Source organism: Dromaius novaehollandiae, chromosome 1, assembly GCF_036370855.1.
Source record: "Dromaius novaehollandiae isolate bDroNov1 chromosome 1, bDroNov1.hap1, whole genome shotgun sequence".
NCBI classification, from domain to species: Eukaryota; Metazoa; Chordata; class Aves; order Casuariiformes; family Dromaiidae; genus Dromaius; species Dromaius novaehollandiae.
Window position 1 is genome coordinate 11,961,434 of NC_088098.1, and position 71,456 is coordinate 12,032,889.

At 40.7% G+C, this 71,456-nt stretch overlaps 1 protein-coding gene across 3 annotated transcripts; it reads left to right on the plus strand.

Moving 5' to 3' along the window:
- The first annotated feature begins 17,215 nt into the window (after positions 1-17,215).
- PIK3CG (phosphatidylinositol-4,5-bisphosphate 3-kinase catalytic subunit gamma) lies at positions 17,216-51,929 on the plus strand. 3 transcript variants are annotated; one of them, XM_064505643.1, is made up of 11 exons: positions 17,222-17,808; positions 24,201-26,216; positions 30,545-30,610; positions 30,721-30,946; positions 34,304-34,407; positions 36,062-36,208; positions 36,926-37,016; positions 41,911-42,041; positions 42,665-42,776; positions 44,730-44,887; positions 50,076-51,929. In XM_064505643.1, the coding sequence occupies exons 2-11, from the start codon at positions 24,213-24,215 to the stop codon at positions 50,355-50,357; spliced, it is 3,321 nt and encodes a 1,106-aa protein (XP_064361713.1). In that variant the 5' UTR covers positions 17,222-17,808; positions 24,201-24,212; the 3' UTR covers positions 50,358-51,929. The 3 variants fall into 3 exon arrangements, 2 of the variants coding, with proteins under 2 accessions (XP_064361713.1, XP_025953424.1); XM_026097639.2 differs by lacking the exon at positions 17,222-17,808 and adding an exon at positions 18,250-22,912; XR_010387521.1 differs by lacking the exons at positions 42,665-42,776; positions 44,730-44,887; positions 50,076-51,929 and adding an exon at positions 38,143-38,339 and having other exon boundaries at positions 17,216-17,808.
- Positions 51,930-71,456: the final 19,527 nt, after the last annotated feature.

Sequence of the window (71,456 nt, forward strand, 5' to 3'; positions counted from 1 at the left end):
TCCCACTCTCTCTCACTTACCACTCTTCAACTTAGCCCTCTCCAACTGTGTATGATATAGTGTAGGATTCTTTTAATATAGCTTGTTGGAGTTACTGCATTTAGTAATTATGAGCTAGTTATGCACTGGTACAAAGATATGAGCCTTGGTCTCTGAAGGAAGTGTTGCAAGCCCTGAACTGTTGACTGCTTTAGATTTATCACCAAAATATGAACTTTGAAAGTTCTGGGGTGTGTGGCAAGAAAAACTGTTTTTGCAATTTTGAAAAAACCTCTTTCCTGCCCAAGCTTAGTTGACATCAAAAAATACTTCACCATGTCTAACAGTTTCTGAATTTGAAATACAGAACTTCATAAGAACACAAGAGCATAAGAACAAGAACATCAGGGAGCAGCAAGGGCAGGCTTCTTCGCGAGGGCAGGTGCACCAGGAGCTGCGGGTGACAGCAAGGCAGCCGGGACAGTTCCTCACTGACAAAGAGTCAGGAAGTCGAGTCAGCAGGTCTGGGTGGTGAGCAGGTCCAGCCACAGAGATCAGAGTCATCTTCAGTTCCGTGAATACCCAGGAAGTCTGTCGTGATGAAGCAGGTCTGAGACCAAGCCAGAAAGGCAAGTCAGTGGGTCTGGATCGGAACTGAGGAGGCAGGAGACCCAGGCCAGCTGTAGCTGCTGCACACTTGTGATGTGGCACAGGCAGGGCCAGGCGAAAGAGCCTCGACGTCAAAGCAGCTCCCAAGAAAAGGAGGGGCAGGCTCGCTCTTCTAATTTTCTTTACAACAGCTCTTATCAGCGCAGGAACTGACCTTGGACTCAGCCAACTAAACTCCTAGGAGGGGGGGATGCACTCAGGGCTCTGACAAATGGCCATACCGGGACAGACCAAAGGTCCAGCTGTGATAGTGGCCACCAGTAGACGAGAACTGGCTTTACCTTTTCCTTGTTGCTCTGTGGCCCACGCAGACTCATGGACGAAGGAACTCTGCTCCTAGCTGTCTTTCTCTGTATTTGCCTATCCCCATCACACCAGCATAAAGAGAGGCAGAAATGAGGAGAAGAATCAGCACCCATATGACAGCTATGTCACCCCTATGACCCCTAGGATGCTGCCACCACCACCAGTGTCAACAGTGTGAGAACTGCCACCACCACCAGCATCCAATGTCTCATCTTCCATTATGTTTGGCAAGAGCCAACGATTCTGGGGCCACTGCTGCACCCAGCACCTTAATGCAGCATATCCCACAGATCATCCTCTGAAGAAATAGCTCCCACCATTCCCAAATTTTCCTCTACACTCCCAAGGGCTTTCAGGGGCAGTCTTATGTTGTCATGCGTATCACTGGTCTTCTCATCTACTGTTTCTCCATTCCCTCCTTCTGTAGCCTCCTTTTTTTATCAAAAACCAAAACCCATTCTGCTGTCACTTCCTCTATCTGTAATGTTGCTTATTTTGCATGCAATTCGTCCTTCTCTCAACCTGTTTGCAATTTCTTCTCTGTCCCTTTTTTTCTTTCAGCTGTTACTAATCCCTGTCACTCCTTTCCACCCATTTACAGGCAGAGGGTGAGTTGTATTGCACCAAAGTGACTCTGGATGAAGCTGTGCCCCTCAGGGCTCTTGGCTCCTGCCACTTCACATGGTAAAAGATCATAGTCCTGCTGTTCTGAGTGCTAAGGTGGTGGTACTAGCGGAGGTTCAGTAGTGGTAGCAGAAGTGGTGCAAAATCAGCTGCAGGGTGGAGATTGTGTAGGGCTATGGTGCTGCTCCTCTTTTTCATTCTTCTCTTTGTGCAAGGATTGCAATGGTGCAAGGAAAAAACTCCAGTCTAGCTCTCAGGTGCCCCCATTTCCTTCTGTTTGTTTGCCTGGGATGCTGAAGGAGAGAAGATCTCTAATTCCTGGAGCTGGCAAGTGGGGGCCAGCAGCTGGGCTAGCATCCCCATTAGTTGGAGTGCTGCTGCTCTGGAGCAACTGAGAGGCCACAGAGGAACAAAAGCAAAAACTGCCAGTTTCAAGACCACAGACGTTAGGATCACTCCAGCAGCCTGCCTCCAGCCCAGGGCTCCCCCATCTCTGTTCTTACTCCTGATTTCCGAAATCCTGTGCCTGTAGTGCAGGTGCCTTGCTGCCAAAGCCCCCACCCACTGCGTTCTCTCAGCACCCCAACATCATCATCTCACCCTTCTCACAGGCAACCTTCAAGATGTGGTGCTCACATTTCCCCTCCCTGGTCCTCAGAAAGGGGCTTCACTGCTCCATGTATCACTCACCCAAGCCTTAACAGACAAGGCAGAGTGTGGGTCCACACTGGGGACTTCTCAGCCCCATGATGCCAAGAGATGAGGTGTACAGCTGCCTGGAAAAGACTCATCCCTATACGCTCTAACAGCCACCTATTTGCAGTTCAGGGAATTCCCAAAACCTTCAGTAGTGTTCTCTTCCATTAATATGCTCAGACTTGGCCTAACCCATATAAATTTTTAGCATCCACAGCATCATTTGGCCAGGAAATCTGTGGGTCTGCTATGCAAAGAACAGATACTGGAAACTAGCAGCTGGGGTTTAGACCGCTCTGGAAAGAATTGCAAGAAGGAGAATATTAAGAGTGTTAAGGAGACCTACAGAAAGGCTTAGAACAATGATCCAGAAGGGGCTAATTTTATGAAGTAGACTGGATTAGTAACACAACAAACTCAAGGCCTAAATGTATCCAGTGCACAGCACGGGGCCAAAGGCATTATAAAAAATAGCAGGAGATCAAGAGTGAAACTGGATACCTTGCAGTGAGTTAACCAGAAACCTGTGGTTCAAGCCTTCCTTCTTGAAAGGAACATTTGTAGTTGCTCTGGGCAAAAACATTCTCCCTAGCTTCAAAAACATTGTGCAAAAGATAAGACGCCTCTAAAAGGCTGTGGCCTTCCTGATACCGCAACAGCAACAGCTTGGAAAGCACCATGGTAGCGATTTCAGCTAGCCAGCAGTACATGCTGTTATCATTCCTTTGCTAAGTTGGTATTTGCATAACATGCTGGCAAAGTTCCCGCAATGAGGTCAGGCTTAGTCAGCCAGTGAGGAGCAAATCCTCTCAGTGCTCGTGTTTGAATTCTTTGGCTTTGGCGTAGCGCTGGACTGTGTGCTGAGAATGCCCTTTTCTAGCATCTTTGTGACAACTTTTCCTAAAGCCTTATGTAACGTGAGACTTAGCAAACTCTGGGACAAACATTCTCCTCTCTCCAAGGAGCAAGTGAGTCCAGGTACCTGCAGGTGATACAGAATTTAGGAAAAGAGAACAAAATAGAAAATACCAGTAGGCTACTGTAAATTCATGGTGCACCCCTCTGAATGATGTGCAGTTCTTATCTACCCACCTCCAGACCTTGGGTAGAGAAGAACTAGAGAACATACAAAGAAATGTGGCAAGGGGGGAGCAGCAATGGGGTGGTTTCTGCACAAGGAGTAACTGCTTGGAGTTTTAGCCTATGAAAAATGGGGTATATGGCAGAAGTATATGAAATAATGAGTGCATGGGAAAGACAAATAGGGAATGGTTATGCACTGGCTCTCATAATACAAAACCTAGAAGGCATAAAATCAAATCTCGGGTGACAAACAAAAGAGACACTTTTCTATAGACTGCTATAATTAAGCTGTGGAACTAATTGCAAGATGTTATGCATTTAAAAAGCTTACATGTTTCAAAGAACCATTAGACAAATTCACGGCAGAAGGAATTCCACAAAGTGGAGGTAGCACAGGATCAGGCCTTGCCTGGATGTGCTAGTGAGAAGCCTCTTTCCCCCCGCAGGATTCAGCCCAGAGGATAGCCTGGAGATGCTGATCCTCCTCCTGGTGCGTAAATGGCAGTTACTGTACTGACGATGATGAAAATAATAACAGGCCTAAGGCCTAAAGGCCTAAATAAAATTATAGTTCTGAAGGATACTGTGATGGGGTAGATCTAATGTGAGGGTGGGAAGCATGACACAGAGGGGCCCAGGGCTCCCTTTCACAATGTGAAAACTATGCCAGGAAAACCCTATAGTGAAACTTGTGATTTTTCTTTACAACCTTTGCACTTATTAATTTAAAAAAGAAAAAATATCGGTAAGAGGCATCTGTCATGATTGCTATACCTGATAAGCAGACCTCAAAGACTGTATTTAGAAGGAAAAAAAAAGAGTAAAAGGAAATTCTTCCTGTAACCAGTTTTAACTGGGAATAGGTTAATACAAGGAGGTACCTTCCAAACAAGGTAGTTTAACAAGATGAAATAGAAACATAGAAGGCTGACAAAAATATCCAGCTCTGTCCTTGTCCTAATATAGAAATTGAAGGGAAGTATTCACATATTTAGTTTAGGCATCTAATTTAGATGCTGAGATGCCCATGGAAAATGCCTAACTTTTTAATTAAAGAAAAAAATGTGACCTTCTAATTTTAGATTGTCCGAACATATGTGTCTAAAATAGGCTAAAATAGATGGTGTGCATGCCCCAGGATGGCATTCATCTTTTTCCAGGCACCAATGTCAATGTACTCTTCTCACATTAGCGCTACTGAGGTGACACAAGAATTCTTCTGGATCCACTGCAAGCACAAAAAAAATGTAAAGGCCAGGAATGATACAGTTCACCCAAGATAAATGGACATCAGGATCACCACAAATCAAAGGGAGAAGAAGATAGATACCACCCAGAAAGGATGTCTGTCTCTTCCCTAAAGTTTCTTCAGAACAATGAGAGCCAACCAGGTGCAAGTGCAGGTAAATCTTCACCCTGGCTCCTGCAGGAAACACTGCCTCTCACTCCAGTTGTACCAGCCACCTCAGGTCTTTCTCTGCGCTGTCCCTTGCCCTGGTCCATGTGGCCACAGGGGGACCCTGGAGTCAGACATCCTATGAGCCAGGGTGGGCAGATGTGTCCTGTGCCAGCCCCCGTCTGCACCATAAACCAACCTGCAGGGAATGTCACTCTGAAACTAAGGCCACTCTTGGGAGACCGGGCTTCAGTTAGTGCCAAATGATTCCCCTCCAATTCTGAGTTCTCTTTTTTTGTCTCTGTTTACATATTGGTAGCTAGTTACTTGCAGTTGGCTGTCTGTCTGCCTGAAAAGATTCCAATAATATCACAGGTTATTTTATTATCACTAAATTTGTTAATGAATTGATTTGGCTGTGTGATGCATGAGCACTTGTGAAAGTTGCAAGACATTGCATCCAAAGCATAAATAGCAAATTATCTTAAAATTATTTAAAACAAATATCAGACACACAATAACAACCCAGCTGACTGAAAATAAATGGACATATGTGCTGTTTCATTGCACAGTACTACATTCCTCCACTGCAGCCTAGAATGTCCTTATTTGAATTCTTACCACTTGTCACCACAAGTGAGCACATGAGACATTCCCTGTTTCTGTTATCCATCTGTGCCCAGCCCATGAGTCATTTACCTTCTAGCTGCCTGTTGCAAAGCATTAATGCTTTAACCTCACCCCATGCATAAATTTCTTCCTTCTGATAGGTACTTTGGAGGTCACTGCATGCAGCAGCAATACAGATGACACTGACTTCACTAGTTCTGTAGGCAGAGCCACCCTGCCTTTGGCCAACCTCATGTACGCTCTACCACTGGCCAAGTGCAGTAAGACCTTTCCCTACGCGCTTGGTACAGCTCACCCCTGTGCTGACTCCATGCACGGCAGGAACAGCAGAGGCAGGAGTATGCCCTTTTGGAAGGTGCTTGGCTGTCCATGTCAGCAAGCGACACCCACTCTGACCAAACCAAGTCAGATGGCAGATACTTCCTCCTTCTAGAGAGAGGCTACTGGCTTCTCTGCTTTCCTCTCTCTTCCTTTTCTCTGGGAGAAGACAAACTTTATAGCAGGCTTTCTTTTCATCTTAAGACTACAAAGTAAGTGCCCAAGAGTAACATCTCCTAGCGGTCCCTTGCACTGAGGCTCTCAGTGAGTTCCAGCTCTCCCCATTCAGAGTAAGTTGTTTTCCCTCACTAGAGTTGGCAACTGGGGTTTCTTCCTAACCACTGATGGGCTGAGACCACCTGCCACTTAGAAAATATGGTCCCTGTCCCATGACAGTGACTCAGGACAGCAAGGCCAGGGAGGGGAGGGCTGCCACCAGCTCTAACGGGCCAGTTCATACTTCTATCCATCCGTATGGATTTTCTGAAAAACTGTTTAATCCAAGGTGCCTTTTTTGAGTTACATTCTAAATGTATTTAAAACTTACTAATGGAAGCCTAACTGTTTAATTTACAATGTTTCACTTTAAAGCTAGAGGTTTCTTCAGACATTTAATTTACTCCAGAAGAGCTGTGTTTTGAAACTAATAATACCGAAAACTGCACACAGTTCAACTTTATATTGTTCTCCAGGAACTATGACTTCTCCTTTTAAAAATATCATTGCTCACAAGATAGCATGCAGTTCTTTTACTATGCTTTTTTTTCTTTTTCTTTTTCTTTTTGAATCAAGTATATTATTTCTGATCCCTGTCTCACATTACTGGAGAAGTATTTATATTTTGTAACTATTTGGCTTCTGTTACTAAACTTCATAATACTTGCTTTATCCAGTTTGCTAATACCTTGACTAGGATCTTTACATCTGAATTTAATAACAACCTTGTCTCACATTCTGCTTTCCTGCTTTTGGGATAGCTATTAGATTATGAGCTTGAATAGTAGCTGGCATTTCTTCCCCATTGGTCCCACTGGTGCCATGAGGATGCAGAGTTTTACCATTCTTCATGGTGATATTCTGATAGGTGATATTCTCCCATCAGCGTCCAGTTGTATCTAATAACTGGAGTGTCAGTAGCTTTAATTTACAGAGTTTTCAAAGGTTTGTACCTGAGAAGCTGTGGAGAGAAGGTAGATGCACAAACGCAGAGGGATTCATCTTTGAGTTGATGTACTGCATCCTCTATAGCCTCCTCAACATTTCTAGTATCACTCAAGCAGACCTTCACGTCTGGGTTGCTTATCTGATTTAGACAGAGGGGGATATATACATAAATTCCTATATCTAGGAATATAATCTATCTAATCTATATAATAATATGCAGCTGAGATAAAGGACTGCACAGTGCTGATGGAAAGGTGCAACAAAAGCACAGGCAACATTTATTCTCATGGGTATATCTATAAGGTAAGGAAGCATTTGCAGAAAATAGTTAGATGGATTCATGTCACTGAGAGATTAGGCTAGAAGGGCTGAACTGACTCCAGCATCATCAGCCACTATATCAAGCAATTCATGTTCCTCAGTGCTGTTTTTAGACGTACCTCGTATGTGACAGAGAACCGTAAGATAGTGGCTTTAACATGTCAGCAGTCTGGCTAGTCTGTGTGGAGCCCCCGGATGAGTGCGTTTTGCCTGTCATCCTCTGCTGTAACCCCTGGAGGATGCAGATCATGAGAGATCACAGGTTGATGTCTGACCCCTTCAGCACAAGCCACCTGCTCATCTCTGGTGGTGCCTTGGCTCAAAATGTGGCGTGGGAGCTGATGGGCAGCTCTCGCACACACATCTCTGACACATCCAGCACTCCCATTAGCAAGACAAGTCACTCATTTTCTTGTTCTGACCCTCTCTGCCAAGTCAAGTCCATAACTGTTTCTAGGTGCTCCTGTGAGATACATGGTGACTTGGTGTGATGGGGAAGTTCTGCCAACACTCCTTTTGGATGACACATGTAATTGTAGCATGGATATGCTCAAATCATGTTGCCAACTCTTTTGCATAAATATGCAAATACTTTGCATTTCCATATCCTAAGGATCTTAGATTAACTCAGACATTAATGAATGAAAACATACAACAGCCCCCTGGGTAACACTGGTAAACAACATTATTCTCCATGTCCAGTGGATGAGATACACACAGAGATAGAAAGGCAAAGACCTTCCTCACAATAGCACAGGAAGTTTGTGGTAGAGCTTTGAAGAAACTCCAGGTGCCTTGACTCCAGTGTGTCTTCATTAGAAATTTTTTCCTCCTCTTTTATTTCTAAGGAAAATGAAAAATAAGAAGGAAAAGGACCAACTCTTTAAAACTTCTGGACAGAAGGTAAAGCTTTCTACTGAGCGTATTTTCCTTACTCCCATCACCACAGCATCTCAGGAGCTCCAGCTTGTCATGACAGGGATGCCACCTTGTGACATAAAGAAACGCTGTTTTCCCTGTCCTCTGTGGTACCCAAGGAGTGAGACACTCACTAACCAAGGTGCCCCCGATGGCAGAGGTGATTTGTAGCGGAGCAAGGCTTCACCCCGGGCTCCCCCCGTCCCGGACCGGGCCCTGCATCAGCACCCGAGCCCTCCACCCCGGTGCCCCCGGGCAGCACACCGCCGTGGGGAGCACTTATTCAGGGAGCCCCGGGAAACCCGGGTTCCCCCTTCCCTTGGGAAAACCGGCCGTGACATTGTCCTGCCTGCCCAGCAGGTGTCACCAGAGGACAACGGTCGCCTCTGGCCCGGCGGCATGACGCAATTCTGATTACATCACACCCGCGGGAGGTGACACGGGCAGGCCGCACTCTTTGCCAGGGAAAGCGGGGGGCTTGCCAAGCAAGGGAGCGAATGGAAAGGGCACCTCTGGAGGGCGAAGCTTTATAGGGGCCGCTTAATTTTGCACCCAAAAAGGGAACGGATCCAAAACAAAATGTGTTTGGCCAGGCCACTGTGACTGCCTTTTACTGGCACTTCAGCAGGGCACTGAGGCCTGGGGAAGGATCCGGGCCCCCGTGCGCTGGGTGAACACAAGGTGGTTGCCCTGGGAAGTTTACCATCTAAATCGCCTAGGCAGAAAGTATGTCTTTCTGCAGGACTGCAACTCGGAGAGATTAGCTATCAAATCCCAAGCCCATGAAAGTGAGCTAATTTATCTTCATGGCCAACAGCACAGCTGTGAGGCCTGGATTCATGCCGGTTCACGTTAGGCATTCAACTGAAGCTACTGGCCTAGTCACCCTGTAGGCTCCCTCTGTAGCCTGTACAGATAGGCAGACACCTCCAAAGGCAGATTTAAATCCTCCCAAGTTGGGTGAATCCAGACTCATGTTCCAATTTCCTGGCACGTTACAGTGCCAGAAATTGCACACGTATCTCCTCAAGCATATCAAACACAAGACCTTCCCTTCTCTCAAACTGTGTGTCTGCAGGACCTGTGATAGATTTGCTTATCTCAGAAATCCAGTCTTTCAACACACACGATTTGTTTAAATGGGATTATCAGACTTCCTCGGATTCAAACAGCTGTTTTTTCCCCAGTCACTAGCATAGAGAATTTATGCTTTTTGTATTCCTTCTTTCATGGAATTAAGGATGGATATCAGGATAATGCCAAGTCCCTTTGGAATGACTGTCAATGCAAATTGTACTGCAGTTGCACGTGCACCCTGTGTGCACAGAATCAGATCTTTTCTAGTGGCAGTGCAGCTGGACCTCCAGTGGCCTTGTGTCTGCACTCTTCATCCTGCAGTTAGATGGAACCCTAAAATACTTGACTTTTTTCTGTGCATTGACCATGCATTACTTAAATAATGTTATTGTTAAGGATAGTTTGCTTAGTCCATTGGCCTATTTACATTTTTACCTTCAGTAAGTTTCAGGTTAGCTCTTAGTACCGGCACTCACCTCACTCCACCTGAAGTGGTACTAAAAACTTGCAAGTGAAATCTGGGGGATTTAAGATCAATCAGCTTTTGCATGCCTCCACTCCTAGCAGATGGACACAGCCCTGAGTATCTTGCTCTTTATCTAAGCGACAGTCAGAGAGTTTGACAAGCCCAGGTGACGTTGTTCTTTCTTGAGATATTAACACAGACATCTCACATACTGAGGAGTGTGTCAGAGCCAGGCCATGGTCATCTGGTCTGTTTCAGAATCACAGAAGGGTTGAGGTTGGAAGGGACCAACCTACTCCAACTTCCCTGCTCAAGCAGGGTCGCCTAGAGCAGGTTGCCCAGGACTGTGTCCATATGGCTTTTGAATATTTCCAAGGATGGAGACTTTGCAACCTCTCTGGGCAATCTGTTTCGGAGCTCAGTCACCCTCACAGTAAAAAAATTTTTTCCTTATGTCGACAGAACTTCCTGTGTTTCAGTTTGTGCCCATTGCCTTTCGTCCTCATGAGAAGGAGAAACAGACCCTTCTGGGTCTACACCCTCAACTCCTAAACCCCTAGCAACACCTTCATCTACAATTATTCTGATGTCAATTACTTCAAATAGAGACAAAAGAGGAAAAGTGAAGTGTGATTGCCATTTTCAGTGCTCAGCAAGAGCACTGCCAAGATCTAAGAGTCATTAGACTCTTACGGGGTTCAGCTTCTGAAGGGCTGGAAGTTTGGGAAGCCCCATCCTCTGTGCAGGTGCTGACGCCTGGAGGATCACAAGCAGCACCACATCAGCACCGCACCAGCAGACTGCCATGCCCTCAGGCCCAGCTCTGTGGCACTGATCCCAGTACTCACTGTCCTTCTACCTAAGGACTTGCTTCCTATCACATCTGTGCCCACTTCTTCAGGCAGGTCCTTCAGCAGCTGCTCTCAGTACCAGCAACTTCTGTGCCTAAACATAAACTCTGCTAAGTGGTCTTCTGTGGCCATTCTGGAGAATCACCTCTTCCGAAGAGATTTTTGAAACACTTGAAAGTCACTCATACTTTTGTATTAGTTATGCATTGCTAGTATCAACCATTCTTCCATGAAGGGAGGGCATTCCTGATGAAATAGCTTCCCTGGAAGGAAGTGTCCTCCTCATCCTTCTCCTCTGGGCATAACGAGGAGTCACCTTCCACTCATGTAGTTTCTTCATTTTAATGGAAACCATGAAGGGATTGTCTGAAGCACCTAGAGTATTTTAGGTCATCCGAGATTAGAGAGGGAATAGCCTCCTAGTATGTCCCCATGTGTTCTCATGTCCATGTCCTTATTCTTGTCAACCTAACAGGTGTTTTGGGGATACTGTTGTACTTTGGAAAGACTGCAGCATCTGCTCTGTCCAGTACTAGGTCACCCTCTTCAAGGAGGAATATTAGACCATCGCAGCCAAAGCATTTTGTTATTGGAGGCACACAGGAAAAATTTGGGGAGAGAGCATCAGCTTCATGGGGAAGAACAACTGCTGCCTGCTGGGATGAAACACAAGGCAAGGAATTCCTGTATGTCTGCCTCATTATGTGAATTTAGAAGGACTTCTTGTAGCTTTTGAAATGCGTCAGAGTCTGGATATTCAGAACATGAATATTGTGTGCTATGTTTCTTCAATAATTGATAGACAACCAGACAAACAACCATAAATGAATCCAACTTCATGCCTTGCCTGTTTGTCAGCCACATAACTGCATTGCAGGCAAGCTGACCTAGCAATGCCTAGCGGTATATTAGTCCAAACAGTGCAGTTGGGATCACTGTGCCCTACATGCTCTGGAAGACATGCTCTGGCCATCTGCTGTATTTAAACTGCAAACCTACAAGACATTAAAAATTCCTGTCACCCCTGCCTAATACATGAGCCAGTGTCCACACTGGCCAAGTCATGGAGCAGAGACAGATATTGCTACAGGCCCTTCTTGCTCCAGTAAAAGGGTAGAACAGAATAGCACTTCAGGGGGAATAGGGCACAGTTTACCTTCCTGTGCAGCTGGGGCACAGGGAGCGTGTGATGTGCAGAGCGACTGGCCAGCACTGTGCAGCAGATACTGCCTTCCGAGACAGACCAGGATAGAACAAGCAGCCCCATCCAAACTAGGCTCAGGTACCATGTCCCCTCTGCTGAACAGCTCAGGCTTCATGCTGCAGAAAGGAAAAGACTAAAAGGGTTTACAGAAGTTTGCTGAAGAACCCTGACTTTCAGCTGCAGGCAGGAAAATATAGGGACATGCATTTAATAGGTGATGTAATATTTGTGATGGTAATTCAAGGAATCCCAAAATACATGGGATGTCTGACAATCTAGTTTATTTGAGCCATGCTCCCATGTTAGTTTGTCTAACCAGCCCTAGCAGACATATTCAATAGAAGATCATCCATAGGGAAAGACAGCCATGTGATGAAGTGCTAATATTCACAGCATAATGCTGTCCTCATTTTGCATATAAGAACTGAAACTTCCCATTGTACTCATTCTCAGATGACATATATTTTTCTTAGCTTTTCATTTCTATGAGACAGGTATACCAAGTTGCAAGTGTGAATCTGGCTCTTTATTCATTTTAGTTGTGCTGGCTGGCTGTCAAGACTTTTATTTGTGTATAAAGAAAGAAGATCTATTTTCCAATGTGAGGACAGATAATTTATTTAGCAAAGCTACCACTGTGGTGAGGTACTGTCTCTTTCATACGAAAGGCTGCCACAGAGGCAACCCCAGCACCCAAACGGGATTCCCAGCCTCCTCAGGAAAGAACAGATCTGCCCGCAGACTGTCTGTACAAGGGATGCAGCCCTTGGGAACCAGCTCCTGTTCATTGGTCCAGAATAACCCAAATGTGGTGATCTTCTGGGCGCTCTGCAAAAGCCATCCGTTAAACTTTTTAGAGAAGGTTAAGGGTATGTTTCCAGAGAAGATGAGGCTGGGAAAGAGCTTTCTTTGTAGCTGATTTTGTATCCCAATAAGCTGTGTGGAGCAAACATATTCCTACTTGAATGTCTTTTTAGTACTCCTGAGTATTGTGACAGCAGATCAGTTAGCCAGCAGGATGCCTAAAACTCTTCTAAGAAACATTTTTGTGTGTAAAGGACATGTTAGTTAAATATACAGAAAAAGATAATGAAAGTTTTAAATGAAAGGATTGTATGTTACTCATTTACAACAACAAAAATACATAAATCCTATGAAAAAAATCTACCCTTACATAACTATACTTTACCTCTTAATACACGATACCTATATATAATCTACCTGCTAATATATATACCTCCTCACAGACAGGAGAATGCACCAATAAATAAATACACATAGAACAGAGCACTTTTCACAGATTACGAGTAATAAATACCTAGACAGCAGGATAGAGAGTAGCAAATGAGAACAGCAAAACAGTCACGAGAGCCTGCCTAGGGAAGCCTCGCACTGTACTCAATATGCAGCCAACTAGACTCACACAGTTTCAGGGACTGAGACATTACTGTCTGTAGCTTATATTTATATATACGTTCTTCATTAGACAAGAGGCCAGGTTAGAAGTGTGAACTCCTTCTCTCTCCATTTCTCTTTATGTCCTCTTTCATTTCCTGTGTCAAGTCCCACCACCACAAGATGATGCAATATTGCATCACCACCTAATACTGAGACCTCTGATGGCAGCCACAAAAACTCGTGCATTTCCCCACTCCTTATGAATAAACAGTGATCTAAAAGATCTGTGTACACACACTGTGGTACCACGAGGAATAATCTCTCTCTAACAAACACATACATATATAAACAGATAAACTATGTATTAAAGTCAGTAAGAGGCATTCCACTTCTCACGAGTCTTATGTTTCAGCTGATGTGTGTATGTGACTTTCAGAGGTGTGTGGAGGAATCTATGCTTTAAATACCTATTTTGAAGTATAAGAGACTAGAACAGTAAAATGGGAGACAAAGTCTTCAGAAGACATACCCTCAGGGTGCTTTTAAACACCTGCTGTTTCCTGTTTTGAAAGCTACTGACATTTGAAATGAGGGGTTTTATGCAGAGTCTAGATCAGCAGGAGCACAAACCCAGCAGGAGAAAAGGAAAGAGCAGGAAGAAAAGGGACTAGAGAGAGACAAGATTCTTCCTTTGTTGAGCTGTGCTGCTGCTGCTGCTCTGCCTACAGCGGAGCAGGTTCACAGCGGTCATTCTGGACCAGGCCACAGGGCCGCTTCCATGCCCAAGAGATCTTCAGAGACTCCCTGGGACGCCTCCCCCCAGGAACCCAACCCAGTCACTCACATAGAAGACGTCTTAGAGAGGATCAAACTGGCCACAGCCGTCCCTTCAAGGAGCACTTCTGCAGCAGGAGCGCAGCCTTAATGTGTCTTCTTCTGGATCCACCCCCTCCGCAAAGGCCATCTACTGCTTCCCCAAGCAACGACCCAGAACTGGCATAAGAAGAGATGAAGTATTTGGGCTGCCTCTCACTAAATAAACCTGTGAATGAAGGACAGCTCTGCAGGCAACATTTACCTGTCAGGTATATCCATTACACAAGCAGCCCTTATAACTTGAACGTGATGCACAAGCCAAACTAAAATCCAGCTCACTCTTCCTCTGCTTGTTGCAAAGTTATAGCAAGAACAAAAATCTACTTTTGACACCAAAGTTACCAGATGATCTTGAATATGCACAAAACGACTATGATAAAGTCAACATGACATACTTACGTGATCAGTTTTCAGAGCAGAGCTGTAAAATACAGGGATAGTGTCAATTTATTTTAAGTCCTGAACTGAATGCACCATAAAGTGGTTATAACCTAATTAGAAACTACCAACTTAGAAATTCCACAAGGAAGCAGAATGCTACCTACCATTCCATCAGAAAGCACAATTTATCCCACAGTGATTTTTTCAATTCTCTTTACATAACTAAGTAATTACAAAACTGAACGTACCTATTGCTGGGATGAGGCAGGCAGGCTCTGGCTTGGTATAAGACTTACAAAGTTCTACATTTAATTTTTTTCTCTGCTGGTAACAGAAAAAAACAAAGCCCCCAAAACCTGTTAGATACTACTTCCTAAACTGCAATGAACCCAGTCTGTCAATGACAATAGGACATTTGCATCAAGTTCTGACATATGTTGGTATATAAAGCTACTGCTGAATGTTTTATGTGGTTGTTATTCTTTATCTCAGTTCGCTATAAAACAACATAAAAACTAATGTTTGACTGTGCAGAGGACACAAAAGATACAATCTTACATTTTTCCAACCTCCAAAACTCCCATTTAAGATCATGACAGCAATTTCTTGTAATATTTTTATCACAGCTGAAAGATAAAGCAAATAACTGCATTTTGACTGCACCCCACAAGATTCTATTAGCAAAATGATTGCTCCTTTGCATGATTAATTTTGATTAAATCAGCTTCATTTAAATACCAAATTGTGTTGTTCATCTTCCTTCATTAAGCTATGGTATTCCTGAATGTTTAGAGTTCCTGTATTCATATGGTAAAATGTACATCTCAATTTATCGTACAGATTGTTCTTGCCTGAAAAAGACTGATAGACAATTTGTGGGAAGGGTTAAAGTTACTTTTGGAAATCAACAGTCATAAAAAAATGTTAGAAATATATATTTCCAAAGAATATACAACCTATAAAGAGAGTATCCTTGTCAATAGGAAAGTTTGTATTACTTCATGTGCCACAAGAGGGAATAAATAAATGTGCTGTATATATAGGAGCTGAAAATTAACTGCAAAATTTAGTATTTTTTTAACTTTCTAAATCCCGAAAAGACAAGTATTTTCAGTTTTCCTGTAAGACCTAACAAACCTCCTTTTCTCAAATACAATATATGAAGTAATTTTTCATTGTGAATTATATTATGCTGATTTATAGCTATTTTAAAAAATGTATTTTACACAATTCTGGCTGAAGTCAACAGGAAATGTGTCATTTGCTAGGGCTGTAAATTATTCCCTCTGTATTTGTCTATTTTTGACAAAAGAAAGTCCTTTTCACTCAGTTGCTCGAATCTCCGTATTTGTGCATCCCCAAATAAAGTCTATGGATTTTAATAGGATTTGTATCCAAACTGGCTACAGTTGTGTTCCTGGAGAGATCCATTTGTGGATCCAGACAGCAAAAAATAAAAACGCTTCCTATTTTGATAATGTTTTTTAATCTCTTTTTAAAGCATTCAGTAATACATGTGCTGTGCAAAGCTGAACTTGGACAGATACTACCAGTTATATCAGGCAAAACCAGGCTCAAACTTAGTGAATCTTCGCTGTGTTTCCATTCTGCTGCAAACACATCACGTGAAGGTTTTTACTCTGCTTTCATCTTTGTAAAAAGGGGAACTTGAGGCCGGTAAGGAGTTATGCTTTCATTTAGCCACAGTTCAGTGTAACGTACACTAATTTTGAAACCCAATGTTTGTACAACAGTTACTCAATTACTGTCTGCTTCAGACTGGTTTTATGCTTCTTAATGTTGTCACGTGAAAGATTTTTAAGTCAAAAGAATCCATTGATACAATGACAATTATCCAACCTTTTAGTTGGTTAGAGCATCTATATGAGTAACACACTAGCTATTCCCTTTGATATTTTTCTCTATATGGAAGTTAATAAAATGCATCTAGAAAAATCAAATTCATGTTTATATTTATTGAGGCAAATTATGATCTCGTAATCTGCTCCCTGAAGATGTAACCTTATACCTGCACGTCTTTGAGGGCAAGTGTGTGGGCTCCATGCTGTACAGGGTTCACCTGTGAATGTTATTGCATGATCAGGGTCAAAAAGGTCTTGGTAAAGTCACTGAAAGAGTTTTGCTATTCATTTCAAAAAAGAGCCAGTAGGAGATACAAATAGTCAGCTCCTTTCAGAGCCGCATATAGAGCAGCCGGGGTAGGGAAAGAGTTGTGAGGGTTGGTTTGTTTGTTTAAAATGGAAATGAATGATTATGCCCAAGCAGTATTTTGAGTCCTGGCACTGCACAATTCATGAATTAATCCTCCTGCTGTGGGCAGCCTTGGCAAGGCCTTAGCCGGAGTACTACTATGTCCAGTTTTGCCTTCCAAAAACAACGTGGCCCATTTGGCAAGAGTCCAGAGGCAAGCAGCAGGAACGAGAGAAGGTCTAAAAAACATGACCTAAGAGTCAGGGCTGCCTCGTCTAGAGAAGAGAATATAGTAGAAAAACAATAATACAGCATCTTCAAAGAAAAGGTAGCTGTAAAAGGAAAAAAAAAAGGAAGTAAGACAAATAAGAGGCTAAATCTTAAATCTGTAGAAGTGGACATATAAACAGACAGCATGGAAATCTTTCCAAAGGAGAAGGCAACCGAACACGAGAAACAATCGCTTCGAGAGGGGGAGTTGCTGTGTCTCCATCGCCGGGGTTTGAGGCCAGGGTCGAGGAGGACTGCGGTGGGCAGAGCTGGCCTCGCCGGAGCGTGGGCCGGGCGGGCAATCGGCAGCTCCCGGCACGGGTCCGGCCTGGCAGCCCTGTGGCTCTGGACGTGCCACCACTGGGGGCCGCGGGGCTACACGACGCCTCGGGGTGTTTCCAGAGCGGTTCTGCTGCCTGCACAGAGCCCCGGGGCGGCCCTGCGTGCCCCGCGCTGGCTTTCCTGCCTCACCGACCAGCCCAGAGGGGCGTTTTACGGGAAACGCCACAGCTCCTGGCACCGCGTGCAGTGCTTGGCAGTTCCCCTTGCCCGAGGGGAACCGGCACCGCCTCACGCTGGCGTAGCCCTGCGGGGAGGAGGGCGGCAGGCTGGGCTGCTTCATCCGTGCCCGCTGGGGCAGACGCAGCTGCGGCAGAGCCCCCCCGGCCCCTCGGGTGCCGGCGGGCGGCGAGGCCGGGGCGCCGCGGCCGCTTCCCGGGCCGCCGCCTCGCCGCGGGGAAGGGTCCCGGCCGCGGCGCCCTGCTGCCTTCACGGGGCGGCGGCGGCCGAGCGGGGCGGGGAGGCCCCGCAGCCGGTTCCCTCTTTGCCCGGCGCGTGATTGGCGGCGGCGCCGGAGCTGCCTCCCGCCGGCCATGGAGCCTCCCCTCCGGGCCGCGGGCCGCTCCGCTTCCTGCTGAGGAAAACACCTGTCTGCAGCCGGGCCGGGCCGGGCCGGGGCCGCGGCGCTGCGGTGAGTAGCTGCGTGCCGGGGGCGGCCGGCGGCGCCGGGCCCTGCCCTGCCCTGCCCTGCCCTGCGCTGCCCCAGACCGCCGCGACGCCCGGGCTCGCAGGTGGCGGCGGGGCCGGGCGGGCTGGGCCAGGCGGCCCCGCGGCGGCGGCGGGGATACCTGCGCGGCGGGCGGCCGCGGCCTGCGCCGCCAGGCTGCTGCCGCTGGGGCGGGGCCGAGGCGGCCCCGGCCGCCATCTCGGGGCGCCGGCGGCTGCGGCCGGGCGGGCCGGGCCCGCGGCCTGGCGCGGGGTGACAGCGGGGCCGGGCCTCGGGGCGGGCGGCGCTGGCCGCGGCCCCCGCGGGGGCTTCAGCGCCTGCCCGCGGCCCCGGCCGTGCCTCGCGGGGCCGGCGCGGCGCTTCGCCCGAGACCCCGCTGCAGAGGGGCCTGGCTGAGTCGCCGGAGTCCGGTGGTGGTCGCCGAGGAGGGGCTGGGTCATGCTTATATCGGCCGGTGCCTGACTGCCTGTGGCCTCCATGCCCGCTTATGCCCTCGCTCAGGAGTTACGGTTGTGATGGAAAACCTGCTGGAGGAAACGTCTCGTGCGTTGAACAAAGCTGTCCTAAGGGAAGGATCTGGCCGAACGATGCTCCCTCCGGTCTTAAGATCTATGAGTCAGCCCTACTGTAACGTAGCTTTAAACAGTAAATAACTGTGCTTTCTCATCGAGCAAATAGTAATCTCTTTTGTCCATCTTCTGTGTGTAGACCATGAAACCTTCCCCCACCACAGAATGTCCGAGATGGTAGCTAGGAGCGTTCTGGAGTCTGTTGTCAGTGCAGATTAGATCGTCGTACAGTTAAAGGCCAGTATTTTTAAAAAATAGGCACAACTTGAAGACAGCATCCAAATAGAGAGTGTGTCCTTGCAGGATCTCTGTATCTTCAAAAGCCGTAGAGTATTAGCTTTAAGGCTGATCACCCAGCACTTGTATAACTCCAGTTAACTAGGATTTAGCCAAAGCTTTTTCTGATTTTTTGGAACCAGTTAGAAGTTACTGATGGTTCCAGAATCCCTCCCAAAGGTATACCTTCTGTAGAAACCAAAATATGCAAAGGTCTGTAGTGAAGGCGGCGTCGTCCAGAAAATATCATAGCAACAATAGCAGTCCGATTCTGTGTACAGTCTTCCGATGGGAATGTTAAGCTGTATCTACTCATTAGGATACTTTCCAATGATGATGACTGTATTATCTATCAAGTTTACTTGCTAATAGGAACCTTCATTGATTTAATTCCCATGAGAGTAGGTGGTTCCTAGTGGATTTCACACAAGAACAAAGCAAAACAGTTTTTGTAGTTTTTTTTCCCCATGTAATATGTTTAAGCTGTGTCTTGTCTGTGTAATTCTGCACTGGATCATGACAGATGTAGAAAAGATACATTGCACTCAAATCCAGCAAATGCAAAGCAGTCTCCTGCTATAGGACAATGCTGGCAAGTAAATGGAATACGCTGTTTGGAAAATTTGGGGTCATGTGGCTTGTGGTTTTCTGTTTATCTGAAAGTGTGAATGTAAATTTGGATTGTTACTGTATTTGCATAACCTGGGGATGCGGTAATCCTTACTCCAGTAGAGAGTCCCTATTTTCTTGCAGGTTTTGTTGTTTGGGAAGGAGTTCATGCTGAAGTGAAAAGGCTAATCTAGAAATAAGTTTTTCACATGATAGATTAAACCAGAAGCAGCAGAAACTAGTAAAGAATAAGCACAACTGGTAAAACTCTAACACAATCCTAACCAAGCAGTGAAGTTCGACAGGTATCGAACGTTTTGTAGCGGAATGTATGGAGTAATTCATGATAATACCACTTTGTCTTTTTAAAGTATCTTTCAGCCAGTGTTCATAAAACTTTTAACAAGTTCACTGATGAATTTATCTGCTAGTGCTGCTGTGAGTTAGGTTTCAATCTCACAGTCGCCCTAAACTGCCCTGGCTGCATTCCCTTCCCTTCCCTTCCCTTCCCTTGTACTGCCCCTAGCACTCCTGCAAGTGATGTCAGACAAAGCACTTATCCAGCTGAAAATTAATGGGAAAAAACCTTTTTTTTTTTTTAAATGTCATCAGTTTGTTGACCTGTCTGATGTGGGATTGGAGACAGGGAAGAGCCTGTTTGCTTTTCCTGTCTACTCCTGCTCTATCACACCCCATCAGGAATCATGGACCAGTTTTCCTAATACAGGGAAATGCAGAATTGACAAGGCTTATAAGAATTAAAAATAACAAAAAAGTGAAAATGTTTTGATTTTTATCAGTGTTGTTGCAGTAGGTGTTTTGAAACATCAATACTGAAAACAGTGCTTGGGCATGACAAAGGTTTTAGGAAATTATTTTAAATGATGTTTAGTCTACACTTAAAGGTTTTCAGGTGCATATGCACCTGAACAGATATGCCTGGAGAGGAGATATGTTTGCACCATGTCCAGACATGGATTACCAGGAAGTAGATACGGTTGGGTGTCACCCTAAGAATGGGGATGCTATTGTGTCTGTCTTTGTAGAGACACAAGGTTGGAGACAGTCGTCATTCTTAGAACTGGCATTTGAAGCTGCTGAAAAGGGGTCACAGCTGAACTGGAGATTGAGCTGGTCATCTAGATTGGACTAGACTGGACTACACATGGTGTGTGGGGGCGTCACAGCATGAATGAATTTGGGAGAATGGGGCAGCCTTGTGTAGGCAGTTGCACAAATGTTACAAACAGCATTGTATCTGATGCAGTTGGTAGGGAATGTATTTGATTGTTTCACAGTATTGCTCTACCTGTCTTTTTAAGTGGTGAAACTCAAACAGTGACCTTTAGTTCAGCAGTGTACAGGATAATTCCCTACTGCATGAGGTAGAGATGCTTTTTTTGATAGTCTTCATAGTCTTGATCAACTGAGTAGTGCTAGAACGGCTTAGCAGGAAATGGAATATATGTTTTTGAAAAATGAGTCTTTAAGTGCATGCCACATGGTGGCAAGATAAGGGCATGTTTTAAATCAGCATTCTTTCTTAGGTCTGGCAAAAAACAGTGGAATTGTAGTGAGTCGTTGTTTACTTAATAGGGTCGGCGCAGAGACTTTTAGAACCAGGGCTGTTTGTGGAAAACCTCTATAGTCTGTCGAAAAAAACTCTCACTGCTAATGCCTTGTATTTAAATGAAGCAAAATATATTAGATTCCTGACTGTATTATGTGTTTTAGAAATTGCTGTTTAAAATACAGTCCCTGTAAGAGTGGTAGTGTTTCAAAGTCAAGCACTCAGAAGTCAGGGAATGGCAGAACAAAGGTACTACAAATGCATATCCCACCAGCATTGCTTCTTTCCTATCCCTATAGCCCCAACTCCTTTCCCTTGTGTATTTGAAACTGGCCGTTTCCTTCTCCTGCACCATCCTGGGCACAGCTGTGGAGGTTACGGGGTGCTCAGGGTTCCTGGCACCAGGGTGCTTTCTTCAGCCAAGAGGAACAGCAAGGAGGAAAGTAGTGTGACGTGCTGAGATCCTGCGGAGAAATCAGCTGATGAAAGCTGACAGACTGCACAGGCATGAATGACGAGTTTTGGAGATGTCTCCCTTGGCTAAGAGTGGTTTTATAATTAAGATTTTATGAGCATGAAAAAATGTCAAGGGCAGCTTCGATACTTGAGGAATTTCAAATATTGGTTCCAAAAGGTCGAGGAAGCTGGGACAAAGTGTGTTTTTCCCCAAACTCCTTTTCTGAAATAGTTATTAATGAAAAGAAGATTCATGTTTACATAGAAAACAATCTTAACTGCTAAGCAACATGATGCTCTGAGTAATCTGAGTTATGTCTACTTTGGAGGGTATTTTCTTTTTTTAATTTTGGCAAAGTGTTAATTCAAATATTGTGTAGTACTTTGGAGGCAGGTAAGAAACTGTTGGATATTTTTTTCCAGTACAGAGGGAGGTTTTTTTTCTTTTTGATAGGTTGATGTCTTATGAGGTACAAAGCATGGGTATCTTCAAAAGAAAGAAAGAAAGAAAGAAGATACCACCACTTCACTGTAGTTAAAAGACCTTTCAGTTGTCTCATATTTTTCTCTCCCTTTCAGAGCCATCATTTTTGCAGGGTGTGTGCTGCTTGCTGCTCTCCAAAATAGTCACTCTGTCACTGCAAAAGTCTTACGGAAAAAGGAAAAGATTTGAGTTTTCACTGTCTTTTCTTTTTGTTTTGTAATTGTTTTCTCAAGTCCTTTCCCTTAGGGTGTGTAGGGTTGGTTGGTTGGTAGGTTGGTTGGTTGGTTTGTTTTTTGGTAAAGAAGCAGCTCTTCAGGTTGTAATCAACCTGTACTGTTAAGCACAAGAATTTGGGCTTAAAGTCCATGGTTTAAATTCTTCCCAAATCTTGGGTCATTCTATCTAGTGAATTTCACTGTGTGTGTTTATAGTCATAGATGGATGAATTAAAAATGCTAGAAGGAAGATTACCCAGCAGTTTTATTGCTGAGATTACCGTGCAAGATCCTTGGAAGATGGCATCTGCATGTAATATCTGTACAGAGATCGGCTTTACAAACTGTAATGAATTTAGGCTGGAAGTCGTCTGAGGGCTACCACAATGCAAATAAAAATGAGGAAACACCGCAGCTGTAGTTGTCTTTTATCTAGTAGCTTTTATCTTGCTCTTTCATATAGTACCTAGGTTCTCTAAACTATGGTTCATCCTCGCTCTGGTTTTAAAATATTTTATTCATATTTATTAGACTTATTGTTTCTTGTTTATTTATTTTTTTGCTATTTTTATAGTTTTTAAGCATGTCTTCTATGCATGTGTGTTAAAATTGAATTGCTGCACTGTAAATGTATTTTTAATGTTGTAACAGGAAAAGCATTCTACCTTTTTTTTAAATGAGCCATCATATGTATAATCAGCTTGGTTAAAACTTCCTTCCTGGTAAGTGCAGCACTTCCTTTGCATCTGGATATGAGGGCGAGCAAGAAAAGCAGAACAGCTTAAACAAAGAATTTTTTGTGTGAATGGTCTTCCTTTAAAAAAAAAGGAACTTCAAAACTTAAACAAATGAGTCGTCTTCAGCAACTCAGCCTTTATTTTATAAGAAGGTAATATTTCATTGTGTTTTGGCAATTATAAAGGTGGTGTCTACAGTTGTTTGCTTTCCGGAACTTGAAAAAAGAACTTTAGTTAACGTGTTATATTGTTTCAGTTTTAGATTGTGTATTTTTATCGTCTTGTTTTGTTATCTACTACAGCATCATTCCAGTGGTGTGTTCTAGTTTTTCAAGCCGTTAAAGAGAGATTTTATGTGTAGAAAGCGTTGTCTGAAGAAAATGTTCAGTATGTGGTTGTAATGTATTGTTAGTGAAGGAACGCTCAACGAGCAGCTTGTGTGAGCGTGTCCAATCAGCGTTGCTTTCCTCGTTTAAACTCTTGGTGAATAACTTCCACTTTAATATTGTTCAGTGGAGATTAATTGTGAGGAACAATATTTTTGTTTTTGAGAGCCGATAAGATAGAGTACTCGCGTTCAAAGTTGGTTTACAGCTGTTTTAGGTGGGACTTGATGTAGAGGGTGATAATGTCATCAGCTTATGAGTTTTTTCTTCTTTAACAAACTGATTGTTTATACTGGAAGCACTTACTTCAGAACTGTTGGATGTTACCAGTCTGGTGAATTGACTTTTAAATAAAAGAAGTGTATCTAAGGATACTAGGCTAGGATTTAAATGCACATTAAATATCCTTCTTAGGAAATAGCCACTGACTTTTGAATGTTAAGGGAATTTTTTGGTATAAATTCTTATTCTTCATCACTAAAAAGAGAGGCAAAGGAGAATGGGAATAGTCTCACCTCTATCCAGTCTACAGAAAAATTTCTTGTTTTGTTTTTTCTGTGATTCTTGGAGCTTGGTAGGATATCGTTCTGCTCATACACAGTAATGTGTCTTTTGATTTCTGTGAAAATCCACTTATGATAATATCAACAGCATCAAAGCAGAAGAGGCAGGAGAAGAATCAGTGTTCAATTAAATACAAGCAAGAACAAATCAGTATAGCAAATACATAGTCAAACTGCCTGTCCTCATAGCATCCATTGAATCTGGGAAGAAAGGCCACTTAGGCTTATAAATTATAAATCACTGTTTACAAGCTCTATTTTAATCACTTAATCATTGCTTCTCATTGTATTAGGTTTTGAATTGAATAGATTAGATCTGAAATGATTTGTGTAAAATATATATATTTTATATATATATATTAAGGGGAATGGGAAATACAAAAAGTATATAGCAGGGTTCTGACTGACCTCTGATTTTAACTAAGAGCTTTAAAAAAGAGTAAAGAGAAATGTAAATGAGAAGGTAATCGAACATTTGTATGTTTTGCTAGATTTTTTCTGGCATGGAGTTGGGGGATTATGAACAGCCTGTTGTTATGAGAGAGGAGAACAAACGAAGGAGAAGAAGAATGAAACCTCATTGTACATCAAGTAATTTGTCTTCAATGGAACTGATATCTATTGAGTTCATTTTACCTACAAGCAATAAACATACTAAAGTACCAGAAATGATGTTACTTGAAATAGCTGGCAACTGTACAGTTGAGCAAATGAAAGCACAGATTTGGATGCGTGCAATAGAGATGAGCCAAACCACAGACTTCTACCATGCATTCTCACCTGATCAGTTTATTCTCCAATATCAGAAGAAAGGGCAGTGGTATGAAATTTATGATAAACATCAAGTATTACAGACATTAGACTGTATACTGTATTGGAAAGTGTTACAGAAAAAGGTAGGCAAGATCTATGTTGTCCAGAAACAAAAACCATCAGAAGAAGTTCAGGAATTTCAGCGACAGCTTAATGATTTAATTGGTTATGATGTCACTGATGTAAGCAATGTGCATGATGATGAGCTAGAGTTTACCCGTCGCAGATTAGTCACTCCACGAATGATAGAAGTAGCCTGTAGAGATCCTAAATTGTATGCAATGCACCCATGGACTACATCTAAGCCACTCCCAGAATATTTGTTTAAAAAGATCACTAATAATAACATTTTCATAATCATACATAGAGGAACAACCAGCCAAAAAATTAAGGTGTCAATTGATGACACTCCAGATATGATTCTCCATAGTTTTTTCACAAAAATGGCAAAGAAAAAGTCTTTGATGGATATTCCTGAAGATCATAGTGAGCTGGATTTTGTTCTCAGGATTTGTGGCAGAGATGAGTACATTACTGGAGAGACGCCAATTAAAGATTTTCACTGGATAAGACAGTGCCTTAAGAACGGGGAAGAGATCCACCTTGTGTTAGACAATCCGCCTGACCCGAATGAGGATGAAGTTCAGAAGGAAGAGTGGCCATTGGTGGATGACTGTACAGGAGTTACAGGGTATCACGAACAATTGACGATAGATGGAAAAGATCATGAGAGAGTCTTCACTATCTCTTTGTGGGATTGTAACAGGAAATTTAGGGTGAAAATAATTGGCATTGATATCCCAGTTTTGCCGAGAAATACTGATCTCACTGTGTTTGTTGAGGCTAACATTCAACATGGGCAACAGCTCCTTTCACAGAGGAGGACTTCATCAAAGCCTTTTACTGAGGAGGTTCTGTGGAATATTTGGCTGGAGTTTGATATCAAAATCAAAGACTTGCCTAAAGGAGCACTTCTTAATCTTCAGATATACTGTGGTAAAGCACAGGGACTGTCTACAAAGACTAACCTTCAGTCACATGAATCTCCCAACTCCGATTCAAAATGCAAAACTCAGCTTCTCTATTATGTAAATCTTTTGTTGATAGATCACCGTTTTTTGCTCCGAAGTGGGGAGTATGTGCTTCACATGTGGAAAATCCCAGGAAAGGGGGAAGAACAAGGAAGTATCAATGCAGACAAACTCACATCAGCAACTAATCCAGATAAAGAAAACTCAATGGCTATATCCATTGTACTGGACAAATATTGTCACCCAATTGCCTTGCCCAAGCACAGGATAATATCTGACCCCCAGGGAGACAGGACACGAGCTGAAATGCCCAACCAACTTCGCAAGCAGCTTGAAGAAATCATAGCAACTGACCCACTTAATCCACTCTCTCCTGAGGACAAAGAACTGTTGTGGCATTTTAGATATGAAAGCATAAAGCACCCCAAGGCATATCCTAAGCTGCTTAGCTCAGTGAAATGGGGACAACAAGAAATAGTGGCCAAAACATACCAGTTGCTAGCTAAAAAGGAGGTGTGGGATCAAAGCACTTTGGATGTTGGACTCACGATGCAACTTCTGGACTGTAACTTTTCAGATGAAAATGTACGAGCAATGGCAGTTCAAAAACTGGAAAGCTTAGAAGATGACGATGTTCTTCATTACCTTTTGCAGCTTGTGCAGGTAAGGTATATTTGCATTCTTGAACTCTGGTGTCCGGGAATATTTGCATTATCACGTAATCATTCCTATGTTAGTAAATGACTGTTTCTGAGGTCTTCAGTATTTAGTCAAAGCAGCGCTCGTTACCAAATTAACCCAAAACACACTTTGCATTTGCCTTTTGTCTATGTTCATATCTTTGAGTTATAGTTGCCTTGTCTTACAATTTGCATCTTGTGTCTACAATAGTATGTTTTTCTGGAAATGGTCAACATTAGCACAGCTGTGATGGGAGCACGTCCTAACTGTGCTGTCTCTAACCCTGTTCATACCACATCTGGATCACATAGCACCGAAAAATTGTTGACTGGCCTTTACCCATGGTTTTGCTGTTATTTAGGTACGGGCTGGAAGCACAACAGAGAGGAAAAGCAGATGTTAATGGAGGCTAAGCCTGAAGTAAAATCTGGAGTTGGGTTTTAGGTTAAAAATAACAGTGTGATTGCATAATATATGGCAATGCCTTCAATTTTGTACTGTTAAGGGGACCACATTTATCTAGAAACTTCTAAAAACCTTTGAAAAGTAAATAAAGGTTGTTATGACTCAGTATTTAAGATTAATTCATTCTGGGAAGTTACATGAAAAATTGTGTTTTTAGTGGAAATGAACCACAGCTCTATCTAGCTGAAGTGCTTTGTGTGTGGTCTCCCGATAGACGAATGAAACATCTGAAAAGTTTGGGCCTGTTATACATGAAAATTGGTTTGTTGGCTTTTCACGAAATGATACTGGAGCTGGGCAGCCTGTCAATAGCCACGTCAAGCCTGATGGCTGATGAAAGGTGTCCCACTGCTGTTCTCCGTGGTGAACACGTCCCCTGAGGCAAGGCCACCCTGCAGGCTTCCCAGACCTGGCAGGACTCTGGTTGGTGTGGAGGGGCTGTCATCCCACTGAGCCAGCAATACTTCCATCGGAGAATCAAAGGACGGGACTGGCATTTAAAAAAAAAAAGGAATTGCTGCAGCGTGGGAACCTGTGGGACAGGACTTTTAATTTGTTCAGAGAGAGCCCTGCTTCCTAGGAAAATGAAGTCAGTCTACTCAGCTTTGATTTGAAGCACTTAAGTGCTTTAAACAAGCCTTTTTAGCCTTGTCTAGGCTTGCCTGAAGATTAGGCTCCTCAGGCAGACTTTATGCACTTGCTCATGAACCAAAGGAACCACTGTGGTTACCTCGTTGGACCTCCCATGTAGCTGCTACTATATGCTTGGCTGTGAGATTACGCAGTATACCTGTGGCTCAGCAGTTTTATTCACTTTTATATCCAAATTAGGGATTTGGGGTGGTGAATGGTTGATATGCAAGTGCATAAGAGAAGAGGTGCATTTTTTTAATTTGTTTTTTAAATTATTTATTTTCAGGAAATACAATTTGAGAAAATTTTACAAGGGATAAATCTTTCTAACAGTAAATTAAACAAACTAGCACAGCATAAAGTCATAGTAGTTTAATTTCACTGATCATTTTTAGTAAGAAATTAATCCCAAAATTTGAATCCCCAAACAGGCAAAAATTGTAGAGCCCAGCCTTTACCTCTGCTGCTTCTTTGTCTCTTCTCCCGTGGCTAATTACAGCACATAGGCCACTGCTGTCCTGCAGCAAAGTGTTGATACCACCTGTTGATACCACCACATATTTGAAAATCCATTTTTTTCAGAGAATGGGAGTCAGGCTGCTCTGAATGGACACACCTGAGATGCCTTTTCAGAAAACAGTCATCACCTTTTACATGCATGTCTTCAAGAAAGCTTTATGGCTTATTTCACTGTGCACAGGATGTTCTCAACTCCACCTCCCAATAGAGTTAGAAATCAAACAAACATTTTATTTCTCCTCAGGTTTCTCCCAAATAGAAGTAGTCATGCCATAGATAAGCCTATGGAGCTTGCCAGAAAGGTCTGTGGTTCTGTGTGCAGTTAATAAAACATGGAAAGGATAGCTAAAATACAACAAAATCCTGTTGTAAAGCAAAATGTCAGTGAAAAGGGCTGAACTGCTTGTATGTGGCAGGAGGTAAAGCTCTTCTGGTGAATCGACAAGGCCAAGCTACATGCAGGGACCCTGAGGAAATGCTAGGAGACGTCCTTTAATTGCTAGCTTTTATTGTTGGTATTCAAATGTTGAAATTTGCCTTCATGGGAAGAAAAGAAAAATGGAATTGACTCCTTTAAATAATTATTTCTAAACCTTAAGCATCATAAGGATATTCATAATACATTTTTTCTAATATTCTTTCATGTAAAAATATATTTACAACCTTAATTTAAGGATGTTTGTTTTGTAGCAATGACCTGTTGTTTGGCTGTATTTCATTCTTAAATTGTTTTTCAGAGGTATACGCTGAGAACATTGAGCAAAGCATATACCAGAATGAGGTTTTTAATAGGCTTTCTTGGAACCGTAAGCAAATCCATTTAAATTTAAGTAATGATCATTGGCTTTTGGGTCCTTTATTGCAGTGAAAAGTAATTTTTATTAAAGAAAACCTCATACCTCCTAACCTCATACACAAAGTAAAATGATCCTTCTATTTGAAAACCAGTTTATGCCTGAGAGTTTTCACTATTTTTCCTAAATATGATGCTGTTGCTTGGTGAAATAAGATAGATGGTCTTGCAGAGACGGTCAAGACAGCTCCTGCAGAATTAGGATACTGGAGAAGCGCAAGTCTGGTGCTTGATGTTCTTCTCTGTTCCTTAGTCAGTGGTTGGGAAAAGCAAGTCTTTCTAGCATTTTTTGCAAGTTTGTTCATTCTAGAAGGTTGACTGAAAAAGCTTGGTTTTTTTTCTGTTGAATAGACCCACAAGAGGACTTACATTTTAGTAGTATCACTGATACTTTAATAACAAAAAAGACAACTGTGCGCTGCCATACTTTTAAGTATTTATAAAACCCTGTGATTAGTTCGATGAATTCAGCAGGCTTCTGCTGACGGCATGGTTGCTTCTTAGCATGCTGCGGACCACAGTAATCTTGAAAGAGCCATTATATTTTGTTGAATAAGTATCACTAGAGGTTTGCATACTTTGGTGCATACTGTATGCACCGGCCTGTCTGCACATCCCGTTGTTTTTCCGTAATCTCCCTGTGTGTCACTTCCTCATCTCCCTTTAGTGCCAGAACTGAAAGCCATTCACCACCCCGCTCTGTCCATGCAAGGCATTTTGTGGCTCTGTACCAGAGAATGCTTGCTTCTTATTTCTGTTCCCATGTCACGGGTTATACGTGTATACCCTTAGTCTTAATATGATCCTCCTACAAACTCGAATCCCTTGAGCAGATAGCAATAGGAAACGAGATGCGTGAGAAACCTCACCTGGAATGGGCAAATTCCCCCTCACCTCCCACGACCTGAAAGTGTGATAGCTCTTTTGTAGACAAACTCACTTTGGTGAGTGTGGTGAGAAACCTCACTTGGTTATTGGGGGGCAGGAGGGTATAACACCAAAAAATTCTAATCCTGAAGCTTTAAAAAAGTTGTTGACTTTTTGTTTCCACCCTTTTTTGGCAATAACTTTAAAATATCTGTGGGCTTGGGTTGAGGGGAGGGCCTGTTAGAAGAGAAGAAATACATCTGTGCTCACAGAGTTGTTAAAAAAAGCTCTGCTGAAGTCTTGCTCTTAATAGGACTCTGTTAATACAGAAATGTATCAGGGCCTTTAGTCTATTTTATGGTACATTTAGGGGCGAAAGGCCAGAATGCTTGAAATTATGTGCACCGCAAAGCTGCTGCTGTGTGCTGTGCTTGGTGCTGTTAATGGTAGGGAACCAGGTATTAAACCATGGTGTCTGAGTCTTAAAGTTGTGAATATTGTCAAAAATTTGTTTTTAATTGAAATTTTTTATTAAAGGACAATTACAAATGAAAAATTCATTCGGCGATAATCTTTTCAAGCATTCTATGAGCAGATCATCTACAGACTGTTGTCCAGTCTTGCTGTTTTTCATTACAGCCTGCCAAGATTGCCTGAGGAGGATGTTGCTTTGTTTCACTGACATACATGAGCTCAGATTGGTCTCACTGGCTAGTTCTGGTGTTGCTTTCATTTGCTACATTAATAATATATCTGAAAAGAACCTGTCACAAATAAAAAGTGCTTGTTAAATCAAATACAAAGAAACATTGCTTTGTTTTCTTAACTTTCTGCTTTCTCTAAAGACCTCTGCTTTGTTACACTGTTTCTCCTCCTGCAGCAAAGTGGTCTGTAAATGTCATCTGCAAATTTTAAATGCAACAGAATCTTAAATATGTTAATAGCATTTGTCTTCTACTTTTGTATTCTTTAGGCTGTGAAATTTGAGCCATATCATGACAGTGCGTTAGCCAGGTTTCTGCTAAAACGAGGTTTGAGAGTAAGTACTTCAAAATATAGCCAAATTATGTTAAAGCTACTGGCATTATGAAAACCCTTTCTCAAGAAATTGCTATGTATGCTAATTCTAGTGTTTTTCTCCACCTCTAGAACAAAAGAATTGGTCACTTCTTATTTTGGTTTTTAAGAAGCGAGATTGCACAGTCTATGCACTACCAACAGAGGTTTGCTGTGATCCTGGAAGCCTATCTTAGGGGCTGTGGGAAAGCAATGCTGCAGGATTTCATGAAACAGGTTCAAGTAATTGAATTGCTGCATAAAGTCACAATGGAGATAAAATCAGTTTCTGCAGAAAAGTATGATGTCACTTCTCAAGGTATTTGCTCACTGGCATTTCTTTATTTGTGATACTATTTTTTTTCGTCTGTGCGTGAAAACCTAGGTAGAAAATTACTGTTTATTTAGAAAATCCATGCCTAATTTACTGTAAAAGGGCATCATTATTACTTCTTATAAATTGCCAGTGTAGGTTGATAGGGGTTGAAGCAATAATATGTTTGTTTGCCCTATCCTCCCAAAGCGGGGAAGGGTATCAATATTATAGACACCTTGTACAGCCCTGTGCTTTGACTGATCTTGAACTCTTATGCCATGTAACTGGGAAGTGCTCAGTTAAGATCTTGTACGTAACCCTTAGCTGAATGACAGCACTGAAAAAAGAAACAACCCAGAACATAAATATTAACAGGAAATAAAGAGGAAAAAGTGATGTTTGCCAAGAAACACAGCCTTACCCTAAACAGTCACTAAAACACTCTGAGGAGGAGTAAGACTGAGGAGGAGTCCAGTCCAGTCTCTGCTAGCCTGCAAAAGTAGCTTGTGGATCAGCAGTGAATATACAGAGCACATCTTTGGTGCTTCGCAATGTGATGAGCAGAAGTCCTGTGAGACACATGTGGTATTGTTACTTCTAGTTCCTGTAAGCACTGCTTTGGAGGCCACATTAGGGTTATGCAATGACTATTTACCTCTGTGTTTTTCTACTTTTTTTTCTTTCCTTAAGAGCTTGTTTATCATCATTGTTAATTGTTGCTTGGAGTTAGGAGTAAGAAGGAAAAGGCATATGACACCATTCAAGTTCCGAAAGCTGGAGAGAGAGAGACCAGCTCTTCTTATGAGTTCAAGCTAATGTGTCCTAGGCAATGAAGTCCTTGGCTCAGAAAGTCATTCCTGCTCTGGTTATTTAGAGGTGAATGTGGTGATATTCAGGATGCAGGTGCTCTTACAGACTTTGTCTGGAGAAGTGCATAGTCTCCTGAGGAGCTGATTGTTGTACTTACTGGCTCTTTAGAGATACTATTTGTGTAGAAGAAATTTAAATGAAGCATGCATTTCTTCTTAAGTATATAATATGGTATCGTTTATCTTATGGGGTAAATTATGGAATTTATTAAACCTCCATGTGAAATATCTTTTCTAAACAGCATTTTAAATTTATCTGTAAGTGCTGTATAATATAAACATATTTGGGCAGAATCCTACTTTTTGTGAAGTAACCCACAGCTGTTGCAGATGTACATCTCTGTACTGGCAGTGGTTTCCATAATACACCACTTTTGAAGAGGATGAGGGAAAAGAAGATAAGTTTCAAGAGAAAGCAGTCACATTAACACCCACCAGATTTTGAAATTAAGTAATCTTTGTATGTAATATACAACAGGAAGTTGAAAGATTACTTATATAATTGACATTTTCACTGAATAAGGCTTCCCAAAACTATGGAGTGTCCTGCTAATGATATATCTAATTCAATTTATGCTCAGATTACTGAGAATATGATTTTTCCTACAGGCAGCCTTTGCTTGTTAAATTTTTAAAAACGTATTTCCTCACCTTTCTTCTTTAGTATATTGCTCCTTCCTTGCTGTTCCATTTCCAATATTCATACATATTTATACTTTTAGTCTGAATGTATTGGACTGTTGCATTTCAGTCTCTCATACAGTCTCATCTAATTTTTGTATATATTTTTCTTCTTCCACTATTTGTGGATTCTTTTTCTTTAATAAATTCCCTCCTATTAGGTGCATAGTACTCTAGTAGCAGTCATGCTCTGAAGATGTTTCTCTCACTTTTCATGTAAGCTTTTTGTTTATATCTAAACATAGCAAGTGATCAGAAATAAATACAGCTTATATAAGGTTGTCTGCTTTCATCACCACTCTGTTAGATGATCTCTCTTCCAAATATGTGTCTATGCAGCTGTTTCTTCTCTTAAAATGCATAGCGCTTTGTTCTTAAGCTAGATCAACTTGGAAGTATTTTTAGCACACACTTTCAGTTGTATTTTAAAATCAGCTAATTCCTAATCTTTACTACTTTGAATTGGTTGTTATACGATTTCCAAATTACATTGTCTATGATAATTAGAAGAATTAGTGAAATCAAGCCATTTGTATCCAGAGCCTGGTGTCTAGCAAATCAGTAACTATATTTTAAAAAGTTATTTCATGGCTTAGTTTACTACAACCTAAATTTGGTTTGGTTTTGTTTTAGTAAAGGTATCTAATTATAATGTTCACTTACTATCTCCTGTATTTTGCTGTCAGAATTTTTTTACCAGAATGGATATTGCATCGGTCTCCTGGCATTTCTAGGTAGTTCTTTTCTGAAAGCCTTTAAGATAGGTGTCACATTTGTGTTCTCTGATTTCTCAGGTAATTCTCCTGGCTTGGCTGACTTGAGTTGATAGCAGATTTTTTCCTCATTTAAAATATTCTTTTCCTCTTGGATTTTTTTCTCCAGAAATACTTTTACACATATTTGCAGTGCTTTATCACCTATGCTGTGTTGTTGTAGTTTTATTTTTGAATAGTGTTCAGGTCTTTGTCCTAAAAGAGTAATAGCAAATGTATTGCTTATGTGGCTAATGCCCACTAGCTGAGATGAATGAAATGTATCATATATAGTATTATATATACACTGTTTTACTCTGAAGATTTAGAAGCATGCAGGTTTTATGAATGAAAATGCTTTACAGATTCAGTTTATATATGGATATTAAAGAACTTGTTCATATAAATAAATGGCAAATATTATTTTTATTGGACTGTGAGATTAACAAGGCTGAAATATGAAACAAGTTTTAGAAGGATAGTAAATTCAGTATCTCTATAGTTGGAGTCCTTTTGATCACAGTATAATTGACGCCAGGTGTTCAAAAGCTGTGAGTCAGGCTGCAAGATCAATAAAGTAAGTTAAAATAAGATTGGAAAATGTTGGGTGCTTTAATTGCCTGCTACTTCTGAGCCTTTGGGGTGAAGAGTTCAAGATTTCCTTGGCAGTTATAAGGGTAAAATATTTCTTTTGTGTATTGTTCTGTGTTTTGTTTTGTTTTCTGAACGAAAGGTGACATTTTAATATAATCTCCTAAACCCCTGGAGATGGAGCATTAAGAACACCAAGCACTGGTAGCACTGTATAGTGGGCTCATTGCTTGTGTGGTGCTTGAAGACATTAACCTCAGGTGTCTGAAACAAGCCTAACCATTAGTAGTGCAAGTTAAAGAGTTTTCCTCCGTTCTTCAAATTGAGAGAACATGAAGAAAGCAATCTAAAAAGTAGCTAACCTGAGGATTTTTTTAGCTAAATCATGATGCTTGACTGATTTGATTAGCTGTAACTCTTTTCCTTCCAAATTTGATTCCAATGGGATTTCTTACTTGCAATTGCAGTTATCACGCAACTTAGGCAAAAGCTTGAAAAACTACAGAACAGCAAACTTCCAGAAAGTTTTAGAGTCCCATATGATCCTGGTCTAAGAGCAGGAGCCCTAGTGGTAAGTACATTTGAGTTTGTACAAATGCTATTTGAAACATCTCTAATCTGCAAGTATGTTTCATTTGCTAAAAGGTTTTGCTAATGTCTAAAGATCTCGCTTTCCTTTACCTTGAGATTTTTGCCTGTGAATGTACCTTATTTCACTGTGAATACTGTGGCATTTCTTGGCTTCAGTAAGTCTTTGTTCCAAAAGCTAAAAGCATTTTTCCAAATGCAACTATGTGCCACCTTGCACTAAAAAATACAACAACTCATAAAATCCTAATTTTTAAATGGCAGTTATGATTTTTCCATTAATTTAATCCAAGATTTAACCAGGCAACTGACTTTTTTGCATTAAAAACCTGTATAAAACTGCTTTAACTGACTTGTTTTTTGGTCTCTGTTCCTGCAGTTACTTTCTTTGGCTTATCTTGATTCACATCTGTCATTAAGGGTTTAGGTATGGACCTTGGTCTTACTGACAAAAATGTCTATCTTAGCTATTTCTAAAAGAAACAATTCCTGTTTCTAAAGAAAAAGCTTCCTTCTTAAAGGAAGCAATTGAAAGTAGCTATGTCCAAAGTTAGATGAGCTAGCACCTAGTCTTTTTTTCTTTAATTATATGAACAAAAAATGTTTGCAGTAACAAGATGTATTGGTAAGCTTTCAATTCATCTTCATTCCAACAAATGTTAATTGTCCATAAAGTTAAAATCCTTGTAGGCTGAGATTTGACTGGTCTAAACCAAATATTTGAGGCAAAATCTGTGTTTGTAGTAAATTCAAAGATTTAATAACCTCTTTTCTGAAAAAAAAAAAAAAAAAGGTAAAAACTGTTTTCTTTTAAACTGCAAGCTCAGAATCTCAGTCTGAGAGACAGGTATTCCAAAATACTTTTTTCTGATGTCATTGATTCTGTCAGCTCTCAAATGCTCACTTGTGAAGTTGCTCTTATTGTTTTAGGTGGCTCTATTGTACATAGTAATATTTGACAATGAACCAGGGATTCTAGAATAGAAAGTATTATATACCACATTTGTATTAGACCAAAAAAAATTTGCATTAATGCAATTTTAGTAGTTTCAATGCTGAACTTCTGAAGATTAAAAATGTAATAAAACTAAATGAGGTTTTATCTGTTATTTTATGAATGACTCTGTTGAATTACTTCCACAAATGCCATTGAATTTGACTGAATGGAGGGAATTGAATAGAATCAAGCAGTCTGGGATCTGAGTCACTCTTATCCAGGTCACTGGAAGTCATGGGAGAGGATGATATGGTAAATTGCATTGGGCAACTCTAATTTTCCTGTTTTGCAAAACATCTGTTAAAGGGCTGTTGTGAGCTTCCATATTTGCCAGTGATGTCAGAATCTCTTATTCCTAGTTTACAAGTTCTTTCAGCCTGAACCAGATTTACAAGCTAAATCCAGTTTCAGAGGGTCAAAGTGGGCTTTTTCCAGCTCCTTTATTATGGAGAGCATTAAAAGTTTGCAGGTTCAGAAGCTTTATGTGGCAAGTGAGTGCCATTCTTTACACATGCTTTCAGTGTGTTTCCTGTGGTGTAACTGATTGGAAGCTGGTACACTACTCTATAGCTGATGTTTAAAGAGGTCAGTTGTGTTGATGTTTGAGTACAGTGCCTAGCAATAAGTTTATCTTTCACAGATAGAAAAATGCAAAGTAATGGCATCCAAGAAGAAGCCCCTCTGGCTTGAATTTAAATGTGCAGATCCCACAGCCCTGTCAAATGAAACCATAGGCATTATCTTCAAACACGGAGATGACCTCCGACAGGACATGCTTATTTTACAGGTATGATAGCTAAAATGCTGTATTGAAGGTCTAAAATGAATATTGTAAACAAAATTTATATTTAAAAATCTTTTTACTTTGCAGAAGTGTGTGTACATTATCCTTATGGTACGCATAAAATACGAGGTCTTTCATTTGTTAAATTGTGTATGACAGCAGCTGACATCAAAACTGGATTTTCTTTTCTATACTACAGTTTTCTGTATTACTGTTACCCTGTTCTCTCCTGCCATATTCACATTTTGGTGGTCTAGAGAAAGAATATGTTACATAGCACTAGATGGCCTGTTTTTCTGATGAATAACTTTTCTGATTTATTTATGTATTGGATGAAGTTACAAAATAAAAACAAAGTGGTAAGTAGCATCACTCTGGTAATATCTCAGTGATTGCTCAAACAGACTAGTTTATTAGCACTTTGGGGGATATTTATGGAAAAAAGGTGGACGTACCTGCTAATGTGTTGAATCTGTGCTCATGTGGAAATCATAAAAGAGATTTTTTAAGTAGAGATTGCCTGGACACAGGACAGATTAGGAAATATAAACCCTGGTTCTCCAACTTGAATGGCTGCACGCTTTCTTTCTTAATCTGTAAAATAGACAAGTAAGTTTAGCCTCATCTCAGAAATCTGGGTAGGGTTATTTGTGTGAATAATAATTAATGCACAAACAACTTGAAATAACTTAAAGTGTATATATTTGTTTTTACAACTAGATTCTTCGAATTATGGAATCCATTTGGGAAGCAGAATCTTTGGACCTTTGTTTGTTACCATATGGTTGTATTTCTACTGGAAACAAAATAGGTATGAGATCACAATGAGATTAGAAACTCGGAATACCGTAGTTACAGAAGTTGTGTATAGGAGGACTGTTCTAGTATAGACTGTGGTCCTGAGATGAACCGCTACTTCTCAAGCCTTTGGTGAGCAGTCTTCAGTAGTTGTCGCAGAGTAGTGCAGCAATGCGCTTTACTCGTAAGAGCAGTGCTATGTTTTATTGCGGTAAGACAGTGACTTAACAAAGTGCAGTTGTAAATAAGACAATGATTTAATGAGGTTCAGTGGCAAGATTCACCCAGTTATTTACTGCGTGGAGGACAGGATCTGTTGACAGTGTCAGGGAGACCCTCCCATTGAGTCACAAGGTTCAGAAAGGACCCCCTTGCTTTCCAAACTCCTCCTCAGAGGAGCCTGGGTGTGGCTGGATCCAGTCCTAGTCCCAGACTTGGCCAACAGTTTATGTCTAAGAATTATGTGAAAAGTGTGCAAAGGAGACTTGGTCAACGGTTCATGTCTAAGGGATTATGTGCACAATCAATCAGAGATACAACCTAGCAAAGTTTCACAAAGTTTGCAAAGTTTCAGCACACTATTAATCACTTATTGAGGATCTGTCACGGGTAAGGAATCTCTTGACCTCGAGGAGTAACCTTGAGAGGTGTCCCTGATCAAGAGGAGGTTCTGCAGTGCAGCCTGCTGCTATGCAGGAGAGCTCAATGGGCTCTGGGCTGCCCCCTATTTATGGGGGGGTAGATGATTGACTCATAATCATATTTCCATGCTAGACAGGTCTTAGTTGGCACATGCTCAGTTAGCCCCTGCCTATGTGCTGTTTGAAGGAGGTCAGGTTGAGGGGGAGAGAGCACACCGGGGTGGGGGGGAAGGAGCACACCATCACAGTAGTGTCTCAGGAGTGTTTTCTGCCTTTCTGATGGGTATCCTCTTACTGTTAGCCTAACTAAACTGCCAGTGGTTCCTCTGCAAGTCCAACTGTTTGGATCCTGCTATAAATTTACCTTTAATAACAATATTTGGTATTAAAATGCAGTGAAAGCAAATGACTTATTCCGAATATATTTTAATGTATTGATAAGAATAAAATAGAAAAAAGGGTTAAAATAGCAAAACATTTATGTTTTTTTCTGACCAGAACTTCATACCCCATACTACCCAAACTATGTAGAAGCAACTGCACTACTCAACACATGTGTGGGCAATATTCCTCAGTGGGCATAGCTCCTGCAGCACAAATGATCAATTTTCCAGACTTCATGGTGAGAGAGATCAAAGAGTTGCTTAAAAGCTTCCTGGAGAACAGTGTGATGATGTGTAGAGCAGCCTGATCAGGTACGGAAGAGTCAGTTTAGATCCATTAAAGCCAAACTGATATACAATTCATACATCCTGATGGCTCCAAACTGATTCTTCATATATTATGCACCCTAGCACATTCAAATTGTATCTACATTATCCCAGTTTCCTAGTATCTAGATAATGCAGAATTGACTGTAGAGTCAATTATGCTGACCAGTTCTCAAACAACTAGCTGGAGGAAAGCCTCCTTGTCTTACAAAAACGGGCCATCCCCAAAGCTATTAAGCTGTTGTGGTGAAAAAAATGCTTTGGCTCTTAAAGCCAGTGTCTCAGTGAGAGAGGTTTGCAAGTACAGATGTGTAATTTACCCAGAGCTTGAACATGTGTTAAAATTAGTGAGTTTGTTAAGTCCTGTCACCTGTGTAGCAGGCAGTATGATAGTAACTGCATGAATTGATAAAATAATGATTAAAATAAATACTGTCATGTATCTCCCCTGATCACCAGTTTTTTAGTTCTCCCTTTTTTATGCAATATATTTGGCTTTATGTATAGAAGAACAATGAACTGAGTCCCAGTAAAATTAAAACTCTTTTAATATATGTCTGTAATGTACTTCCTCTCTAAAATACATTGCTACATAAAATTTTTATCATCCATTCTTTTGGCTTCAAGATTTCTCAGCAATGCGGAAAACCCAAATTCACTGATAAAACACTACATAGTATGACACAAGAGAGTTTTCTTTTTCCTATGTAAGTGCTTTCAAATTAAATAAATAGTATTGATCAAATTGTAATAATAAAGGAAACAGAACATGATATATCAAAATACTAATTGCACTTTAACTGTAAATATAAGGAGAGCTGGCTGGGGCGGGGGGTTACCTCTCCTTTTAGGTATGCTATGCTTTTAGAGAGATTTTAGGATTTAATTTAATTTTGTAGAAATCATCTTAAAGCAGTCTAAAACATTGAAATAATGGAGGAAGGTGAAGGAATTGTGTCAGTGATTATAATATTCTTAAATTCAACTTACAGACTTCATTATTCTTTCATGAATTCTTAATAGACTCCCCATTCTTTTATTTCAAGGAAATAATTGTTTATTTTCCTATATGCATGTGGGAGATCTAAGAATTAAGCTTCCCCTCAGCACCACAGTGGGGCATGGTTAACCACATAACAGTTCCTGTTCAGTTTGCTGAGAATACTTGCAGCCTAAATTAGTAATACTCAGTGTGGGACCCTTTGATGTAGAGCCTATGCTTGTTTGGAACAAAAACAAAGAGTAGTGGCATGCTTCCACAGTATTCAGTTGTTGTCCTCTTCCAGGCTTGTTCTTCCTTCCCACTTAATGTTTTCCATGAAACTTGGGGCAGTTTCTGAGGCTGTGTGGTGACACAAGGACAGTACCCCATTTTACATTGAGCGTAGGGAGACAGCCAGGTGTCTTCCAGATTTCACAGTACCTGGCTGGCATTGCCTCCTGTGCAGATCTTTCCCAATCTGTTGAAGACATTTGTATTCAGTGCAGTTTTGCAACTTTGGACACATCTGTACTCTCCACTGCTGCTGCCAAATAGACCTCAGTAGGAAGACTTTTTTCTTCCATGTATCATGGATAAAAGATTGTGCCCTATTTTCACTCCTTCTGACATAGCCATATATGTTCTTGGCTTCATGGGGTGATTACCACTGCTTACTGTATTGTATCACTGCCAACTTTAAAAATGTCAAGCTGGCACATAATGTAAAAGTCACCTGCTTTAGTACCACAGATCACCAGCACTTGCTCCCCACGGAATACAGCCCAGCTGAGATCTTCTGTTGCAGTTACTGAAGCCTTCTCTAGGACTAACCATACCTACTGAGAGGCATGTCTGTATTTCAAAAAGTTTTTCAGTAGAGCTATACTGTTTGTTCCAGCAAATGATTTGTTACTGTGATACCTTTAAAGTACTTTCTTGACAAAGTAAGCTGTACAACATTTTGTATAGGTTTTATACCAGTGTTTTGGCACTTTTATACCACTCTTCTGGCACTGCACTGGAGAATGAACAGCACAGTATTTTTGTTAGCATCTGCTTTAAAATCTATGGATTTTTCACACTGCTAATGAACATAGCTATGTTGGGAGAACTTTAAATGCAAAGAGAAGCAGAACATGCCTCCTGCAATAGCTCCATTCCCCTGGAATTGAGAAGCTCTTGGCTGGTAAAGGGAGATTCGTGAGCACAGGCAAGGGAAGTGTTTTTAATAGCTGGATTGTGATCTGGAACTTGCTCTGAGGAGGAAAACAGCAACTTGACAACCACAGACCAAAGTGCAGAGCTTTTAAATTTCTTGTTTGGCAGTCATATTTCCACAATAATTTTATTATAAACAAAACCTCATCACTTTCAAGACAGGAGAAATACCTCCGGGGGGAAATTAGCCGTGGGTGAAGGCCAGGAAAAGATTACTACTTTGTCTTTCTGTTATTGAAAACATTACAGAAAATACAGTAAATGCAAAAGAGTAAGAATGTGAATAGGTAGAAATTCATCAGTTTCAGGCAGGGAGACGAATCCAGATCAGAAACTGGTTTGAATCCCTTTCAGGAGGAAGGGTTATTTTTGCTTGCTTGCTTTTCTTTGAGCTAGGGCTGAATCCAAGCTTTTACTAGAAGACCCTGTTGAACTTAATCCTGAGAAAGAAAACATATTTCCCGTTCCCAAATCAATTCAGCTAAAAACTGGCCTTTCCTCATACTGGCATGCCCAGCACAAGGGCAGTCTGCATTTGCTAGTGTGTCTGCAGAGAAGAGTTGTGTTACAGCCTCTGTTTCTGCTTTCTCTCTCCAGCTTCTTCATCGCACGCCTTGTCAGCATGAACAGTGCAAGTCCTTGTTTCTGCACCATGTTGCTGTGAGGTGCTGAGTTGCCTCTGTGAGGATCTGTTCAGTTTAGGGACTTTCACACTTGCCTACAGTTCACTGTCCCTTGCCCAGCAGGAATGGGCTGGTTATTTGATTGCATTGCTCTCCTGATGAAGAACGGTGTGTTCCTACTGACTCTTACTGAACTCCAGGTCCCAGAAGCCAGAGCTTTCCACCAACAATCCCGTTGGTACACGTCACCGTGTAGCTCCAGCTCTGCTCCTCTGCCACAGCTCTGGCAACATGTGTGTTGCCAGGGTACTGTAATGCTGCAGCTTCTCTTCAGCTCCTCAGTCCTCCTGCAGCCAGATTTATGAAGTTGGAGAGAAGCTGCTGGAAATGTAAATGCTACCTGGGCTCATGCAAGGGATCAGGACAGGAGAGCTAGCTCTTGTACTCTGGTGAAGCCTCAAACAGCAGGTCTCACCTCGTCATGTGATTCTTTTCATTTTAAAAGGTTTTACATTCTCAGGGAAGAGTTCAGGATTGCCAAGTTAGTTATGAACTCTGGCTAGCTTCAACTGGGAATGAACATGAACCAAAAATGCAAAATAAATATCTGCTTGCAACCTATGAAATTGTGCCATTGGTTTAAAAAATGCTGCTTTAAATGTAATTTTGCATATTTTGAGATGCTGTAATATTAATTTAATATAAATTGTTATTTCTCCCTTGTTTTCTTTAGGAATGATCGAAATTGTGAAAGATGCTACAACAATTGCCAAAATTCAACAGAGCACAGTTGGCAACACTGGTGCATTTAAGGATGAAATACTAAACCAGTGGCTCAAGGAAAGATGTGTGATTGAAGAAAAGGTGAGTTGTTTGAATTCTTAAGTAGGATTTTCAAATGTACCCAAGTAATTTAGGAGCCCAGAGCCCATAAGGTTGTGTTTGAGTTACTTAGACGAGTTTGAAAAAAAACCATTCTTTTTCCCTGTACCCAGCTGTGAGTTTCTGCGAAAGAGCTTTCTGCATCCAGCTGGCAGTCAGGCTCCTGAGTAACAAGATGCTTTAGAAATGACTCCTTTGTCAGTGGTATTTACAAGTGATACATGGGGAGCAGATTGAAAGGACATCTAGGAAAACTGAAAGGCAGTGTGGCATAGAGGATGTAAGTGCAGGCTTGGGTACCCACAACTTCTTTGCTACTAAAGCTTTCTTCCTGCTTTTTTCTCATAAAAGTGTGGATAACTGTATGCTTATTTTATCTGTGTTAAAGGATAGAGCCTGCTGTTGCAGCATATCAAGTATGATGCGGGGTAGTGATCTTAATCTTTGTTGTGCAAGTGTATTATATAAGAGAGTTGTCTAACTTTTGATTGATACATGTCTACAGAAAGGCATATGACTTTGAGAATGACTGAAGGAGTGTTAGTTTTTTAGCCCTGAAGCATTTAACATATCTAAGTTTTTTTTTTTTTTTTTTTTTTTTGTAGTTTCAGGCAGCTGTGGAAAGATTTGTTTATTCTTGTGCTGGTTACTGTGTGGCAACCTTTGTACTTGGAATAGGAGACAGACACAATGACAACATTATGATTACAGAAACAGGTGAGGTTTTATTTCTTCTTCTTTTTAAGAATTACATAGAACAAGTGGAGGCTGGCTATACTTCACTAGGTATACATTTAAATTTAATAAATAATAAATTTAACAATGAATGAAGGGACACAATCTAATTCTGTCAGCCTTACTTAGAAGTTAAAGTCGTCCTGTGGCATTGAAACCTACTGTCACCCCTTTTGGCCTTCAAATAGGCTCTAGATATTTGTCATTAATAAGGTGATCCTTTTCTAAGGGCGAGTTTGTTACAAAGTAATGTATGTGAAATGTAAAATTCGTTTTTCACCTAGACATAAGATCTAAAAGCCAAAAAAGATAAAAGCCAGATGTAATGACAGCTGTTCACCTGTCTGGAGTATGGATGTGGCTCTGTGTTCAGTGGACTTGTATCTGATGTCAGAATTTAGATGTTACTGGAAAGTTTTCACTTCCAAGGAACATTAATGTTTTATATACCCATATAGAAAATCCTAGAAGTTTCGTGTTTTGCAACTAAAGTCTGTGGGATGGTGCAAAACCTCCTGAAGGAACCTAAATTTTTATATTACAAATTTCAGGAGTTATTTCCTTGGTTGCACATTGTTTTATCCCTGATTTTATTCTTGGAATAAAATTATGGAATCCCCAGAAAGGACCGAAAATGAGCAGTACCTGCGGATTTTTATTTAGTCTGAGATATTCACTTCCAGTTTCTTGATCTTGATACTTTGTAATTAGTCTTTACATAATGCTAAGAGACAGAAAATACTTTTGGGCTTAGTTAGAAGACTGTATACTTAATATTAATCATATGACAGTTAAAGTTTTACTAGTTGTCCTTAGAAGGCTGGAGAGAAGAAAGTAGCCTGAAGGCAGAAATGAGCTAATTGAAGACTGCAATACAAAAGCTCACCAGAAGTTCTTAAGGAAAAGAAGACAAAAAAATGATTTAATTTCAACATTACTGAATATAGTACTATATATACTATATCATATAATGTCAATGCCCTTTTACAGAGAATGAGGGACAGGTCAGTAGGAAGGGAGAGAGAAAAAGAAAGGTCATTCTGTCATGAGCAGGAGCAGGTTAGCCACAGTGTCTTCAACAGGAGCTGTCTTGAACCAATAGAAGGAAGAAGGATGCACTCTGCAATGTGTGTCATCTGGGGTAGGTCATGAGGACTCAGAAACTGTCTGAAATGCTGGAATATTTCAGGATGCTTCATCTAAGAATCACTATTAAGTATATGCTTATATAATTTGATGTTTTATCTTTTAGTATGCATTTTCCATTACTGCAAATCTCTGTTTTTAAGTAAACATACTCTTTTATCCTTGCATTTTGACTGCTAATGAAAGTAGTAAAGTAATTTGGAGAGCAGCAGGGCACTCCATTCCTGTAAGTGTAATGATCCTTAAAATGGGATTTTTTGTCACTTTCTTGGGACCTAATGCCCTACTAAACTCTCCAGGTTGTCCAAAGGGTGACAGTGCAAACTTATTCTGCATGTACAAGATGCTTTAGAAATTGGTGATGCAGATTTGTGAGAAAGAAGCATCTTCTAGTGACCAACTTGAGTCCAAGGAGCAGGATAGTGCCAAAATCCCAAGGGAGTTTGTAACATAATCCACAAGCTTTTTCCATATACTGATGTGCTGGGATCTGCATTGTTATGGATTGGATGTACAAGCTATACTTGCTTGATTTTTGAAAAGTTGTTTGTGTGTGTTTAGAAAATACACCAGTTCTGCCAGCTTTTTAAAGGCTGACAAAGATAAATAAAAAGTAACTTTGTCAAGGAAACAGAATTATATATGTAAAAAAGCAAATAGCCTTGTCTTCTAAACTAAAGACTGAGCGCACATACCAAAAACAGTTTGTTAGTAGTATTGTAAATACTAAGTGTTACTGCAAGTTATTTTATTTCAGCCTAACCTTGACTTCTCTTCCTCTTTATCAAGGTAACCTTTTTCATATTGATTTTGGACATATTCTTGGGAATTATAAAAGCTTCCTTGGAATTAATAAGGAAAGAGTTCCTTTTGTGCTGACTCCAGATTTTCTGTTTGTCATGGGGACTTCTGGAAAGAAGACAAGTCTCCATTTCCATAAATTTCAGGTAAAGAGTTAATATTTAGCTGTAAATCAATTAAGCAGTGTTTTTACCCTCTGAGACTAAGGCATTAGTGCCTTAGTCTTCAAAGGTCTGGTCTCCTGGGGATTATGTTAATAAAATTTCACTGAATCATAATACAATTCTGAGATACCTTAGACCCAGCTAAGAGCAAAAATTATCTATAACATTATGGGAACTAGAATTCAGATATCCACAAAACCACTTCCAAAAGCGTTAGCTATCAGCAGACCAGATGGGCAGTCCTTTCTTTCTTTCTTCTTTTGATTGAAAAATACTTTGTAGAGGGCCTCAGTACCTGAGAAGTTAGAGTAGCCTAATGGCAGTGACCGGAGTGTTCTGTGTAGTATGAGCAGGTGCTAGGCATTCCGCAGATGACTATGCCAGGGTTGTTCTCTCCTGATCCTGCCCTCTTTTTCTGGGGATCAGCCTACTGCATCTGAATAGAAATTTGCGGTTATCCTACTGTGTCAGATTTGGGGTTTGTGATGCAGATGGACTTATCCTCTGAAAGAAAAGAATGGTGTTAAAAATCTATTCTACTGTAATTTTTACTTGCAAGTGAGTCCCTCAAAAATAGTTGTGTTTTTGCAAGATTGTGTAGGGGGTTGGGGAACAAAGCAAAATGCTGTTTACTACGTTTATTGGAATGGCTGAGAGTATGGCTGGGCAGAGGTATGGACTGGTGTTCCTGTGCTCATCCTTAGGGGCTTTAAATTTGCACCTGATTTAGAAAGTAAGTTCTCTATATTATCAAAATAAAAAGTCTTCTCTAGACTGAGTCAGAGCAGAGTCCTAATTTAGATATTCTGGACCTCCCTCCAGATCAACTAATCTCTCTGTGCTGCTAAATAGTCTGGTTTTCTAATCTAAGTACCTAGTTAAGGTTCCTATTGTTGGATAGTGAATACATCACTTTGAACATATGTATCTCTGAACATATACATGGTCATACAGAAAATAATGAGGCAATTGCCATCCTCAGACCCAAACTTCTGAATTTATGTAAACAACCAGCTACTATTTTGGAGTCTTTATTTTGCACAAGGACAAGCTTTATGACAATGCTAATGTTGTGAAGGGGGGTTGTAGCTCAAACAAATCAAAAGCAAGGTGTTTTGTGCTGTGGAAAACAGGAATGCAGAGCCCACATTCTTAAAGAAGCTTGTGAGCTGTACCATGTGCAATCAGGGTGGCTGTTGCTACTGCTGTAAGTCATGTGCAAGTGGGAGGCTGAAACACCAAAACTGGGATATGTCATTTCACAGAAGACCTCCGGTCTGGAAGCAGAAAATAGTTGAAAATATGAAAGTGTGCTAATAGAGGATTGGAAGATTAGTAGTAACTTCCTTATGTGTTCAGTGAGGTAAAGTTGTGTTAGTAGACATGGATCATCAAGCTTTTTAGAGAATGTCTGACCTTTACTTCACAGCCTGAATACAAAAGCAATAGGAGGAGATCTTGGTCTTAGCCACTCTCCAATAAGCTATACCTTCATAATATAGCAGCAAGTGCTGAGTTTGACTGAATACAAAATTTTATCACTCTGGTATAAATTCCTGAAGTAAATGCTGCTCCCATCCCACTCATGCAGACATTTTAGGAATGGTGCGATATTGCAAGTATCATTTCCACTAATACCATTAACCAGATGAAAGTGATGATGTGCTTTACTTTTTTGATCCATGACCATGGTGTGTAACCTGGTCCAGACAACAGCAATAACGACTGAAAAAATTTAAGTTAATTTACAGTTCTGCTGCAGTAGGTACTGTTTATAAATTGCTATTCTGATAGTACATTAAAAGGCTGTCTCAAAGACCAATACAAAGAAAAGTAAAAGTAAAATGCATCCATACAATTAAAGTAGTAACACTGAGCAAGATATGCATCGCATATTTTGCTGTAAGAAAATATATGTTTTATTTATATGGTCGGAGTTCAAAAATAAACAAAATGATAGTATTACTTTTCACTTGGCTAATTCTATCATGTTTCCTATTAAGGAGGGTTTCATTCGTTGTGCCTGCTGACTCATTCAAATATTAATGGAAAAGTCTCATCATTTATCCATCATTAATTTTAAGTGCATCTCTCACTAATTTGTACTTCAGCTATGTTAAAATATATTGTACTTTAGAGGAATCCTTTGTTTTTACATGCTTTGGTGTTTTTACTATTTTAAAATATCTATGGTTTTATTTGGTTTTATTTCTCTTCATCTGTTGGATACAGTCCATACAGACATTATAGTCATAAAATGTATTGCATGGGTCAGAGGAAACTAACTACACAAGTAACTTTGATTAAAGACCGTTGCAGTATAGTTACGTGTTAGTGAACTTTTAAAACTGTCAGTGGCATGGCAACTGTTTGTAATCTAGCAATGGAGTTCATTTCTATTAGTTTAGTCTGAATTTTGATTCCCTTTTTGTTTGTTTCCCTCGTGATGGTTTAATGAAATTCAGATGCCGAAGGCTATTAATGACATTACAGAAATATTTAATAGAAAGCAGTATTTGATGGCCCTCTGTCCTAACCGCAAAAATTTGTTTAAGCAGAGCATGGCAAGTATGTTTCTGTCCCATCAGTGAATTTTATAGCTGCTGTAGTAGTTTCCAGAATGCTCTTGTTTTAAGTATCAAATGTGATGACATTTTCTTTCCAGCCTCTGGCTGGAATCCATGCGACTCTTTTACCAGTATATACATGCAACATTTTTACTTCTCATTTGTAGAAACCCTTGAGAGAGTCTCACCTTACATCTTAGTCTTTTGAGCTTTGCACACCTAGTTATTATTAGTTAACCTGTTTTTTTCTTTGCCAGTGTTTCCACTGAATTTTCAATTCATTTTTATTTTATTTTAATTTATTTGTTCATTTTTCATTACTTTACTCTGCAGACATTCTCTGATGAATACATTGATCTGTATTTTCAGTACTAATCAAATAATTTCTTGTGGTTGTACCATTTGTTTACAAAAGCCCATGCATATGATTCTCAAAGAAAGGTGACAGAAAGAAGGGCGTACAGTTCATCATTGACAAATACTTTTTGTAGTATACCGTATTGGGAAGATATGGCCTATGTAAGTGAACTTGGACAGTTCCTATTATAAAAATGCCTGACCTTTAGGAGGCTAATACTTAGGACAGTTTCAGGATCTCAAAATAAGCAATTATTCTCTGTTGTCTATTATACAGGGGGATTTTGAGTTTTCCTCAGCTCCCCTCATTTTGCCTGTGACCTTGGATTAGTTAGCAGTTTGCTTCTTAATCCCATGGTAAACATCTACGTACCCTTGACGCATATGCGTGCATTATTTTTGGTTCTCTCTGCCTCTCTCAGAAGTGTAAAAACGAGTTTTCTTAGAAGGCGTTAATTCAAAATTCTGTTCTGTTCCTGCGTGAATAAATAACTGTAACAAGTAGATGCAGATTTTAAAACTCTTTTGAGTTCTTAGACTGCTTTTGAGATGCTGGCAGGCCCGTTTCTTGACTGCGTAATTGTTCTTCTGTCTCAGACACCAGCAGCGGTGAGATATATCATCCATAGAGAAATGTAAAACCTTCTTTGATATAACTATAAAGAGCTTTCATCTCTTTCAAGGGGAACAAAACACACACTAACTTTTGTGACAAGATTTCGCTATTTGAAGTTGATATACACAGCAGAATTTCTTTTTCTCTGGTGTTACAGAGAGAAAGTAATCCCTATAAAAAGATGAAGGTGTTTTCTATTGTAAGTTGTGCTTTGACCATTGCAATTCATCTTCTGCTTTGCCAGAGTTAGATTTTGTAAGTGTGGTCTTATTTTAGGACAGGATTTATTTGGAAACTTAGAGTGAAAGATACAAGGGCCCAGGCAATAGAGGGGAAAAAAGAAACCCTACAGACAGATTTTCAACAGACCATCTTGCTTCTGTAGTATCTTTCTAACTTGTCTGGTTGTCCTGATATTGCTGATGTGAACAGTGATAGACATTAAGATTATTTGTGCAATTCCTGCTGTTACTAAGGAAGAAAAGTAGCACACAGCTCATCAAAAATAAACAGCTGTACAGCACTAATGAGATTTGGTAGAATTTTATATGAAATGGGTTGTATTTCTTAAGAATTTTTAAATGAATTCATGTAAATTTTTGGAAAGCTTGATCTGAATATTTAATTGGGTGAAAGTCAACATTGCTTAGTTTTGGTTTTAATAGCAACAACTTTCTTGGAAATATTTTTCATCTGTTTACATTACTGCATTACAGGCCCAATTTAACATTCTAATGTTCAATTCAGTTCTTCATTGCATTGTTTCCCTTAAAATGTTATTTCTGAAAGCAAATGACTAACAAATTTAATATAATAAATGATGATTTCAGTTTATGTGCTAGTCACCATTAAATATTATTTTAAAAGGCATCGTAGGTTTTTTCAAGCTGTAGAAATTTCATTCTTCTAAAGTTTATGTTGTTAAGCACAAATTACTTATAAATGGAAGTGATAAAGCAATAACAAAAACAATAACCCATTGAATCCTGAATGACAGAATTGTACATAAACATGGCAGTCCTACAGAGAGGCAGCATGCCTTAAAAATAGAGCTAGATGAAATTTCTCAGAAGGCCAAGCCTGAAAAATCTTCTCCATTAAACAAGCCATCGCCTCTGAAAAGTTTATAGACGTATATATATAAAAATGAAGAAATAGTCCCCCTGGAGGTGCTGCTCTTTTCAGTATCACTTGCTATCCCAGTGTCTTCAACTGGGAATATACCAATCGTAAAGGAAGACAACAAATTATTGATGTCTCTTTAACAGTCACAGAAAGAGATTATATGACGGGGAAATTAATTTGAAATTTTTGTGAAGCCAAGGTTTTATGCTTTAATAATTCATATAATATTATTAAAAAGAGCCTTTAGTTTTTACACCAAACCAGTACTTCATGCCTCAAGGTATGTTAATGAATGGAGTAATAATGAGCAACGGATGCAGAAGTCGGCTTAATGTTTCTGCTCAAATGAACAGTTCTATTGGATCTTCCTCTCTCTGACATATATTAGTAATTTTATATGGTTGATTAGTGAGAGTAGTTCATACCTAAGTTCCTAGGAACTTCCTAAAACAATCCCTTTCAGTTCACCTCATCAATTAACAAAAACATTCCTTCTCTCTTTCAGGACGTATGTGCGAAGGCTTATTTAGCTCTTCGACATCACACAAATCTGCTGATCATCCTGTTCTCCATGATGCTAATGACTGGAATGCCCCAATTAACCAGCAAAGAAGATATTGAATATATTCGGGATGCGCTGACAGTAGGGAAGAGCGAAGAAGATGCTAAAAAGCATTTTCTTGATCAGATAGAGGTTTGCAGAGATAAGGGCTGGACTGTGCAATTTAACTGGTTTTTGCATCTTGTGCTTGGAATCAAACAAGGAGTAGAAAAGCATTCTGCTTAATGTTTCATGTAAATTTACTGTAGGTGTGAATAGGGACTTAGTGAATCTATATGTTATTATTTATGCATTCCTAATAAATGAGCAGTCAAATTTGCCTTTACTTTGCTGGCAGCTGAAATAGATCTTCTAAAAAAGCAAGAAATTTTGCTTGCCCTGCCAGAAGATCTTCCTGCAGTTAAGATTCTTTTTTTTCAATGTCTAATGACACTGAAAATTGCTGGATTCTGTTAACTAGTTGCTTTGCTTATGTGGCCTGCAGTTTTATTTTTTCTTTATTAATAATTTCAGATAAATATGAAGGAGGAGCTTGAGTAAGATGATAACCTCCAAATTGAAATAGAGATTCTCCGTGACATTGTCTTAGTCATTCATGAGGGTCAAGCCCTTCAAGTGGAGAAGAGTCTATCTAAAATTTATGGTCACATTGAAATCCCTGTAGGAAATTTTTTTTTCCTTTTCAGGAGGGCTTGCTCTCAAGTAGCACACATCCTTCCCTTTTGTCCCTTCCTTAACACTTTGTTCTTTCTGATTTTTAGTAATATTATCAGTAGAGAACAGCTCTGACTCCACTGCTGGAGGAAATTATGTTACCATTTTTGTAGCCTCCTGACATGCGCAACTGCGCTTGACTTCATGGTTACCTGGAAGTTCCTCAGGTTTGAACCTCAAATTCTTAATTTTGAAAGTTTTGTACTGTACTTTTTAATGGGGAATACTCATATTATATTTCAAGTTATATTCTTACCATAAAGTTACTGCAATTCCACCTGTATAGTGAGAGCTTTGTAGAAAAAGCAATGGTACTTCCTTTTTCCTTAGAGAAAACTCCTTATATAAGAGTAATTGACATTTTACCAAATATTCGAGAAACCCAAAGGTTATTTATTCTTTGGTGATATATTTTCAGGATATACCTATCAGGAATTAAATGTAATCTTTGAAATTGTGTATATTTTGCTATTTATTTTTAAATTGTTTAAGAGACTATACTACTGAAAAGCTATTTATGAAAGAAAAAGAATCATTATTTTTAATTTCAATATTTAAACTTAAAGAGGAAAAAAATGGGCAGTGTTAAGTAGAATTTTACCTTCTCTACTGTAGGATACCTGCAAATCATCAAATCTGCCTGTGGTAGAAAAAGAAAAAAGTATATAGCATGAATTAATTTTTGACTTGAATTATTATGGTATACTTCCTGCAAATTGATTTTTACCAAAGAGAAATGATGGCTTACAGTATTGCTTTTTTGCACTTGTGTCCATGTAATTTTTTCTTTCATTATAGTTTTACATGGGTTTTACATTACCTTTAAATGATTAACTGAATTTTTTAATTCTGTTATCATTGCTTCGATCATTTCACAGAACTGTTAAGATTTCAACTACTGCTACCACTGTTACTACTGAGTGTATTCTTGAAGGATTTTTAATAAATGTACTGTAATTCATGTCTCAGTTATGAGATACATCCAGTCCTTTTTTGAAATGTAGATGTTTAATTGGTTACTGTGCCCAACAACATTTTGGTGTATATTTGTAGAGTTAGATAAAGAAATCTAAAAATTTAAAATGTTGGCTATTTTGTTGTTCAGTTACATAATTATCCTGTGCAAGATAGGCTTAAGATGATACTAAAATATAAACTAAATGGTGAATATTGGCTGTAAAATGATATTTTTAGATCTGTGTTTTGTAGGTCTGAAATAAATTGGCCTGTCCTATACATTTGATTATCATTCATGAATAAGCAGTTTTTCCCAAAATACCTGTAAATATTTTTTTACCCAGTTATTCAAAGACTATATAATCTCATTAAGGAATTATATTCAAAGTCCCACTCAGAGGAATTGTTTTAGTTCCATATTAGTAACTCTCTAGAATTAATGAGATATCTTAATTTTTAAGAGTCTATAGTTTTAGTACTCCAATTATTATAATTGTAAAGCATGCAAAGAACACTACCACTTTATAGGGGCGTTTTGTTCCTGTTTAATGAATAAAATGGAACTGCTTTTCAGGTGAGATGGTGGCTGGGGCACACTGGAGTTTGGGCACGGGTACACGTCCTCCTTTCCCAGTCCATACTCTTGCAGCTGTTGGTATCAGGAGGAGGTGTGCAGAGCACGGGCTTTGCTCCATGCAGTCGTGGTTACCTACCCAACATCTTGAAAGCTCTAACTTTAGGACAACTGCTTCTAGCAGAGCAGAGAGTTGAACCACAGTTTCCTGAGTTTGAGCCTAATGTTGTGCAGAGTTTGGGCCCAGTGCACAAACACACTCTCAATACACCAAGCATTCACAATGTTCAAGCCTTTCCATAATGGCTATACAACAGGAAATGTAAATTAGTCACTAAACACATTTTTCACAAGCTCTAATATAGCATGCAGAGAGATCCAATTACTAAATTTTTGAGTAGGTCTCAGTTAACATCCTTTCCTCCTGTTATGCCTAATATTATTTTTTTAAGATTTTTTTAAATTATTTTTCAGGGCTATTTTTTTTAAGATGTATTAGATTTTTTTAATAGTCTCAATCTACATGATTACTGCATCTAACAGTGGAAACTTGAATCTGTTCTTAGATTAAGTGCCTCAGACTCAGTTGCAACTTAACATATACTTTGGCTTCACTAAGATCATAAAGGATATTTGTTGGTTAGTGATGGATGTGTTCCCATGGCTCCAGCCTAATTATGTTCCAGGACAGGGAGAAAAGTTGGAAGGGAGGTAAGGTGTGCAACATTATTATGTTTATATCTCTGTCGAATACACTGGTTGGACTTGTTAGAGTTGTTCAATCTATCATTACCAGAATATTTAGCCTAATTTAACTTATTGTTAGCAGGATTTCCATTAAAATGTGAACAATGATACAGAATACAGACATGAACAACAGATATGAGAAAAAACATGAATGAAATTATAGGTGTTCTACAGTATTTTTCAATAAACTCTTTTTAAGATCTGTTGGCAGTGTTTTGCAAATCCACATGAGTAGTCCCAGATTTATAGACTAGAAACTGTGCTGTGGGGTTTCTTGTTCTGTTTATGTGTAAAGTAGTCTCACAGATAAGAAATCCTTTAAATGAAAGTCTAGGGTACCAAAATGTTTACAGTGTCAAATGGGCCCTTAGAGTATCCTACTAACACGTAAGTACCTGTAAAACACCAATGTGCTTTCGTGAATCTTCTAGTGGCAACTTGTACAATGCATGCTGGCAATAGCACTCCTGAAATCAACTATTCCCCTGGACAGAAGTCCGCAGGAAGAGGTTCCTGCCATGCTCACCCTGCCCCACAGTTTGGAGGCAGAATTGGCCAAAAAAAGTATTAATATATTTTAAAACTTTGTTGCAGGTCTACAGTTAGGAGATTCATACTGGAGAAGAGGAAGCAATTTGCCTGCAGTTACACCATTAATAACAAGAACTAATCAAAGGATATAAGTGACATGGTTATAATTATGTGAGGTTACAGTATATGTCCTAAGTCATTAGAGAAAAGAGGCACCGGTGACTGGTTCTAGTACAATAGAGAGAGGCAATCAGAAGGACGTGCTTTTTTCATAGCTTTGTACAATAAAGAATGAAAAAAAGATTCTAAAAGCAGCCTAGCACCAGTGAGTCTCTCTTACCCATCCAGAGAAAGGTTGGTGTCTGTCTGTTGATAATGAGCAAGAGTGCACCTGATGGGAAGCCCTGGGAAGGGGAGCTACACATTTTGGAGAGTGCTGGTAGCAGTGTCTTTCCATAGGCATGGGAAAGACAAGCAGGGAGTATTTCGAAAAAGTATTCAGAAAAAGACATTGCATTTCCCAGGTGATCTCCTGGGGATGCACAAGCAGCAGCTGTCGCTTTGGAAACAGAAGCAGCACAGTGCCAGAAGGACATGACAGTTAATTTTAGATAACAAAAGAGACCTGTGTTTGGCACAAGTGCTATCTACTAAGTATGAGTACATCCCACTCTTAGTGCAGTCTCTCTGATACTCTGCGTTAGGAGTTTGTAAATACAGATCACATGCTCAAAGCTGTAGTGTCTATGGTCTTAAGAGTCTTGAAGAGACAAATGGGAAAATATTCATCTGTAGAAAGTAGCATTTCTTGAAAAGATAAATACTGGTTGTGAATAGACACACAAAGAAAGAGGGTAAAACCTGATGTAATGAAGAATAACCAGGCAAGATGCCTGAAAGGAGAAAAAAAAGTCATAAGAAATGTCTAAATGGTCCATAGGGCCAAATAGATTCAATATTATAGCTTGGATTTTGTACCAGATCCTGCTTTGCCTTTGACCATATCTTGCTTTATCTAGACTAAACCAATTATCCTGCAAAAGGTTAGGAGAGGCTATTCTGGTTTAATAACCTGAGAAATCTGCTGCCAGAGTGCGCTTTTGTAACAAAGCACTCATTAACAATTCAAGACACGGCCAAAGCTGAATTTTACTAAGAGTATTTAGAGTTAAATTATCTGTGATTAAAAAAATGAGAAAGGAACAGTCAATCTTGTGTTTCTGCTCCCAAATAACTAGCAAGTGTCTGGGATTAGCATTAAATTCATCACGTGGGCATATTATTTCCTGTCAGGATGGAAATGCGTTTTTCTCTGAAGCATTTGAAGCTGGCCTCTGTTGGAGACAGGACACTGGACTGGATAGACTCTGGCACTGATGCAGGATGGCATCATCTGTCAGATGTCTCCGCACAGGAGAATCACAGGGAGGTAAACGGGTGTCTTCAGGAAATGCTCTCCCTCCAGCCAAAGTTATCCTTCACTTTGATGAAGTTCGTGACAGCTTCTCTGTTTTACAAACCTCTTTTTTTCCCACAGAATATGGTGTATTTTCCAAACCTTATAAAATAGTTATTCTGACTGCCTAGAGAGAAAAATATTCAGCAATGGCAGTAAGTTTAAAGCGGGCTGGGTGTTCACCCAGGATTGAAACACTCTAGGCAGGGCCCTCTAGGTTCATACTGATGCCGCACGCAAAGACAGGCAATTCTTCATGTCACAGCTGCGGTCCTTGCATTCTGGGGGGATGTTAATTAGCTAAATGGGTTAATTTTTCGGAGTACAGCCTTTGGGAATCTGTCACTGTAATGGCACATCGGAGTGAGGGCGAAGAGCGGCTTCTGGATTGCCTGGAGGAGTGAGGGTTGCAGGGCGACTGAAGCCAGCTCCTGGGAGTGGGTGGCCATTGGGTGAAGCTGCCTCTTTCCAGGCCACCAGGGATCCTGTGGCAGTGGCCTGACAGGAGGCGGTTGGAAGTCAGCGTCTGAGTAGATGAGCCCTAAGAGCTGGGGGAGCTACCTTTCTCTGGGGCTCTGAGGCAAGGGTGTGTTGTGTCAAAGGCCAGACTAAAGCCATTTTACACGACAGAGATGTGCCCTGGGCACTCATGTTTTCGGAAAAGCGAGGCAGACTACTGATCCTGCTGTCTGTGGAGGTATGGGAACCATACACAACCCTCGAAGGCATCAGTAGCAGGGCTTAAACCATTCCTGCAGCAGATAAGCTACTTTACTGAAAGTAATGAATCCTTTCACAGGATTCATATGACTGCTGTGTACAACTGCAATTAGTTAACTAAGTGGTTAGTTAAATGCTCCTCTAAGGGATTTGGAGGGATGCGTCTCTTTGGAAGACCTTCTCCTCAAGTCTTATTGATTCCCACTGTTCTCCCACTTTACTCTCTTCCTGCTCTCTTCTGTAAATTCTAACGTGAGCTGTTCAGAGATTGGTGTGTGCTTAATAATCCTTATTTATCCCTATATAAAAGCTTATTTAGTTGACCCTGTCCTCTGGAGATCTCTATTTCCACAAGCAGTCTAAACACAGACAATATACAGCATTGGGGGGTGGCGGGGGGGAGATACCATTTTCACAATATTTTCAGCATCAGGAGAAAGGACTCAACCCTCTTCAAGGGAGCTCATCACAAGACCTCACCCCAAACTGGAGATTAAAAAACACAGCTCATCAATCATAGAATATTATTTTTTTAACTCCCTTCTATTCTTTTGTCACTGTGTGTATGCATAATTGTCTTATTCTGTAAAGCCAGCTGTGGATGCTCACAGAAACACATGACTCTCCATGGCTGCTCTAACCATCCAAAATCCAACCAGCATTCATTCCCTGCTCCTCTTCACTTTCTCCCTGATAACCCATATTCCTTCAATTATTTTCCAGTAAAGATCTACATGAGCCACGAAGATCTGTATGTGGAAGAATATCTTCATGACATCAGCCACCCATATAAAATCTGGGAAAAACCCAACCCAAGCAGCGTGTTCTTTAATTCAGTGCAAAACTTACCTTCACAGTCCTGAAGTACTGATGAGAACTATCCAATGAGAATTAATACAGCTTGCAAAATATGAACTAGCATTTTTTTTATCCAGTAGATAAAGTCATTAATGTAAATGATTATTCCCTGCTGCTCAGGATCTTCTTGCCACTTTTTCAGTTCTACTCTCTTTTTGCCTGTGCTTGAACCTCTAAAACTAAAAGTAGACTATCCACTTTTCATAGCCAGGAAATGCACAGTTAAATGTTTGCAAAAGAATCAAGTGTCAAAAATCTAGGTAACAGAGATGCTAGCAAAACCTGCAATGGCACAAACTTCCTAAAAATTCTCCTGACAGTGCAATCGCTTTAGAAAGGGAAACTGACAGCACAAGAAATCATAAAAAGCTGTCCTAATGTGTTCTGAGGCAAGAGCATTGGAAGACCAGGCTTTCCCCAGGTGAAATGGTCTGTATACATCCTCCTGACTCATTACCAATAAGGCTCAAGGTGGAGAAGCAGCATCGTAGTGAATACATAGTTTTTCTGAAAAAGTGGAGAAATCTTAATGCAGTTAATGCTGTAGTTGTAGAATTAATACAGATACACAAAAAGAACCTCCAAACCAAAAAGCCTTTCTCTAGTATCATCAAGACTGTAAAAAAAGCAATAACGTGGGACTACCACCATCTAGTTATTCTAACTGGTATTATTACACATCTTACCCAAAATTGTAGTCATTCTAGCTAGTGGCATCAGACTGGAACTGTTGAGAAGCAAATTAGCTACTTTCAGTACTGCCTGGAAGGCAATACTTCAGAAAATGCCCTTAGTATATCATCTTCACAAGAGACAGGCTGATAAAAAAGATGCATAGAAGAGGCTTTATCATGGCAACATCCTAATTCACAACAGCACCAGAGACAAAGCACAAGAAATACCTATCAGTGCTATTTGTAAGATCAAGAGAATGTATTCTGAACTGAATCACAGTGAAGTAATTAAAAACACCATATCCTCAAAAAGGCATGGAAACCACACTACAAGTGGGATCTACCTGTCAGGGTTGAAATACAGCAAATAACACAGACAGAGGTCACAGCAAGACCTCCCAAAGACAAAGGATACCACAACCCTTGAAATAAAACTTAAATCCTACAAAGCAAACAGAGACATAACAGTCGCTAGAAGTAGACAATTTGCCAATGTCAGTTAGAGCAGCACTGTAACTCAGACAAGCTTCATGAGCAGAGACTAGAGCACAGACATTCATATAGTAATATTTCCACTCAAATAGAAAAGGGAGTATTTGTAGCTGTCATAAATTTCACAGATCCATAAAGGCCTTGATTTAAAAGACAAAAAGTATGACATGAAAATAAATACAATTCCAGAGCAAAAAATTGTGTCGTATTTTTAGATGGCTGAACAAAGAACATTTGGAGGAAAAGAGACAGATAATTCCACAAAACTTCACAGTGTCCACCAGAAATATTGAGAAAAAGCAATCAATGAGACAATGAATCTTTTGGAGAATTATTAAGGTCTGACTAGCTTGCAGAAAGACTGTTTCCTTGGCTACCAAAGATTTTTGGAATGAAGAAACACAGTTGACTGTACAGCATGGTCTATGAAAACAAACAAAAATGGTCATTACAATTAAAATACTTCAATAGCTGTAAAAAAGATACTCAGGGAACCTCTTAGAATGGTACACAAAGGGAAAGATGGGCTGCGTACTTCCCAGCAAGGATGATCAAGAGTAGTTAGAGACTGTTTCCTTTGTGCAAAACACCAGGCCTAGAACTTGAAGGAACCTGATAACAATGTCTGATGCATCCAACAGAGGACAGCAGGAGTTTGTAGTTGCTCTTTTTTATCTCAGAGGAAACCATTACTTGCTGACTGTTGATTATTATAGTAATTTTTCAAATTCAGCCAAGCAACCTGGGAGCCGGCAATACAGCAAGTCACACTGTGACTTTATGGGCAGAACCCCATAAAGTTGCCAGGCTGTGAGGGGCAGAAGGTGTGCAATATGAGAACTTTCAATCTTCAATACATTTGCAAGTCTGTATGTCACATTTAGTCTCCAAAAATTGCTGGGAGCAAGATGTTTCTAGTTAATTGGCTGTTTGTGTGCTTTTACCTAAAATCTATGATTTCCAAAGACTTATACCAAACTAAAGGACCTGTCTGGCAGAACTATTCCTTTAAGAGTAGGAATGTCTATTAGTTTACTCTTGAGCGCCTACTCTTCAACAACTGGTTTGTGGTTTGCACTTTTCATTAAGCTACTTCATTCATGGAAAGAAAGCTCCTTTGGAAGATGCAAGCAAATATCTTCTTTGAAGCCAAGTGGGCTAGAGATGTTTTATGACTTGGAGAATGTTCCTACCCATGAATCACAATGTGGCAGTATTTGCTAGCTATGGTATTTGCAGTGAATTCATTCAAGTAATAGACAGCAACAAGCATCTAAAGGATTTAACAGATTTGTAAAGGATGGATATTTCAGACATGCACAACCAGCTCTCCATATTATTCTTGGCCAATGGATAGAAACCTGAGAAAGATACAAAACCAGTCAATCAGCTACTAATCAAAGCAAATGAAAATGGTCAAGACTCTTCCTCAGTTTACTAAACTACCGAAAATAAGCAAAAGCTGTGAGTCATTTTCTAATGCCAAGTTATTAATCAACATTTGTTCACTAGAAGAAGAGCTAGATACTATGATAAAAAAGTGTCAGATCACTTAAAACTTCCAGAAGAGATGTCAGTGTTATTACGATGAGAAGCCTAAGATGATGATCTGTCCCCACTGTAATTAAATCAGCAGAACCACCTAATTTTTATGCACAAAGAAAGGATGTATAGGGAAAACAGCAGACTCCTTAGCACTTCTCTTAGTAGTGCAGCACGCTGCCAGCAGTACTGAAAGAGCAAATGAAGAGAACACATGTGCAACATTAACAAGCCCCTGGAACCTCCCGCTTAGTATATAGAAGAGAAAACTCCATTACAACCAACCCAAGCACAGTTAATTGTTGACGATTTGGCAATATCTGCAAGAACAAAAAGCAGCACTGGCTTCAGATGAAGGAGAAGATTTAAACTCCAAAGTGAAGGATTATGATACATCTTCACAATTTTTTAAGAACACCTCCAAAATGCCTTTGCTTATGAGAATGTGTTGCAAGACACAAGCAAGCAGTCTGATGTGTACATGGGATTTTTTGGCAAGGAAGAGGAAGTTAGAGTACTCCTTCTTAATCTTTTTCTTGTGTGCCTTGAACCGAGTGGCTGTGAGCAGAGTGTGTTTGAAAAGGTTTGCTAATAAAAAGCCTGTTTGGTTTAGCTCATCCCATATGGATCTCCATTTCTTTGTGCAGTCTAAACAAAGACAATAAATCATGTTTCCATTGAGATTTTTGCCTTTTTTGTCAAGAAGTAATTTTTTTCACACTTGCTAATGCTGCTATATCAGCAAAGCTCAAGTATACAATAAGTCTCTAGTTGAAAATGTAACTTAAATATAAACAGCACATATTGAAGACTGAAGCAATCATTCACAACAGTATGAATTTATTCATCTCGGTATGATGATCATTCTCATAGGAATGGCCTTCTGGGAGAATGAACCTCAGATGCTTTCACTGAACAACGGATGTCCCTGTGGCCAATTCTGAGTGCAAATAAGATAACCTCGTGTTATCACCCCACTTCGTTGCCACCGATGCCACTGTTTGAAGAGGGGAAAGAACAGCGGGGGAGAAACTCCTACACAGTGCGCATTTGGGCTCATATAGCCTTCAATCTCAGCTGCTTTTTGAACAGTAGGTAAGACACATGCCCATTGCAGACCACCAATGTCAGGCAAAGAAGGTCTGATGAGGAGGATTGCTGTTGCTCTCTGGATCTCTCCTATCAACACGTGTGGAAGCATGGTTGTTCTATGTAGCCAGAGGAGCAAGTGTAGCTGGAGTAGCAAGGAAGAAGGAAGCTGCAGCCAGGTTTGAACAGAAGGAGAGCAAATTTGGAGGTATGGAGCTGTAGCCAGCTGTAGCCAGTTTTGTAGGAATCAATGCAAAATCACAGAGTAAATGAACTCTAGTTCTAGCTGCAGCTCTGCAGGTCTGTAGTAAGCCAAGTCTGTACTTCGGAGTGGGACGTACTGTACAAGGAGAAAATAGCAACAATGAGATTCAGAGCCGGAATGTGAAAGCTAACTTCAACCATGTCTTCTTCAGCTCTTGGAAAACAGCTTCAGTGAATCTTTAGTTGCATCAAAATGACAATTTTCCCAGATTGTTGGCTAAACAGTACCACCACTAAATATAGGCCTCTTTGGCACGCTAGCAGGAGCTGCCAAACAAGAAGGAGACTGATTTGTCCTTCCTGAGATGACATGTGACATCATTAGGCATATGGTAAGCCAGAAACAATTCACCCCAGGATGGAAAACATCCCACTACCTGCCTCAGCCTGATGTACTCTCACCCCAACATGTTATCAAACAGAGAATAACTAGGAAATTTCAGAGCAGTGGGTTTTTTTCTGTATGTAAGGGTCACTCTCATATGAGAACTCATTGAAATGCAAAGTTAAAAAATTAATGCCTTAAAGCATTGTTTAAAAAAACGAGGAGTAACCTGGTGAATCTTCACACTGTGTTTTAAGGTTCTAAGCCCACAAATGGGAATGCTCCACCTCCAGCTATTTTTAAAATATAGACTGGTGTGTCTTAAACTCTGTGACAAACAGATTGTCACAGCTGTCAGAGTGGGTCAGAGAAGAAGGAGCATTTGAGGAATGGCTTATCCTACAAAAAAGGATGGCTAATAAATAATAAATTGTGGAATAGTTACTTAATGTAATATCTGGGTTCATTTTTCTCAGGAGCTAACCATGTTAAATGAAAACACTTCTCCATGAATGTCTTCTCATGGATTACATCCTAGTAAACTGACTTAGACTGGTCCAGATGACTAGTAACTTAGTCATCAGCAACTCTGACTCAACTGACTTAAACTGACTCAAAAATTTCCATCTTTTTCAGGACCCCTGATCTTTTCCTCTATCAGACACAAAGGTCCATACACACAAATCTAGTTACAAGATCAAGACCGAGAAACAACTCAGATTTGGAAAGGAAATTGCTTTGTAATTCCAAATACAACAAATATGTTCAGAGATTTTCAGAACTAAGGAAGGAAGTCAGCACTGACTAAAAGTAGGCCTGTATGTACATGACAAGAGGACTGTATATAGTTTCCCATATAAGGAACTACCCTGCATATGTTCAAAGAAGCATTTTTCAAACTGAAGAGATTGAGGAGAAGGGGAACGAATTGTACTGGAACAATAAAAAGGATTGTGTATTGCCTGTAAACTTCTCCATGAACCACCAAGATGTCCTAATCAAACAGTTTTGTGCCTGGAGAATTTTTTTCATTTCTACCCTACAGCTAGGGAGCATTTGCCACATCAACAGATAAGAAGCAAGCTAGGAAGTAATTATTCATGAGTTCCTTATCTTTCAGAAGGAAAAATCAGAAATATCACAATATCACATTTTGGAGCAAAGAGCTCCAAAGAACCAGCACTTTAATAGGTGAGATGCCCTTTCATAGGTTGAGAACTACTAGTTTTAATTATATTAACTGAATTCAGAATTCAGAATTGTGGCTCCTTCTCTGTAGTAAACATCCTTTGCTGCTAATGGCTATTCAAACTGGTCATGTGTCAAAGAGTTCTCATGCAGGACACAGTCACATCCTCTGTGCTGTCCTTGAATCACAGAAGTGGGGGCTACTTCTAGCAACCATAAGGTGCATATCAGCCCAGAGGTGCTCCAAATTAGAAGAGGTGGTGTTCAGATAAAAGAGGGCCAGAGAAGAGAAGCTGTATAGCTCGGGGGAGAATTTTTTCCTTTGCTTGGAGTACTGAAAGAAGAGAGAGAGTTCGGTGTCCCATTTCAACATTCATTAATCACTGTTGAGCTGTGGGTAATATTCAGCTTTAAAATCTCCTTGACACATACCCTGGTTCTTAACTGAGTACTCACTGTCTGGAAAACACCTATTAGGCACTTAGCCTTATCTCAAGAGTCCGACAATCAGTATCGTGGTGCCGTGATGTGTTCATTCTCTTCAGGTTTCGTATGTGTGACCTGGAATGCTTGGAATAAAAGTCGGTATTCTGTCTCACTATGTCAGGACCCTTCTTTATGGCAGAGATAAAGATATTTCTGCCATACTGTATATTTTTTTCAATGATAAGATCATCTTACTGTGCCAAGGACACTCTTTTTAAGGCCACAGAATGAAGTAAATCCAAAAATGCAGTGATTTTTATTTATATTAATACATAGTTTTCAAACTTTCTGTCTAGCCTAAGGCATTGTGAATAATACTTGGCTTCCAAACCATCCTGAAATCACTGTAGCTCATCTATATTAAACATAAGAACTCTAAAAAAACCTTCCAGATATTAAGAGAACACTGCAACCACTTAGGAGGAGATTCTCATCTGTTCTCAAAACTGAGATTGCCAGTGTGGTCACATCTTTTCAAATCACAGATTTTTTACACTCCTGCTTGTCCTGTTTCATGAGAGAGTGAATAATCTTTTATATGTTTGAGTTACTCACATTTTAGTAGAGAAGCTTGGCCTCATTCTGTAATTTCTGCTGGGTGAGTAATTCCTCCTCACCCAAGTAGTCCCACTGACTTTCCATTTGAGTAAGAACTTGCAGGATCAGGACCTTTCACCCTCCAAAGGGGCACCACCCCTTTTTAGAACGTAACTATTTTTATTCAGCTTCCAGACATAGAAGAAATGTTGACATCTAAACTGCAGTATGCCAATGATTGAGACACAAAAACAAAAATCAAAGCCATCAATTAAATTGTGTCAAATTATTCTGTAGAAGTCTGATGTCTTTTTCATAACATCCTCCTCCTAAGCAAGGATTTGTTTATACAATGGAATAATTTTAAAATCTTTATATGTTTTAAAAGTTAAAAGCTTAAATGCACCACAGGTTTAAAATTAAATAATGTTTAATTCTTTACTAAGTAGTAGACATTTAAAAAGCCAGTTAATCAATTTTAGCACTTATTAATTTGTCTCTAATAAAACCTGCCCTTCCATCAGCATTTGGAAGAACTCTCCTTATTTCTCCATATACATTACAAGCAGAAATTAAACTCTTCCAGGGACAGTTTTTACCTGCTTCTTAAAACAAATTGGCTAGAAGTAAATCTGTACCAATCAGTAATAAAAATAAAAAGGCAGTCACTAGTGGTGTCCCCCATGGGGCGATACTGGGGCCAATACTCTTTAACATCTTCATTAATATCCTGGATGAAGGGACAGAGTGCATCCTCAGCAGATGATACAGCACCGGGAGGAGTGGGTCATACAGCAGATGGTTGTGCTGCCATTCAGAAGGACCTCAACAGGCTGGAGAAATAGGCAAGGAGGAACCTCGGGAAGTTCAACAAAGGGAAATGCAAAGTCCTGCATCTGGGGTGGAATAACCTCATGTACTCCCCCCCAGCACAGCCTGGGGGCTGACCTGCTGAAGAGCAGCTTTGAAGAGGAGGATCTGGGGGTCCTGGTGCTGGGACAACGAGTTGTCCATCAGCCAGCAATGCGCCCTCATGGCAAAGAAGGCCAACAGCCTCCTAGGCTGCATTAGGCAGAGTGTTGCCAGCCGGTCAAGGGAGGTGATCCTTCCCCTCTGCTTAGCACTGGTGAGGCCACACCTGGAGTGCTGGGTCCAGTGCTGGGCTCCTCAGCACAAGACAGACTTGGACATATGGGAGCAAGTCCAGCAAAGGGCCACAAAGATGATTAAGGGACTGAAGCATCTGTCATACAAGGAGAGGCTGAAGGAACTGGGACTGTTCAGCCTTGAAACGGAGCCAGACTCTTCTCAATGATGCCCAGGATCAGGACAAGAGGCGATGGGGGCACAAATTGCAATACGAGAAATTCCACTTAAATATAAGAAAAGACATTTTTACTGTGAGGGTGCTCAAACCCAGGAAAAGTTTGCCCAGAGATGTTGTGGAGTTTCCACTGTTGGGGACAGTCAAAGCCCAGCCAGACACAGCTGTGAGCAACCTGCTGTAGCTGACCCTGATCTGCGCAGGAGGGTAGCATAGACAGTCTCCAGAGGTCCCTTCCAACTTCAGCTGTTTGGTGATTCTGATTTGTGTCTGCAGTTTAGTGACTATGAAACATCGTTCTTATCTCTCGTTCACCTCTAATTAAATTACCATTTCATAGGAGAAAATGCTGTGAATCCTGTAGAACCTGATCCAAGCATCTTCTACAGTGGACAAAAGCTTTCAAGCAACTCTTCAGGCACTGATTCAGTGAGCACTGAATCAGTTCAGTACATGGTGTGTGGAAAGACCGTGAAAGTATATGAAAGGCTTTTGCTGCTTGTAAAATGCAGCCATAATCAAACCCTGCTGTTTTCTGTGAATGCAAATCAGTTTTACTAAGATGCAGCCAATACAGGGTCCACAGTGCCTTGCGTGATTACGGAGTGCTGTGCCACCTTTTCACGGCGGAAAGGCGTGTGGCCAGCTCCATACCAAATCTTCCCCTCACAAAGGGAGTGCCTCCTGGGAAGGCAAAAGTGTCTTACGCTGCACTCCCCTAGCTTGCTGGCTTCCACTGAGAGCATCCCCACTGCCCCAAGTTCCTTGTTCTAACTTTGGTGATCAAACGCTGAATCTCAGTTGCTAAGAAACCCAAATTTGCTTAGCAACCTGGCAACCAGCTGCAGTTCTCCAGGATGGCCCCTGCCAGGATACGATGCCTTTCTGTCCCAGCAGTCGTGGTACAGAGCTGTCTGTCTGCCCTGCTCTAACCTCCCGCCCCAGTCCCTTCCTCCTGTCTTACCCTCCATCTGGGCCAGTGCCGGGCAGGGAACAGGGCAGCCCACACCAGGTACATAAAAGCCCACAGAGATGCAGGTGGAGAAAAGACCTGCAGGAGTCAGCCCTTCCTCTTGGCCTACTCCAGTATTCCCTTCTCTCTGCATCTGTGTTGAAGGAACAAGAAGGAAGGGCAAGAAAGGCTGGAGTGTCACAAACAGTTGTCTCACTTCTGGGAGTGTATATGAGATTTGCAGTTTAGCGTGATCTGGACACCCCCAAGATAGGTGAGCAATAGTGCAATCCCAGGCCACGTTCCTTCCCTCCCACCCACAGCCAGAGTCACAACAGGATTTCTGCGTGTATCTTAATCCACACAAAGTGTACTCCCAGGCGAGGACCGTGAAACCAGGTTAGCACTTTCTGGATTAAGAAAAAGATCTCAGCCTGGTGAGTATCTCAACGGATGCGGCCGAGGCAGCAGCGCGGCATTGATCATACAGTTTTCTGAATCTCTCTGTCCTCTCCATAGTCATTATCCTATTCCATAATAAGGATAAGACCAATTGGACTTTGCTGCCAGCTCCCTCAGGACAATCTGGCTGACTAGTGTTAGTAAAACAGAATATGCACTGCCTGCATCCTCCTTTTCTATTCCTGCTCAGGGAATCTGTGAAGCATCGATATTGCAGACTTTCCAGCAATCTTTCAGAATCTCTCAATCTTTCCTTGACATTTTCGAGAAGGATAAAACGCCGAGGACTTATTTTGAAAAATGATTGGTCGTACCAGACTTGTGGTTGGTCAGGGGGAATTTCCTCACCCAAAGATCCCCACACACCTGTGCCTGCATTTGAGGTGCCCTCAGTGTGCCACATTCAGTTCCTTCTTCAGCACTGTTGAAATAAGAACATCAAAACAAGCCCCTCATTATTGTCAACCAACAGGGACGCAGAGATGCTCCATCGGTGGGTGATTCTTGGCTTTGAAAGTGACCGTTCTGGGGCACTTTCACTCCTCTTCCTTTCTTACAGAAAATGCAGCCAGGTTATGTTTTGAAGTCTCTATTAGTGTTCCCTACTCCAGAGTAGCCTGTCTGTGGACCCTTCTAAGAGAGATTTGTGTCTTTCACACATACGCACTCAGGAAAAGGAGGTGATACAGTTTTGGGAAGCATCCTTAGCTCTATAAGGAATATGGAAGCTGTCCTGTCTCCCCAGAGTCACTTGAGCTCCAGAGGCAATTGTTCATTATAGTCTATACAAAATGCATGAAAAAAGGCTTATCTTATTTTCAAAGCCAGGTCTATTACAGGCACAATCCTTTGAGGTGTTCAGAGCACAAAATTTAGAAATATTTGATGGGCCAGAGAGGTGACTAGGAACAAGTCTACAAGCCCTTGAGGTTCTTGGTTATCCTGATTTTTTTCTTCTTTCAGGAGGGAGGAGGCATTCCGCAGTAGATGTCTAATGTAGATTTCTTTGGGCCAACTGACCACACAGACCATCTTTGAAAACAGTTCCTTTGAAGGCTGACCAGGAAGGACAGCAGTTTGTGTATCTTTCCATGGTGGAGGTTCTTAGCTTTTCATAGAAAGATACTGTTGGCACGATTAGTTCTGTGAAAAGACTTGGCATGGGAGGCTCCTCTTGATGGTGCCCATTTCCCAATCTCTATTTCAGTGCCTGTCCATGGAGATTTGGCTCCCCACAGGTGCTGGATTTCAGAATATTTCTCCTCCTTCTCTTGCAGGTTATATGGCTCTGGAAAACTTCCAGGTTGTCAGGCCTTGAGAGGGATACTTTTTGCCTAGTGCCTGGACAACAACAGTTCAGGGGTCTTGCTAAGGATAAACTATGTATGACTTGCAACCTCACAGTCCTGCCTCCTGACTCATTGCTGTGGCAACAGAGCACAGTTTCAAAATCCATTCCCGCACCCCCGGCACGTATTCATTAACTGCAATCCAAGGAGAAGCTTCTTCTCGCCTTCTCTCTTCTCGGCAGCCCATGTGCCTTGTCAGTCACTACCAAACCCAGCTGCTTCTTGTCCAGGTCCCTCAGAGTGAAAGTATCTGCGCCAACTTAGGTGGCAGAGGGCTGATGGAGGAAGCCACAGGGCCAGGGCACTACCCCGGCCCCAGATCCTTGCTATACGCGATGTGAGGGAAGTGTTTAACCCTCTGTGCAAGCATTAAGATAGGCCAAACCTCTGGGAACAAGCTCACATTTGGGCTACCAGATACAAATCCAGGCAGACCCTGCAGAAGAATTAGGAAAGACTACTGGCCTACATATCTGGCCTCTAGACTGTATTTCTCTCTTTCCCTGTTTGCTGGAAGGCTCTGCTTGTCACAGTGATGTGACAAGGGTAGGGCCTTCAGAGAGGATGCAATGGTGTGGGGTTTGTGGGGCACACAGTGCAGATGATTTGGGGTTGGGACAGGTATTAAAGTGACTTCTACATGGCATCCTGCAAGAGGGTTTGGGAGCACTCTGCTCCAGTGGTGCCCCATTTGTATCCAGTCTGGACATCGCTGGGGCACTCCTGAAGCTCTGTAAAGGACCATGCTGTGACTGCAGCTGGGCCCCTCAACACAAGACAGACCATTAGGCCTAATGGTAATGATTTAACAGCATGGTTTGTACAAATGTAACGACATAGGGAGACTGATTTTAACAGGCAAATAAGACCTTAGGGCAATCAGAAAAAAGTTCACGAAGTGAAAGTGATCTTATGGCAGAGAATGATGCTGACCTCGACAGCACCATACAAATTTGAGTCGATATGTTGACTAAGGACCATGTCCTCTCTTATTCATGTAGGTTGTCCTTTTGGGGCAGGTTCCATAGCTGAATCTGCTCTCTCATAAAATGGATGTATTATCAGCTTTAACCTCTACACCTCTATAGCTCCTTTCGCAACTGCGACGTTGTGAATCAAGCTGAAGCCTGTTGTGTTCTGCCTTGCCCCGGTTAATGCATGGTTCCTATGGATTAATCTGATACAAATTTGGGCAGCCTCCAAATTATCATACCACATAGGCCCAGAGAGATTTTCAGCAAAACATCACCATCTCCCCAACGATCACCCAGCTCTGCTACGCTCAGCAGAATCTGAACAAAGCAAAGACTCTGCTGCGCTGGCTCCAGACGGGGCTATCTGCACACAGTCTTTAGGTGGAACGAGTGTGGACAACAGCAGACCTCGAAAAAGGATGAACCTACTGTGTCAGCTGAGGGAGATTTTCATTAACTCATGTGGTTGTCCCGTCAGCGCCAGATAGCTAAGCACTGTCCTCAGCAAATGGGTTTAGTATGAACAAGGATTACTTGCAGGATCAAACATAAAGCAGTGCTGTTGCAAAAGTACTTGAATCTGAAAAAAGCACACTTGGAAAAAAATAAGGGGCATTGGGAAATCACGTTCTGGCAACTGCACAAAGTGTGTGCATTTCCCATAGAATTGAATAAAAATAGGCCTTGCTGAAAACAACGATAAAAAGCTCATGGGAATGCATGTTTGGCAGTGTTTATACTTCACTCCTGGGGCTAAAGTTGGAATATGGAAAGGGTGGTGCAATTATGAATTTTACTTAAAAAATGTAAATATTTCTGTGTTTTATCAAAAATAATACCATACTTTTTTGATGGTCACTAGGTCTACATGAAATAGCTAGGCTTAATTAACTGCAGGTCAACAAAGTTAAAATACTTCTGTTGCATTTGCATAGTGATTAATATAATGGAGGTCTCTAAGTTCTGCCAAAATAGAAATAGTAATGTCATATACAGACATATATGTATGTTTTTGTGTGTGTGTGTGCGTGTTTACTTACACATGCACACACATATATTTATATGAGAGAGAGATGGAAAGAAAGAAAGCTTTTCTGTTCCAGAATCTGAAAAGGTCATTACATTTAGATTATTTTTTAATCAAATCCACATTTACAAGTTCTTATAAACAAATCATCCTGAGACAAAGGGAGACTTGGCATTCCCGTGCACAGCTCTGAAGCATCCACATTTGTCCTTTAAATTCTGCTGTTTTGAACTGAGTTGTGGTTCTTCTATCAAAAATAACTTTTCCAAGTAGAAGCACACATCTTCCCCCATAGGCAAGGCAATACCTGAACTCCTCTTGTCCGACACCCACTAATGCACAAAAGCTGTCTGTTGTACAGCCCAGCATGTGTCTACCCACCAGAACACAAGCTGGGCAGAGGTGCGCAGCGACACTTGAAGTGAGTGCAGAGGAAACACATCCTTGATCAGGTTCAGAGCAGAAGAATATTTTCACTCACTAATACTATTGCCAGTTTTCATAGGATGCAAAGAACACTACCAGCACATCGAGGTCCAAACCCAGGAAAATATTTCACCCGGTGCTTATGCATCCTGCTGAGCTGATACTTAAGCTTTATTCCTCTTGCCAAGAATACACACTAATTTCTTCAAGAAAATAATGAGTAGCAATTAAATTTCTCAGAAAAAAAAACATTAAACATCCACTGAAAAAGTTCTCTCTTCCCTTGGGGAAAATATTAGCTATAATGGCAGACTCCGCAGCTCTGAACCTCTCCTTCTGGAAGTCACCTCCCAAGAAATCTCAAATAATTCCTGTAATAGATTTGTTTGGAGGAGTTCTGGCAGCTAATGAGCAACGCAGAGCATGGATTATAGGCTCTTTTCGAGAGCCTTTTTCCACAGCCTCCTGTCGATTCCTGGGGAACATCTCCATTTGATGATGATTTTCTGTTGTCAACTACTTTCAGAGATGTCTCTGTTAGCCATTTAACAGGTTGTATTGACAATGTACAATGCCGCTTTTGTAAACAGAGTAGGACACGGCATAAAATAAAATCCTTGATACAGCGTAAGTTTCCTACATCTATGCTGCCATTTGATCTCATTACTTTTAAAACGAGAAGGAGGTTTACTTTTAGTGGCAAATGCCATGCTCTCTGTATTGACTTTAAAAATGTTAGCCAAATTTTCTGAAATTACAGGTGATTGTGAGTGCCCAAGTTGAGGAACAGAAAGGGGACTGATTTTCTAAGAGTCGGTATGCAGTAGATTTTGAATACAAAGGACAACAAACCAACAGATTTCAACAGAAATGAAATCAATAGATGTTCATCCACTGGATAGTAACAGCTGTATGCAGAATTTGCTGTCTGCCACGAAGCCCACGCTTCCTGGGGAGCCGAGTTCAAGGGTTGGCAGAGTTGCCATTTTGGTGGGGGAAAAACCCTCAATCGGGTTAAACTGATTGTGAATTGGTACCACAAATGCCGGGGCTATTCCATTTAAAAAGCTTTACCACTAATTTGTTTTCTGAGGTGGATTCCTCCCATCCCAACTTTCAAATTTGGCCTTTGTGCTTGCTCAGGGAAAACTCGCACTGACATAAATAGAAGAATTTTGCTTCAGTATGTAAATAACTACTTGGTCCTTCCTAGATTTACAGACAGGCAGGAGAAGAGCAAGTGCTTTGAGTCCACGGAAGAGTAAGAACAGGCTCAGCAAAGGGCATAAGATGGAGAACAGGAGAATCAAACAAAGGAAGAGTTGTGAGGGATAGGTTTAAATTTGACTGATGAATTATAGGCACCAGTTTCATTTCTTTTTGATAGAACTGAACATTTTTGTGATTTTTTGTGATTTTTGTGATTTGGTTTTGGTAACAGCACTGGTAAAATAGTAATAGCGACATATCGTCATTCTAATCAGAACAACAGAAAAAGAGGAAACTAAGCACCTGTGCAGCTGCATGCTTTGCTGTTCCTGAATCTGTGGCAGAATGATTACCACTAAAATATTTTAAAAAGAAAATTCAGTGAGCAAGAGTTGACTAGTAAGCCAGTGCTAGCTGATTTGTAAATTGAGAGGAAAAGAAATCAAT

What these genes read in the sequence shown, in the direction of transcription:
- PIK3CG (XM_064505643.1), top strand. Translation starts at nt 24,213, where the DNA reads ATGGAGTTGGGGGATTATGAACAGCCTGTTGTTATGAGAGAGGAGAAC. An exon ending in GTATGATGTCACTTCTCAAG is followed by an intron (nt 30,947 to 34,303) that starts GTATTTGCTCAC and finishes TTGCAATTGCAG; the next exon opens with TTATCACGCAACTTAGGCAA. An exon ending in GATGTGTGATTGAAGAAAAG is followed by an intron (nt 42,042 to 42,664) that starts GTGAGTTGTTTG and finishes TTTTTTTTGTAG; the next exon opens with TTTCAGGCAGCTGTGGAAAG.